Source organism: Elephas maximus, chromosome 19, assembly GCF_024166365.1.
Source record: "Elephas maximus indicus isolate mEleMax1 chromosome 19, mEleMax1 primary haplotype, whole genome shotgun sequence".
In the NCBI taxonomy this organism is placed as follows: Eukaryota; Metazoa; Chordata; class Mammalia; order Proboscidea; family Elephantidae; genus Elephas; species Elephas maximus.
The window spans coordinates 64,723,469-64,787,020 of record NC_064837.1 but is presented as its reverse complement, the minus strand read 5'-3'; the positions used below and the strand labels follow the sequence as shown (position 1 = coordinate 64,787,020).

Below are 63,552 nucleotides of genomic sequence, written 5' to 3'. Positions count from 1 at the left end.
CTGCTTGCAAGCTTTTAAGACCCTAGGCACTATTCAACAAACAAGGAGGTAGGACAGGAGCAATAAACACGTTATTAGGTCAATTAACTGGGACGTCCCATGAAACCATGACCCTAAACCTCCAAACCATGGAAACAAACCCCATGATGTGTTTGGCTGCCCTATGCATTTTTTACCGCAATAAAATTCAAAAATAAAAATGTATATAATCTACAGGAATAAATAGTATAGTGATTTTACAGATATTCAGATGTGAGGTACTATTTACTGTCTTTAAAAACCAAAACCTGTTGCCATCAAACTGGTTGCTACTCATGGTGACCCCACGTACTGCTACAGAGTGGAACTGCTCCATAGGAATTTCTTGGCTGTAATCTTTATGGAAGCAGTTTGCCAGGCCTTTCTTCTGCAGAGCTACTGAGTGGGTTAGAACCAATCACAAACCACTTTCACCACCCTTAGGCCAGCCTTTTTTCCCAAGGGGATACATCTCTACTCCTAATGAAAAACAAAGGCAATAGGAAAATAGGATTCAATACAGGGAATGCTTTACCAGTAATCTATGGGATACAATTCTCCTTAGGAACATAGAGAAACACCTGAACTCTCTCAGGGAAAAAAACGGTTCAGGTCTATTGGTCCCTGGCACATCTATCCTACTCACCCGAACTTGTCCACAAACCCTAAAGAATAAATGAAATGATGCAAAATTACCATATGGCCTGAGAAAATTAAGGAAGTGGCACTTTCCCTAGTAGTCCCTGACAACATCACTAGAAGTCCCACAGGGGAAAGCTGACCCCAAGATCCTCAGGGATGAACCCCCTTTCTCATGGGCATTCAGAGACCCACAGTCTTGCAGCCACAAAACCCTTGCTCTGGTTTGGATCATTCCCAGCACGGACGGACGTGTGTGAGGAGGCCAGTGGGCAGGGCATGGGTGGTGACGGTGAGGCTTTCTCGGCAAACTTGCAGCAGCATCATTGAGTCCTGCTAACCGCAGGGTCCCCAGAAAAGATGGGGGGTAGTTGTGGGGCCTCTCAGCAGAACATCCCTTTCTCAGGCTGTCGGTGGCAGTCTAGTGACCCCCCCATCCACTCTGCCTCTTCCTCCCCTGAGCTTGAAAGCTGAGGGGAGATGGTGCGGGGGAGTCTCACCACATGTGAGTGCTGCCCAAGTGCAGCCAGGAGGCTGGGTACCCAGGGCTGAGAAACAGGAAGTAGGTCTGCATGATCATGGGGGGCAATAGAGCTCGACAGTTGGGGGAGCACATGCATTGAGCACCTACTGTGTGCCAGGCGCTTTTGAATCCACACAACTGGGAGTTTAGTAAGTGCAAGGTCCATGAGGCAAAGGGACTGGATATGAATGAGAAGCAAGGGGTTGGGAGGGGGAGCAGCAGGGAAGGACTGATGGAGGGAGGAGAGAGTAGGCTTGGCTCCTCTTCCCAGGAGCTCAAGTGAGACCAGCATGCACAGCCCCACCCTGCTGCATCTGGCCTGGCCTACCTCTCTGCTTGATTCCTGGGGACTGTCTGTGCCCAACCTCCTGCCCATCTCTGGGGAAGCTAGCCCAGCCCAGCTGGGCCCACCAGGGGCCAAGACAGCAGCCTGGGTCCTAGTGTGACTCACAGTTCCTGAACCCCAGCCCACACCAGCTGGTTATGAAGGTCATAACATGCTCGCCTCCTTGGTGCTGGGTGTGGCTGTAGTTGAGAGGGAGAGGAAGGGGAAGCTGTGGGCAGGCCAGTGGATAGGTAGTGAAGTAGAGAAAATACATTTTCTTTGGTGTTTTAGTATTGGAATAAAGAAAATATATTTTCTAGTGTTTTAGTTAAGCTGTGATTAATTTCTAGTTTCTGAAACGTAATTGCTTGCTCTGAAACCTGTCTCATGATTGTTCCTTTAAAGAAAAATAAGGTAATCAATTTTTAATTGTTGATTAAACTATGTTCCTCTCCCAAGGAAAAAATACACAAAACGGAGGCAGCTGAACAAAATTTAGATCCATCTTGTGACAGAAACCAGGATGGCGTGAAGAGACTTGCAGGACTCCAGGATGGCATGAAGAGACTTGCAGGACTTCAATAATAGATCACCTTATCATCGCGTCTACCTCAAAGGAAAACCAACATTTCTGAAAACCTCTAAACCCTGACCTTCCGCCTTTAAAAACCCTCCTGTTATTCCTTTAGGGTTAGACAGAATTTGAGAGAAATTTAACCCTCTCTGAAAAAAAAAAAAAAAGAAATTTTTCTTTTTTTTTGTCATTTGAATACTGGCGTTTAGTAAAGCCCTCTTGCTGCTTATCTCCTCCTGTCTCAGTATCCGCTTTGCAGCAGGCGGCTGGAATCCACAATTTGCGGTAACAGTAGCAGGCCCAGCCAGAGGCCTGGGAGCCCCTGCTGTCCCCTCAGAGGGCATGCGGAACCTTCTGTCCACAAAATCGCTCCTCCTCTGAGAAAGCTCTGACCTCCCATCACAGGTGCCTGGGCCTCGAGGAAGGAGCTAGGAAGGGGTACTGGCCCTGATGGACAGGGGCCTGTGAGCTTAGCAGGGGAGCACCCACCTGGGGCCTGCTCCTGGCTACACCTAGAGAGAAGGTCACAGGGAGTGGGAACATCCACTGGACAAGCTCACTGAGTGTTTGTGGACGGGAGAGGAGTGGGTGACTACGTGGTCCCTCCATCTTCAACCTCCTCTGAGCCCCTGCTCACTCCTTCCAGGCTGCATCCAGCCCCCCCATTTCTCAGAAGACACCCCTGTCTTCTCCAGCCCCCCTGAGCTCCCCTCCCACATCCCCGTCCTCTTCATTCTTGTTTCTGTACTTGACCACCTATGTTGGGGTTGTCATTGGTCCATTTCACAGCCTCTTTTTCCCAGTGGGACTGTAGGCTTCAGGAAGACAGGGACCACATGGGTCGCCAGGGACCCAGCAGAGGGCTGGACCCCAGGCTCATGAGGCGAATTGGACAGAGGGGCCCAGACCCTACTATACTAGCCAGAATTGGGAGTAGACATAGAGAAGCAAAGGCGTCCAGGCCCCTCTTCTCCTCGTGCCAAACTCGGCTGTCCAGTGAGAAGAAGGATGTCATGGATTGAATTATGTCCCCCAAAAATATGTGTTGTAAATCCTAACCTCTATGCCTGTGGTTATAATCCCATCTGGGAATGGGTTGCCTTAGTTACATTAATGAGGTAAGATTAGTGTAGGATGTATCTTGAATTAATCCCTTTTGAAATATAAAAGACAATAAACAAATAAGCAGAGCAGAGATGGGGAAAGAACAATGCGCAGCCACATGAAGATCACTCAGGAGCAGAAGCTCAGAAGAAACAAGGACCTTCCTTCAGAGCTGACAGAGAGAGAAAGACTTCCCCTAAGGCCAGCATTCTGAATTTGAACTTCTAACCTCCTAAACTGTGAGAAAATGTTTGTTAAAACCACCCATTTGTGGTATTTCTGTTATAGCAGCACTAAATAACAAAGACAGAATTTTGTATCAGAAGACTGGGGTGTTGCTCTAACAGATACCTAAAATGTAGAAGCGGCTTTGGAATTGGGTAATGGGTAGAGGCTGGAAGAGTTTTAAGGTGCCTGATAGTAAAAGCTGAGATTGCCTTGAAGAGACCGTTGGTAGAGTTATGGATGTCAAAGGCAGTTCTGGCAAGGGCTCAGAAGGAAGTGAGAAAGCTATAAAGTCTCTGTCATCTTAGGGAATACATATGGTGCCAGCAACAGAATGCTGTTAGAAATGTGGACATTAAATGTGCTTCGGGTGAGGCTTTGAAAGAGAATGATGAACATGTAATTGGACAGTGGATGAAGGGCAATGCTTTTTATGCAGTGGCAAAGAACTTGTCTGAATTATGTTCCAATGTTTGGCGGAAGGTAGAACTTGTAAGTGATGAACTTGGATAGCTGGCTGATGAGATTTCTAACAAAGATTTTTAAGGGGCTACATGGTTTCTCCTTGCTGCTTATAGAAAAATGGGAGAGGAAAGAGACAGACTTAAAAAATGAACTGTGCAGAATGAAAACAGAACTTAAAGATTTGGAAAATTCTGTTGTACAAACTAAGGACACGTGTCCTAGAACGTTCACCAATCTTTTGTTAAAGAGATTAAGCCTGTGACTGATGGGTCTAACCAACTACAGCAGAAAACCCATCAGCTTAGACTGAAGGGGACAGACAAAGAATGAAAGGAAAGAACTCTGTCTGCCTCTTGGAATTCTACAAACAGGAAACAAGCCAAAGGGGTTACATCTGTTGTCCCCCAAGAAAAGAAAAGAACCATCCTTGGAGCAGCTCAGAGATCAGCAGAATTGTTGGAAGGAGCACAAGAAGCAGGACCTTCTCCGTTTCAAAGGGTTGGGCCATAGTCTCCTGGACCTCAGGGTGTGGGGCCACAACCTCCTAGGTTTCAAAGAGTTGGATTTTTGCCGGCTTGGCTCCAGAGTGTGGGGCTGCCATCAAATTGTACTAGGGAGATGGGGCTGCTGCTCAGAATTGAGAGGGTGAGGCTGCCATACCCAAGGGGCAGAAGAATGGAGCCTGCCAGAACCAAGGGGGTGGTGTTGCCACTCAGATGGACTAAGAGAATGGGTCCACCTATAGCCAAGGGAGCAGAGTTGCCATCTGTCATGGATCAAATTGTGTCCCCAAAAAATATGTGTATCAATTTGGCTAGGCCGCGATTCCTAATATTGTGTGATTGTCTACCATTTTGTCATCTGGTATGATTTTCCAATGTGCCCTAAATCCTACCTCTATGACGTTAATGAGGTGGGATAGGCAGCAGTTATGTTAATGAGGCAGGATTCAATCTACAAGATTGGATTGTATCTTGAGTCAATCTCTTTTGAGATATAGAAGAGAGAAGCAAGCAGACGGACTGGGGGACCTTATACCACCAAGAAAGCAGCACTGGGAGCAGAGCTTCTTCTTTGGACCTGGGGTCCCTGCATGGAGAAGCTCCTAGTCCAGGGGAAAATTGATGATAAGGACCTTCCTCCAGAGCCCACAGAGAGAGCCTTCCCCTGGAGCTGATGCCTTGAATTTGGATTTCTAGTCTACTAGACTGTGAGAGAATAAACTTCTGCTTGTTAAAGCCATCCACTTGTGGTATTTCTGTTATAGCAACACTAGATGACTAAGACACCATCCCAGAAAGCCTGGAAGAGAGAGCTGAAGCCCAGAGCCTAGGGGCCTCCACCCAAAATCCAGAAGGCATGGCCAATACCCAGAGTGTAGAGGGCAGGGCCATTGTCCAGATGGTCTCAGAGAGGTCTCAGAGAAGACAGGATTATTCTCACGTCTTGTGAGCTAATGTAATTTGTTCTGCTGCGTTTTGGAATTGCTTGTTGCCTGTTATCCCTTCTTTCCCTCCAATTTCTCCCATGTATAATGGAAATGTCTACCTTGTGCGTGTTTCACCATTGTATTTTGGAAACAGAAAACTTGTAGTCTAGATTTCACAGGTTCACAGATGAAGAGGAATTTTGTCCCAGGGTGAAATACACCTAAAGTCTCACCCATATTTGATCTAGATGGTTCAGAAGATGAGATTTTGGACTTGGAGTGTATTTAAAACTTTTGGAATGATGTAATGCGGTGAATGTGTTCTGCATGCGGCAAGGACATGAATTTCGGGGGGCCAAAGAGTGGAATGTTATGGATTGAATTATGCCCTCCCCCCCAAAATATGTTGTAAATCCTAGCCTCTATGCCTGTGGTTATAATGTCAGTTGGGAATGGGTTGTCTTTGTTATGTTAATGAGGCAGGATCAGTACAGGGTTATCTTGCATCAATCTCTTTTATATCTCACAAAATATAAAAGAGATTGACTCAAGATACTCCCTACACTAATCCTGCATTAATTAAAAAAAGATTAAACAAGTGGGCAGAGCAGAGATGGGGGAAGTTAGATGCCAAGCATGATGACCACCCAGTAGCAGAAGCTTAAAGAGATGCGAGCTGACAGAGAGAAAAACCCTTCCCCTAGAGACGGCATTCTGAATTTGTACTCCCAGCCTCCTAAACTGCAAAGCCTCAGAGGGGAAATTGAGCTAGCGTCAGGCTGGTGAGTGACCAACCACCCCTCATTCCCCAGGAACCCCCAAAGTTGTTAGGAATCTAAGATGGCAGCTTCCTGTCCAGTGTTGCCCTTAGTGTCTCTTCTGAATCATGAGTAATAACCAGGCATCCCTCCCCAGGGCAGTACCGGGGTGAGGGGGTGAAGGCAGCCTGCCTTAGGGAGGGGTCCCCTGACTGTAACAATGGAGGATCCGCCTTGGGTCCGAGAGCCCTGGGCACATTCTAGCTCTAGTGGTATGTCCTCAGACTGTTTCCTATTCTGTAAAATGGGACTGTCACCACTCACCTTGCCCTCGTCAAGGGTGGCCAGGGTTGCTGTGAGGCTTAAACCGAGACCTGAAGAGTGAAAGATCTGTATAGCACTTAGGGAGATTTTAAACTATGCTGATTGAGCCCCCTCCATGTATATGCATTAATATCTACTCCCTGCACCCCAGAGATGAGATAATTTACCCATAAGAACCCACATCTGTCTGTACTAAATTCCGAAGTCCTGCCCACCACACCATGGCTCTCTGGGGGGATGGCCACACAAGGCAAGGGAGGGTGGCATCAAGAAGGCCATTGGAAGACGCCTACACTCCTGACCCAGGAGCACAATGGAGAGCAGGGTGTTGGGCAGTTGGGAACATGAGAACTCAACTGGGGGGCTTGTCAGGGAGTTACCATTTCCCAGGACCTCCCCAATACCACTGTCTTCCCATTTGCCCTTCTTCCTCATCCAAGAGTAGGCCCCAGGCATCTTTCTTTTCAGAATGGCACAGGACATATTTAAAACAGTTCCTATAAGCGTTTGTCCTTGTGCTGACCAAAGGTAAGGATAGGATGAACCAGCAAATATATCTATAGTTGGCTTTGGGGGCCACATTTGACTTTGGACTTGAATACGTGAGTTTCTGACACTCTGGGGATGACCTCAAATCCTAAGACCTCATGAAGTCCAGGGAGGCTTCCTCCTACCATCTTGACCCAACTGCTCGTCTGTCTCAGCACCCCAGCAGTCTCCCCCCACAGACATTTCCAGAAGCTGGTAGAATTTGTGTTTCAATGGACTCCTTCAGGAAAACCAAGAGTTAATGGTAGTTCATAAAGAGCCAACTACAGAGGCAGTTGTGTCTTCATCTCTGTTCCAAGGCAGCACATGATTAGCTAAGAATTGTACATGCTGCCTATCACTAAGGTTGAAGCCAAAATGCTTTGCCTTGGCTGGAATCTGATGTGTTCTCTTCATTTTTCTCTGATTGCCAGGACATCTCCAAGGCCTGGAGAGGGCTGGGCCACCACTTCCATTTTCTGAGCTTCTTAGGATATTACCAAATGAAGAGATCCCAGAGAAGGTTAACAAAAACGTAAATAGTTACCAAGTTAAGGCTTCTGATATACACAACACAATACACACAGGGAAACATTCACGCACTTGCATGCGTGGAAACACAGACACATCTGTAAGGTAATAAAATGGACTGTTCTCCAGACAGTTGCAAAATTTATAAAAACATTGATTCATTGTGTGGGCTGATAAAAGGACCCAGGCTTAGAGGATAGGAGGGCATCTGCTCTCCTTCCCAACAGTGTCCCTCTGGGACTTGATTGACAAACTCACTTACAGATAATGTCAAGACTCAGTTTGAGAAAATGTTCTAAAATACTATTCTGGTAATGGTTGCGTAACTGCAAATTTACTAAAAATCATTGACTCTAATACTTAATATGAGTGTTTTTATGGTAAGTTATACCTAAATAAAACTTTTTAATTTAAAAAAGCAAATTCGAAGCCCTTTGTGCATATGAACCAAAAGGCCCCTCTCTCCATCCTCCCTACCCCACCCACCCGTCTTGACCCCTGCTCCCCTTTCTCCTTGAAAACAGGAAAAGCTGTTAGCAAAGCAAGTACCAAAGTAGCCGAGAGCTTCCAGCAAAGGGAATGGAGTGTCTCCCTCTCGCTAGGGCATGAGTAATTAAGTGCAGCTGTGTAAGTGCTCCTTGTGAATGGAGCTGGAGCAAGATCCAACACCTGGCTTGGACTGGACTCTCATCTGCTCAACTCATTCCTCTCCGTCGTACCCTGAACTCCAGCATCTTCCCGAGCTCCAACTCCTGACTGCACACCTGGCTCCAGGGCCCTGGCTCCACACACCCAGCTTCAACCCCTCTCTGGATCAGGCCCACACTGTTGCTCTCAATGTGAATAAAGGAATGAGTGCATAGAGTGACGAAGGGCATGTACTCTGGGTCTCACTGCCTGAGTGTGGATCCTGGCCCTGCTACTGACAAGCTGTGTGACTTTGACTATGTTATAAGCTTCTCTGAGCCTCAGCTTCTCTGCCTGTAAAATGGGGAAAATAACTGCACCATTTCACAGTGTTGTTGTGAGAACTCAATGATATAACTCACATAAAGCAAGTTCTCCACAGGGGCTTGGGGTTATTGTTACCATCGCTGCCTTTATCATGTGGTTACCACCTTGCCATGTTCACGGTGAACACGCAGTGGGCCACAGCTGCCTTATCTTACACATCCAAAGCCAGACAGAACAGCCCTCCTTGTCCCCACTCTTCTCCTGCCACCCCAGCCTCCTCCATTTTAAGTTTTTTCCCTCTTCTTCATTTGTTGAATGGCCCAGCCTCCTTTCCCCAGGTGCCCCGGCATTGCCCTCGGATAGCCATATCATTCCGCTCCACAGCAAACCTTGCCCAGTGGCCCCTGGCCCCCGCTCCCGCACTGCCCATGTGACTTCACACTTAAAGGGGCTGCCCAGAACCAGAGGGCCGGATCATAAGGCTTCACTGCTCCCCTCCAAGATCTAAAACACCGTTATGCTCTCTGACTCCACCAGGTGGCGCGCTAGGCCCAAAAACCATTAATTTGTTTAGTAATTGTTTAATGGCTGTCCCCGGGGTGCCAGGCACTGGGCCCAAAAATGGGAATATGAAGACACAAATACGGCAACTCTATCTTTCTGGGAGTTGAGAGTTTAGTGGCAAACACGTAAATAAAGACAGGTAACCAAAGGATTATCTTAAAATTGAGAACTGCTAGTAAAGTTAAGGCAAACATCCCAGTGGCCTGAGTGAGAAGAGTCCTTCTATCATACACAGGAAAATGGCGCACACAAGTGGCCCAGGGGTACTGCGGCCCAGCCCTACACTCTCCTTCTTGGTCACAATTGATCTCTGTCCACCTTAAGGAAGGAGGAACGATGAACAGAGCCGTTGAAAATCCCAGAAGGACGTCTGGCCTCTCCCCAGTCGTGGGGGGCATTGGGGGACTGCAGCCTTAGGTTGTTTGACCCATCTGTCCCAGACTGGGTGAGAAGGTGATCAGTTGAAATTTCCCGTCAGTCAATCACCCAGCTTCTTTTCCACCCATCCCCTCCCCTCACTTCCCCTCCCAGGCAGCCCTTATAGGACTGTGAGGTCAGAGGTGGGGTGGTCTCTCATCTACAGCAGTGTGTCCCAAGCTCAGCTCAGCTGATTGTAACAAACACCAGGGGTACTGGTTAAGAATACAGATTCCAAGGCCCGCCGAAGACGTACTGAATCAGAATTCTCTGGGGCTGGGAACTGAGAATCTGTCTGGTTAACAAGCTTCCCCCAGATGATTCCTACAATCTGACAAGTTTAAGAAACTTACAGGAGTTATGGGAATGCCTGGCACTAGACTGGTGCTCAGTGGTGGTAGATAGGGTAGGATAGGACAGGATAGGGTAGGGTAGGGTAGGGTGGGATGAGACAAGATGGGATAAGATAGGTTAGAACACATCCTGACATGTGGTGGGCAACTCAGTAGATATACTGGTGGGAGTGGGCTTAGAGAGCTCTCTGGAGCCCACTCAGGGGTATGAAGATCACAGCTCTACAGCTTCCCCCAGACAGTCTACAGATTCCTCTCGGGTCCAGGGCATTGGGTGAGTGTCCCACACTGAAGGAGAGGCCCTGGAGTCCACTCCTCACCCAGGCAGCCCTTGTAGGACTGTGAGCTGAGGATTCTGTGCTCCACCACTGTGCGCCTATATCCTTGAGGATCAGAAGTGTTTGTTAAAGCATTGTACGAGCAGCGGAAATATGACTAATGGTTGTGGCAACCTAGATTCTTCCAGAGCCATGTTAAGACTAGACTAGAAGGGGCAGTAAGGGAGGAAACAGGGGGAGGTGCTGCACTAATTGAGTGAGAGACGGTAGTGGCTCGGACCACCGTTGGTCATGAATGATGTTGTGGCCTGCAGCATCCCCTGATTATAGGCGGCACGGCCAGGTATGTGGCTTGCCCAGGGATACTCACAGGAGGCAGGCTGTGGATTGGGAGGTCAGGAAGGGGCTGAGAGATCTAGATCCCAATGAGGGGGAGGCAAGTGCAGTGAGAGGGAAGGAGGGGGGAGGGCGTGGAGGTTACACCCAGAGAAAAAGATTTTAGGATGTGAAACTTGGAAAAGGAGGGCACTTATCAACTCATGACTCTAACGAAGCTAAAACCCAGAACTTCCAAGGGTGGGAAGGACAGTTCTCCAAGAAATCCTGACTCTGGCCCCTGGATCTCCCCTTCCCTGCTGGCCCTCTGAAGAGCCCTGATTGTCCTTCAATAGTCTGGACCAAAGGTGGCCAGAAAGCCATTGGTCCATTGTTAAGCCAGCTGAGACAGGATGACCCTGCACAAGGCAATTGGAATTGTGCTCTTTCTCCTATCTATGCAAGGCAAAGCTGAACGGCCTTTATAATCCAATGAAATGGACATTGGTCAGAGGGGCTCACCTCCCTGTATCCTCCAGCTGGATTAGAGAAGTATATGAAGATGTTCCCTGCAAGTTCCTGCCCCTGCTGGAGATTCTTCAGTCACCCCAGTGGTCCCAGGCCTCAGAGCTGGCACTACTCACTTCTAGGGGGCTGTTGGAGCTGGGGTGATGTCCCCTGGCTTTTATGACTTTCCCAGGGGGGTGACTATGGGCCCCATTCTGACAGCCAATCACAGCTCTCTTGCCTCCTTCGGGATGCAAAAGGACAGTTTCTTCCTTCTTCTTTTGCTGAGACATGAAAAACAAGGAAGTGTACTCTCTAAACAGTGGGGATGGACGTTGTGTGTTTGCTCACAGCTGGCCCTCCCTCCACACAGACAGATCAGTAGCCCATCACTGGGAAGGACAGGAAGAGCTTCCTGTCCTTGGCTTATGGACAAGAGATAAGCATCTAAGTTTATTGATTCCATCTGCTTCCCTGGAGAAGGAAAGTCTCAACATGGCAGTGCTGGAAATCTCAGCCCCCACCTGGGGGTATCACCATCACCAGAGAGGAAACATTCACAGGGAATTCATCAAACATGATAACAGCCTGGATTCCACTTCCAAAGCTGCACTCTGTGGCACCTTACTAGGGCTGCCCATTCCCAAGCCAGCTCGGGTAATTGCCTTCACCCATGGGGTCTGCTCTCCTTCAACCTGGCCCCGGGCCCCATGTTTGGTGTCATGGATTGAATTATGTCCCCCTAAAACATTTTTTTTTTTAAAAACATTGTCAACTTGGCTAGACCATGATTCCCAATATTGTGTGGTTGTCCTCCATTTTGGGATCTGTTGGAATTAATCTCCAATTTGTGATATGCTGTAAACCCTAACTTTTATATGTCAATTAGGCAGGATCAGCGGGGGGTGTATCTTGAGTCACAGTCTTACAAGTACGTGTGACTTGAGTCAAGTCACACCCTTACTCAAGTCACATCCTTGCTTGAGTCACACCTTTTATCTTACAAGAGATAAAAGGAAAGAGAAGTGAGCAGGGAGGGGAGAGCCCTCACTACTACCAAAAAAGAAGAGCTGGGAGTGGAGCACGTCCTTTGGACCTGGGGTCCCTGCACTGAGAAGCTCCTAGACACGGGGAAAGGTCGATGCCAAGATCTCCATGGAGATCTCCAAGGAGACAGGAAGCTGAAGAGACAAGGACCTTCCTCTGGAGCCAACAGAGAGAGAAAGCCTTCCCCTAGAGCTGGCGCCCTGAATTCGGACTTTTAGCCACCTAAACCATGAAAAATAAATTTCTGTTTGTGAAAGCCCTCCACTTGCGATATTTCTATCATAGCAGTGCTAGGGAACTAAGACATCTGGGTTCCTTACTCTGGTCCCCATGGAGAACGTACCTTCCAATGACTTAGAACCTCTGCTCTTGACCTTCATGATTAAGACCAAAGGAGAGACTCCTCCATCCCAACCCAGGCTCTTCTCTCTTCTCCACTTTCCAGTTCAAGACAAGACCTCCTCTCCCAGCTGGCCAACTCAGTTCCCATCAGGTGAGCTCTGCCTTCCCACACAGGTACATTTACACATGCACACACACACACACACACCCATGGGGATGACTTTGCCCTGACAGACCTGAGAGTATGACATCTTATAGGTATAATATAGTGGCCGAAGGACTCACACATACAGTAAGAGGGGGACGGTTTGTCCCAGAGACATGGGACATGTGGCTGAAGTGGCTTGTGGACACAGTGTCACGGATTTGAGGAGGCAAAGAATCATGTGCCAGACAGACATGAGTGTGACAAATGATGCCAATTAGAATGATGGCAGGGAACAGCCTTTAATAAATATTGATGAAGAACTGATGAATGAATGAATTAATGAGCCAAATGTTATTTCCATGTCTGCTATTGTCTGCCCTGCGGGACACGGAGTGTTTTGTAATGATGTGCTACACACAGAGAAAGAACAAATGGCGACAACACACCCATCTGTCCCATGAACGTAGATCTAATTCAATCTTCTCTGAACTGCAATTATTTTGTAGGGTGGGGGTGGGGCAGGGGTCCTATGCCACACACACGCAGTGCACCCACACTCCCTTCCTGAAACTCTCCATCCTCAGCCTGCTCAAGATCCCTCCCAAGGGGAGAATGGACTTGAAAAACTAGGCAGAGTGGAGGCTGGAGGGGAGAGATGAGGACGCAGAAGTGCAGCCAGGGATTGCTGTGGGTCTGCCCTTCCTGAGGGGCTGGGGCAGTGACACCAGCAGCCACAGAGGAGCTGCCACTGGATGGGGAGCTCTCCTGGGCTCCTTTTCTAGGTCAATTAAAAAATAATAATAATAATAAGTAACATCTCTGTTGTGAAAGAGAGAAAGGGAAAGAGGAAGGGAGGGAGGGAAAAGGAAGGAAAGAATAGAAAAGGAGAAAAGGCAGGCAGTAAAAGGTCTCCCTGTCCCTCATCTGCCTGGCACAGTGTCTCCCTCCCTGTTCTAGCCTCTGTTGTGGTTAAGAGCTCAGCTGCTAACCAAAAGGTCAGCAGTTCAAATCCGCCAGTTGCAACTTGGAAACCCTATGGGGCAATATTCTACTCTGTCCTATGGGGTCTCTGTGAGTCAGAATAGACTCAACAGCAATGCATTTGGTTTCTTTGGATGGTATCTTTTGTCTCTTTTAAGAATTTCTTTATGCAAATACAGGCAAATGTGAGTATATACCTTCTTCCTTAGGGCTGGGATTGAGTTTTGCTCCTGAAAATGCTACTTTGCACGGTGAGAGAGAGGGGTGCCTCTCTGCTCTCCACCTGGCTGTGATGACCACCCCAGTGGGCCTGGTGAAAGCACTGAACTGGATCTTCCCCAGCTGAGATTGACTCATATTGTGCCTTCTTCCTAATCCCTTATACCCAACATGTGTATTTGTGTGTGTGTGTGTGTGTGTGTGTGTGAAAGGGTTGCCCTATTTTGTCTTCCGTATGGAAAGAGAGGAGTCCCTGGGTGGCCCAAATTATTAAGCACTTGGCTACTAACCAAAAGGTTGGTGGTTCGAATCCACCCAGAGAAGCCTCAGAAGAAAAGCCTGGTAATCTACTTCCAAAAGGCCACAGCCTTAAAAACTGTATGGAGCACAGTTCTGCTCTGGCACACAGGGGGTCGCCATGAGTCAAAGTCAACTCAAGGGCAACTGGTTTTTTGTCTGTTTGTGGAAAGAGACAACAGAGGCAAGGCCCCAACCGTCTCTGCCTGGCTCAATGATGGCGGTCCACACTTGAGCCCCTGACCCTCCTCCCCGACAGCCCCTGGGCACCAGTGGGCCTCAGCCCGAGGCTCCCCTCTCCAGCTCCTGTCCATGACCCTGAGGCTGCCTGTGAACTCTGGGAATGACTTCCTTTCTGCTGCCCCAGCTGGACGGACAGTAGTGCCAGGAAAGCAGGTCTGCGCTTGCCTCATCCTGTGTCGGGGGTCTCACTTAGGGAGGGAGCTGAGCGGGGGTCTGCGAGGTGAGAATACCTGGCAGGTCACATGCTGCCCACATGGTGTCAGGTCAAGGGTCACAGTGCTCAGGTTGGCCAGATGGCCGGAGGCAGCTGTGACCCAGTTCAGAGAGGCTGAAGGCCGGGTCCTGGCTGCTCCAGATGCCCCTATGGGGGCTTGAATCCTTACGATCACACCCCAGACCAGGGGCACTCCACCTAGGTGGTGCCGACCCGCTGGAGACATTCAGCCACGTCTGGGACATTTCCATTGTTACAGCGGGGGAGGAGGCCAAGGACTGGGCTAAACGCACAGAAGAGGCCCCACGACAAAGAAGTGCTGTTAGCTGCCGTGGAGCAGGCTGGACTCATGACGTCCGGAAAACGGCAGAATGACACTGTCCCTCCTGAAATGTCATCGTGCCGCGGTTGAGGAACTCTGCCTTAGAGCCAGACCAGGAATGGCAGGCGCCGTGCACACCCCAGCTCCCCCTTACACCCAGCCGCCAGCAGGCCTCCTGGAGGCGACCCTCCGCTTGGGAACAGGGACCCACTTCCTGGTCCTCACTTTGGTCTGGCCCAAGAGATAGAGGATGAATAAGCAGGTTTCTGCCGTGTCTGGCTCGCGGCCTGGGAGGGGACGTGGCGACGCTCACACAGCAATCCCTGGAGAGTGGGTGGAAGGACCGGTTCTTGGCCCGGCCCGGCACAGCGGGTGCGGAGGGGACACTGCGTCCCGCCGCCCTGAGGCGGGATGGGCGGGCCTCTCAGAAACACCTATTGGGCCCCGTCCGCTGCGCTGCCGGAGGGTATCAGGTTCCACGGGGCTGGGGCGGGGCCTGGGTGAGGGCGGGGGCGGGTGAGGGCGGGGGCGGGGCGGGATGAGGGTGGGGCGGCCTGGGGTGGGGCCTGGGATGGGTGGGAGCGGGGCGGGGCCCGGGTGAGGGTGGGGCGGGGCCTGGGGTGGGATGGGGCGGGCCTGGGGTGGGGAGGGGCCTGGGATGGGTGGGAGCGGGGCGGGGGCGGGGCCTGGGTGAGGGCGGGGCGGGGCAGGTGAGGGTGGGGCGGCCTGGGGTGGGGCGGGGCCCGGGTGAGGGCGGGGTGGGGCCTGGGATGGGTGAGAGCGGGGCGGGGACCGGGTGAGGGTGGGGCGGGGCCTGGGGTGGGAATGGGGCGGGGCAGGGGGGGTGAGGACGGAGGCAGCCTCGGGTTGGCTGGGGGGCTGGGATGGGCGGGCCCTCGCTGGAGAGTGACATAGGGGCGCCAGACGCGCCCACCCCCAGCTGCGGCCAGGGTGTGGGTCTGTACCCTCGCAGCCAAGGGCTTGCGGAGCCCGGCCCCTCAGGACATGGCCACAGTTGCAGGATAAAACCGTCCCTGGTCCCCAGACCGCCGCGGGCCCTTTTGTGCCGTCGCGTCGGTGGGTTAAGCAAGCAGCTGTTGCCTTTGTGTGAATTAGAAAAGGGTGACCTTCCTGGGCGGAAGAATCGCTACAGGCCGCTCCTTTGGGGACGCCCCGGCTCGGGGAAGCGCGGAGCTAGAGCCGCTGGGTCCAGCCCCCCACCCACCGAGGCCTGGCACCTTCCGTTCCAGGCGCAGTGGGGCGCGGCCCTGCGTCCTCCAGCTCTGCCGGAGAACTAGGCCCCCGGCGGAGTCCAGGCAGCAGGGGCGCATCTTCAGCATAACGCTGAGGTTTGGGGACCCCTCTCCACTGCCGGAGACCCCACTCCAGGGCGTAGGCAGAGCTGGAGGCACTGGGTCCAGGAAAGGTGCCACCTTAAGGAGGGCCTGCCTGTAGAGAGGTGTTGAAGGCATCTGCCTGCTGAAAGCCAAACTGGACTCGGGGACTGAGCCCACCAACCCCACTCCTACTTCAGCCCTTGAGTCCGACTTGGCAGGAAAGGAGCAAGTTTGAGCCCTGAGGCACGGACCTGGGAAGTAGGTGCAAGACCATCATTAAACTGAACAACAGTTTAGCCCAATTAATAAAGAATGTCTGCCTTGAGCACTGAGCTCTTGTAGATGATTATCTCCATAAGTTTCAACAGACAAGTTAAGCTACAGCACAGAGGAGAACTTGGTGGGGCAGAGAGCCTGTATTAATGGAGATGAAAATATGTGGAGAACCCTGACACAATGTGAAGTATGTCAGCGATGTCATTGAACTGTTCATGTAGAAATTGTGAATGGGTGTGTATATTGCCATTAAAAAAAAAAAAAGAGTAGGTGCTAGATAAACGTTAGCTGAATGACTGGAAGTTCAACCCCAGTTCTACCTGTGCTTCTTGGGCTTTGTGTGCCCCCCTCTCCCCTGGAAACCGTTCTAATGCCTTTGTCATTAACTCCTCCCCTCCTCCCCCACCAAGCAGGACACTTCTAACCAAGAGTCTGCCCCTCTCCCCAGCACACCCCTCCAATCCCAGCAGCTTAGGGTCGCCACCCACTTTGAAGACCCAGCGCATGAGTGACAGCTGAGGAAAAAGGAAGCTATGGCACGCCCAGAGACAGGAAATGTTGAAATCTGCCAGGGAGACCTGCTTGCCTGGGCAGCCAGTCCTGGATTATCTGCTTTGGCTTTGACAATCTTGGGGGCGACCTTGAGGGGCTAGAACACCAAATACGAACTCAGGGTGATCGTATGTCCATTTTACAGAAGAGGAAATTGAGGGTCAGAGGAGCTACTTAGTCAGAGCTAGTAAGAGGCAGGATGTGAACCTGTGGTCACCTCACTGCTGAGTTCTGTCCTTTGCATTCTGCAAAGCTGCTTCCTGCTCCGAGGGCAGTTGTGTCACTGGTCCCCACCTCCCCTGAGGGTACTTGGGCCTCCCTCTCACTGCCCCAGCCTCTCTTTGCCCATCAGCATCCTCTTTCCAAGGAGACCGAGGTTAGAGACATGCCCTAAGCTCAAGGAGGATGAGGTCAGAGCATTACCGGGCTGGTGCAGATGCTAAATAATTCATGTGGCTGCTGTGAGCAGGGGCTGTTGCTTCCTGGAGGGCCCACAGTGGAGACAGCAGACAGGAAACCAAGTCTGCACACCCAAACCTGGGCTTGACTTTTGCATGTCCTCCTGGGGCTGGAGAAAGTTCAAGCCTAGAGGAGAATGGGCTGGGGGGCCGACTCCGCCCCTTACTAGTTCTATCATATGATCTATTATATGAGCTGGGCTGAGGGGCTAATGAATAAGGGCAAAGAACCACGTGCTTCAACTGGAATGCTGGCCATGGCACTAGGCAGCTCTTCCTAGCTCTGTGACTCTAGGGGATTATTGACCATCCTCTGGTCTTAGCATCCGGGTCCTCCCTCTCCTTGCCCGTATCCCTGCAACATCTCCAGGCCTTGTCGTTGTGTGCAGTGCTGGTCTGTGGGCTTGGCTGGTTGAGAGTTAAACATTGTTTGAAAGTGTGTTTCTCCCCCTTGGAGTAAATCTCCAACCAAGAAAAAGGTTAGTTGGAGTCAAACAGCCTTTGTTGGTCTGGAAGGCAAGGGGCCTGGGTTAAAAAATATATATTATTAACAAATTCCAGAAAAATTCTTAATGAACACACAGGGATTGAGTGGTAGGAATTCGTCCCCTGCAGAGGATCCAAAAATCCATGACTGTCCAGTCGATTCCAACTCATAGCGGCCCTATAGGACAGAGTAGAACTGCCTCATAGGGTTTCCAAGGAGCAGCTGGTGGACTTGAACTGCCGACCTTTCGGTTCGCAGATGTAGCTCTTAACCACTGTGCCACAAGGGCTCCCCTGCAGGTGATAAGATCATTTAATTCTGAGCAGTTATGGTAAAGTCTAAACTATTCTGCTGCAACGCAAGCTACACGATTTGGTGGAAGTAGCTGTGAAATTGACCAAAAAAAAATGCAGTCATATTACCTGCAACAGGTAATAGCCTATTAAAGTTTTCTTCTATCTAAGGCTCCTTTTTGATGCAGCTGGACCACCTCAGAGAAGGCACCACTTTTCTCCTAAAAGCATGTTCACATTTTCCTGCTTGGGCAGGAACCCAAGGAAACACGGTCCCAAGGAAACAGGGCTCCTGGGCATTTCAGGGTCTGGGCCAGGCCTGCATCCCTCCCCAAACTCCATCCACAAACCTTCTTGGGCCGAGGCTATAAACAAACCCCATTCACCGCCAGCAGCACCCCTGGCTGCCCAGCACTGCCAAGGACTCATGTGAGATGACCACCTAGAAAAGCAAGACAGTGCCTTTATTCGGTGGTAAATGATCCTGGGGCCACTAACCTAGATCAAGAGAAGTCTGAGGTACACAGAGCTCTCCCCTTTCCTGCCACTGGAGGAAAATAATACTCTATTCATGGAAGGAGCAACCCCACAGACGGAGAGGCAAATGGGAGAAGAGGTTCACACTCAGGGGTACAGTCTTATTTGCAGGATCTGTTCACCCAACTTAGCTCTGGAAAAAACGTTCATGACAAAAGCACAGGGAGCTGGGGAGGGGAAGGTGGCGTTGTCGAGCTACAGGGGGATCCTGGGGACAGCCCCACCCCGACTCACCTCCCCAGAGAGTTGGAGTCACCCTTCCTCCCTCTCAGCACCCAGAGCTGATGCTGGGCTGAAGACAGAGCTCCAGGGGCTACACCTGAGGAGGGTCCCTCAGATAAGTCAGTTCTATTTTGTGTCCGAGGGCTGGACAAAGTCAGGGAAAGAGGATGCTACAGGCAACTCCTCCTCCCAGGAGTCTGGAGCTGCCCACGTCTCTATCTTTGGTGGCCAGCATCCTGCAGTTGCCCAGAATGCCACCCTCTTTGCTGGGGGGCTGAGCATGTCTTATAGCAAGGACACAGGGGCTTCTCCAGGGAGAATAGTGCCAGCTCGTTGAGGTACCCCTTGAGCATCTGCTGCCCAAGGTGAAGCAGAAACAGCCATCTGCCCACCAGGAAATGGGACAGTCTTGAATTCTAGGGCCCACCTATCTAAGCACCCCTCCCCAGGTCCCACAAACCTCAGTCCTGGGAGAGGCCAGACCCCAAGCCATCTGGTCCAGGACTCTCAACTGACCTGAAACCACAGCCCCAACTCTCACTAGGCTTATCAGCTAAGGTGCTCTCAGGCCACCCAGAGGCATCCAGGTAGCCACAGCAGGCCCCTGCTGCACCCACCGGAACCTGCCAGATCCAGGTGCTTCAAGAGCATTAATTTAAATCTGTCCTTGCCCCAGGAGCCACCTTCCAAGCTGGCAGAGAAACCAAAGGGGAGAAGGCACAGGAAGAATGTTTATGGGCCCCCAAATGGTACCCCGAGACCCAAATGCCACCGTGGCCTGCAAACTCCCCAAACTTCTTTGTCAGGTTCCCTGTGAGGTAGTGCCGGATGGAGAGAGCTGCTCTGGTTGGGACCAGTGTGGTAGTCCCTGTCCGCAGACAGGGAGGGGCCATGAGGAGCAAAGAAGAACTGGGGCTGGCCTGGCTAGTAGGCGGAGCCCAGGTTCATCAAAGGCACAGGGTCAAGGCGCAAAAGGACACGTGGCTAAAGCACCAAAAGGGCTCAGATCCCGGACCCACAGACCACAAAGGGAAGCGGTGTCTCTAACCCCAGCTCGGAGGCCTTCCACAGTCCAGGCTTTAGCAGGAGGCCCTGGTGAGAAAGGCCAGAGCCAACTCTCCACCACGGCTTGGCCCCAAAGAGTCATGGAGAAGATCCAGCTGGGCAGAAGCAGCCAATGCTGGACCCCAAAACACGGCCAGGCCAGCAAGGTCCATAGTCAAAGAAGGGGCATCTGAGGCCTCTTGTTCACCACAGGGAGGATAGCCATCTGGAGTGCCACGCATGGGGACACTCCTGTTGTCAAGGAACAGACATCAGGGGCTGTGATTTGAGGGCGCCACATGGGGGGAGAGAGTCAGGCTGGGAGCCTACAGGTGGCTCCTGCAGCCTCAGTCACTGGGCCCAGAGAAACGGGGCTGGGCAGGAAGGGGCTGGGCCCTTCTGGATCCCCAACCCTGTCCACTGCTTCAGACCGGTGGCCTCGGTCCCTCCCAGCTCCAGTGGCAAGGGCGGGAGAAGTGCTGCGCCCTGGCCAGCCTGGGCCCTGGGGATGAGGACATCAGGGCGGCGTGCAGTCCGGGGAAGAGGGCAGCTACCATCTTGTTTTATTTTGCGGGGACTGATCCTAAAGTAACCAGAAAGAACAAGAGTCAAAGGGGGACCCTCTGCTTGGGGCCCAACCACTGACTTTTACTAAAAACAGTCCTTCAGTCCCCGGGGGCTGAACACAGAAGAGGTTTGGGAGAAATTTTATTTTCCTTTCGGCAACCTTTTCTCTTTCAACAGAAACTTTTTTCCTACAAGCAGTGTCAAAAAATAGCTTCTGATGAGTTGGGGAAGAGCATTTCCAAGCCCACGAGGGACAGGCTTCCCAGGCAGGCTTAGCAAACCCCTCGCAAAGCCTCAAGCTGGTATCCAGGGGTCAAGGACACTGCTGGCCCATCCAGCGGCTCAACGGGTCAAAATGGCTCCAGCCCAGGGCACTGGTCACTCCAAATGGGCTGAGGAGGAAGGCTACTGGACTTGGGAGTCTTGAGAAAACCCGGCCAGTCTTGTCTGATCACTCCTAGAGGCAGTGTGGCCGCTCTAGGCCAGGTCCCTTACTTGTGGACAGAGAGGGAGAGAGCTACAGGGAGAACTGAGAGACCGCCAGGGCCCCATCTAACTCTAAAACGATATGATTCTGGGATTCTGACTCTGCAAAGGGGAGGGTATATTGGGCCTGCCTACCTCACGGAGCAGCCATAAAGACTGAAATAAGCTGCTGTGGAAATGCTTTGCTCACAGTAACCAACAAAAAACCAGTTGCCGACCAGTTGACTCCAACTCTTGGCAACCCCACGTGCATCAGAGTTGAACTGTGCTCCACAGGGTTTTTGACAGCTGATTTTCTGAAGTATATCACCAGGACTTTCTTCCAAGGTGCCTCTGGGCAGACTCCAACATCTTAGTGAGCAGCCAAGCATGTTAACAGTTTGCACCAGCCAGGGACTCCTGTTTATAGTAACACACCGTTGCCATCGAGGCGAATCTAACTCATAGCGACCCTGTAGGACAGAATAGAACTGCCCCATAGGGTTTCCAAGGCTGTAAATCTTTAAGGAATCAGACTGCTCCATCTTTCTCCCATGGCTGGTAGGTTCAAACAGCCGACCTTTTGTTCAGCAGCCAGGTGCTTAACCACTGCACCAGTTTATAGAAAAGTACTGAGCAAACGGACATGTTTTTATTACTGCCCAGGAATGAAAACAATCAGGGCCTGGCCTGTTCCTGTCCGTCTTTGTCAGCAAGTCGTGGTTTCTAAGCCATTCCTTTCCACAGGTTACACACCAGGATTGAATAGCACAGACCAGAAAGCTAGTAGGTATGAACCATCATCCCCTGAAGAGGAGCTGAAGTAAATTAGTCAATACTCCTTACACACTCCCTCCTCATGGGTCTGCCTTCTCGATGCCACCCCCATACACGGTCTGTGTAGGGAGGAGGCTCAAAGAAACCTGCATGGGTCCCAAGATAAGCCCAGCTGCTGGACGGGACCCTAGGCACTAGCTGAGCCCAGATGTTCAGTCTGATTGATTGAATAGAACATGGTGGTCAGCTAAAGACTTCTTCTCTGGTAGAGGGGCCAGCTACTTGATTGCACAGAGAAGGAGAAATGAGCAGCAGACATCAATGGAGGCTGGATTTGGAGGGCAGGGGAGAAAGAAGGAGTGGGGGGGAATCACTCATAAACCATGATGGGAGAAAGGGTCATCAGAAACCAAGAGCCCAGCCCAGAAATGATATTCCCAGAGAAGGGTTAATAAAGCAGAAACATGTTTATTAGGCATCCTTGATCCTCACAGAGGAGCAAGACCTAGGACAGAAGTGCCTGTGAAATCTCTCAAGGTCACAGGAATCTCTCCGAAGAGTCCAGAGAAGTGTAGGCACCAGCTGGTCGCCGCCCCAAGAAAAATACTATATGGCTGGAGCGTGGAAAGCCAGAGTGGCCCTGGCATGAAGCCGGGCTCCACGGCACCACAAACACTGAGGACTGCGTGGGGACACCCAGGGCACCCACCTACACATTGGCCACCTCTGAGGCAGAATGGTGCTGGGGGGAGCGGTAGAGGATAGGGTTCCTGGGCTGGATCCTGAGGGCCACCCCCGACCTGCCCACCTCCTCCTGGCAACCGACTCAGTCCCACACATAGGGGTTTCTAAACACCTGAGAGTTCTTGCCGTCTTTGGGCGGGGTGGCCACCTGGCTCTGGGTGGCGTACATGTCTTCGGCCCGCAGGGTGGAGTTGGCACTGCCCATCACCTGGCTGTTGGCGGTGGCCCTTGGGAGGATGACGTCGTAAGTGCCCTCCGACTGGAAGGAAGAACAGGCGGCCTCACAGTCAGGGGGGCTGAAAGCCAGGTTCTGCCGGGGCGGATGCACAAACACAGTGCTTCCTGGGGGACTGGGTCTGCCAGCTCCCCTCACCTACCCCCTCCCAGAGCAGCCCCAACTGGCAAGCTAGGATGGATGACTCGGTCTCTGGAAACAGGGGGCTGATCTCTAGCCCCCCCATCTCTCACTGCATCAGAGAGCTCTGCCTTTAGTCACAGGATGAGGCCCCTGGCACCTATGGTGGGTCCTGGGGATTCCCAGAGGGGGTTGCTCCTTTGCAGGTGGACCCTTTTCTCAAGCTCCTTCTGTTCCCAGTTCCTTAGGGAAACCAGCAAGGCCCAAAGGCAGGTAAACCACATTGAGTTGCTATCATTGTTGTTAGGTGCCATCGATCTGATTCTGATTCGTGGTGATCCCATGTGACAGAGTAGAAATGCCCCATACTGTAATCTTTATGGGAACAGATGGCCAGGTCTTTCTCCTGTGGAGCTGCTGGGTGGGTTCGAACCGACAACCTTTCTTTCCGCTTGCAGCCAACCGCTTAACTGTTGCACCAGGGTTCCCTGAGTTGGTGTAACTTGTCTGGGAATCTCCCAGGCTCCCTTCTTCCAAAATCCTTCCCCAAGCCCCCTGAATGTCACTACAATACCCAACAGAATCACAGTCACTGGCTTTCCCAGCCCAGGGTACCCTTCTGTTAGGCTCTAGGTGGGCCCAGTTCTTGTCTTGGAGTCTGGACTGGCCAGTCTGATTTTGAGACTTAAATCTGATTTCTCTGCCTGGAATCTCACCCGGCTCTTGCATGGGAGAGAAATGGGGGCTGTGGGGTGAAGAAGGTCCTGAAGTCTGTGTCCCAGCCCCCACCCCAGAGGGAGGATGAATTTCTGCCCCTCTCCCCTTGCCTTGTCCTTATGGAAAAGAGCTGCCACCAACCTTGGTAGCTCCAGGGCCTCAAATCAGCCTTTGGTCTAATCAGACCCAAGTGGTCCTCCCTGTAGCCCCAACCCCCTTGCAGCTCCCAGAAAATCTAGGTCGGTGGTTCTCAAACCTAGCTGTGCATCAGAATCACCTGGAAGGCTTGTTAAACTACCCATTCTGGGCCCCACCCCATGGTGGGCTGGTAAATGGAGGATGGGGAGAAGGAGCCCTGACTTAGAGTGCTTGCAAATTCCATGGGGTCATTACTCCCACCACGGCCGGGTTCCAGGCTACAAGGTGATGTCCCTGAAGGGATGGATGCTAGTAGTGGCCTCCAGTGTACCACCGGCCCCATTCCCATAGTTTCTGATTCAGCAGGTCTAGGGAGAGGCCAGAGAATTTGCATTTTTAGCAAGTTCCCAGGTGGGGCTGATGCTGGTGGTCTGGGAACCACATTTGGAGAACACCGGGCTCAGTAAAATAGCTCTGTTAATAATTCCCATCGTTTACCAAGGGAACTGGAATTAACATGCCAGGAGAGGGGCAGCCACCTAGGGGAGGGTTCTGTGGCTGCCCACACCCCTGGGTGGCTACACACTCTGCTCACTGCCCCTCGGAAACCCCTCCGCCCCAAACAGCTCCTGGCTATGGCTGGCTCCCCCTGGCTCTCCAGCTCTGGCAGTAGGCTCAGGCTCAAGGATCCAGGAAGAAGTCAAGGATACACGTGCTCACCCTGCCCCCGGGGCTCACGGAGGGGAGGGGGATGAGAAGGTTGCTCTGCTGACCTCCCTCCTTCCGGTTCCCAGCATCCTGCCAAGGCGGGTCAGTGACCTCTCCCCAGGGCGACTGCCAGCCGGGGGCAAGAGCATATATGGAGTGAATCTAGCCCACCGTCTTCCTGTTCCCACCCCCCTCCCTGGGCTAAGGAGCATCTGGTTTCCAGAACACAGGGGAGGGGAAAGGTCTAGCGGGGCTGTCTGCTGGTGGGGGAAGGGAGTTGAAGGCCCTCCTGGGACAGCTGTGCTTGAGGACTAAATACTTCTCCAGATCTGCTGCTTTTGGTCCCCTGCCCATGCTCGGGGCTTCGAGAATGACACCTAGTAGGTCCCCAAGCTCCTTAGGGTAAGGCTGGCAGCTCCCACCTCCTCCCATCCTCTGCAGCGACTGGTCCAGCCTGTGTGATACCCCAATGACACGGGGCAGGTCCCACCACAATGGAGCTAGAGGGGGTAGATACACCAACGCCAGGAAAAAGACGTTAAGATCTGGGCTCCTGGCCCCGAGGTTAAGGCACCAGATGGAGACACCCTGCTGTCTCCCCACCACCTCCACCCCAAGCCTGCACTGGTCATACTGCCCTCGACCCCCGTCAGCAGGGTCCTGGGCCCCAGGGACCACTCACCGGGCCTTTGTGCATCAGGGCCATCTCAGTGGGCTGGTACACACTGGTCAGCAGCTGCCCGTTGTACCCGCTGTATGGCGACACTGGCCTCTTGGCTGGAAGGAAGCACAGAAGTGGTTTGAGGACACCTGGGCCCTCTGCTGCCATCCCCATGTCCCACAGCCCAAGCGAGGTACCCAGGGCAAGGGACGAGTGGGCCAGGTTGGCCCTGGTAAAACAGGAAACCCGGGAAAGAAGCCATGCCAGGAGTGGCCAGGGACAGCCAGCTTGGGGTTGAGGTTATGGGCATGTCAGCCCCCTCCCCAGAGCCCAGCACCCCGTTGCAATGCAGGGAGAGCAGGGGGAGGGCACAGCCCTGCCTGGCTTCCCCTTGAGCTGCCTTGCAGTGCAGGACCCCCCCAACCCCACAGCCCAGAAATGCTCCCGTCAGCAACTTTCATATCCCCATCCGCCCTCCGGGGCCAGAGGCCAGGAGGGGCACACGGGCCTTCGGCTGCCTTCCAAGATGGCCAGCCTCCAGCTCTGGCCTTGATCACGGCCGGCTGCCTGTCAAACGCTGGAATAAATATAGCCGAGCCCCCTCAGGCCTGCTCATCTTCCTGGGGCAGAGCTGGCTGCAGGGTCCCCACCCTGAGCCTCTCCAAGGGCACTGGGTGCACTTCAGCACTGGGGTCCCTTGGCAACTTTCCAGAACTCTTTCCAGCTCCAGGAACACTTCCCTGTGCCTGTGGGTGTTGGTTTCCCAATCTGTTCCACCCTGCTGGGCACTCCAGGGTGTCTGAGGAAAGCTTGGGATCGGCCCCTGGGGCCCAGCAGCAAACTGGGGACAGTGGACGTGTGCCTCCCTCGGGGCTGCCAGCCCCGCAGCTCAGAAGACCACAGCCTATATCGGGCTTCCTAAGTGCTGGGTTCACTCTATTGATTTTTCCATTTAGAAAAAAAAAAAGGGAAAAAACAAACAAACCAACTCAGGGCCCTGGGAGTGTTTGCCTTGGGAGGACAAAGGCTAAGAACTACTTGCCTCTGATAAACAGGCGGTGGGGAAGAGCAGAGCTGGGGGTGGGGTGCGGCCAGAAGCCCCTCTCCTGCTCCAGAAGCCCCTCTCCTGCTGGCTTCAGCTGTCTCTCCCCGGCGTCCCCACACACTCAGTCTACCCCACTCTGTGTGCATGCCAGGGGCCCGCACCACAGGAGGAGGAAGAGGGGAGGGCTCAGCCCGGGTGGGCAAAGATCAAGAGCCTGGCAGGGATTCCAGGATCTCACAGTTTGTAGAGAAGAGGCAGGGAGTCCTGATTCTGCAACATCCACTACCTCTGCCTCTGACTTCCTGGCAGTTAAGAAAGTCTTAAGCCCCCAGACATCTTGATCAGCATAGTCTGGGGTCTGGGTCAGGGCTCCAAGCTTTGCGGCCGTGCCACCGGGCCTCGTGGGTTGTATCAGATGCAGGACTGCAGTAGCAAGCTGAGGGAGCCTGGGAGGAGCCTGTGACCAGACACATAGGAAAAGGCCTGGCACAGTGCTGGGCACACAGCAGGTGCTCAGTAAGTGCTGGCAGTCACTATGGTCAACAGATGGCCGATTTATGAGCCAGAGAATATGCCTTCCTTTGGGGGCTTGCCAGGAAAATGGCCACCCTCTCCTGCCTCAGAGGGGGCGCCGGTGCTGGTTGGGTAAGCTACACTGCCCTCCTGCCCCTTCAAACTCCAGGGCGTCCTCAGCTCAGACCACTGGGACCCTGCAGCCGGCTGGCCTTGCTAGTGCTGGGCTCCCCGGGACAGCCCTGTCCCATCGAGACCCAGGCAGGGAGCTTTGGGATGAGTCAGCTGGAGAGTGAGCGCTGCCGAAATCAACAGGCGGCACCATGAGTGCTTTATTTCAATTTAAAGAAAAAAAAAAAAAAAATTTTTTTTTTTTTTAATTTGTAAAGGCTTGTTTTAAAAGAAAACTAAGAGGACTGCGGATGTGTACATAATAGAAAAACAAGCTCCGGAAGGATAATAACAGCGAAATAATAGTAATAAGAGCAGCTAATAATAGCTAGCATGGTTGCCGTGAGTCGGAATCGGTCCAGCACCAACCGGTACTGACACTTCCAGAGTCCTCGCCGTGTGACAAACACATGGATTAATTAATTTAATTCTCACAAGAACCCTGTGAAATAGGAACCATTATTATCCCCAGGTTTCAAATAAGGAAACGGAGACGAAGAGGTAAAATCCCAAATGCTTAATGGTGGTTAGTTTTGGGGATGGAAGAGGATGAGATGAGGTAAGAAGGGGAGAAATATTGCTTTATCTGTAATGTCTGAATTTCTACAGTGAGAATATATTCATTACATATTGCATGAATACAGAAAAAAATTTTTTTAAAGAAAATGTAGAAACTTTAAGGCAGAAAACTGTGGATAATCTCAAGAACCTGCAATTTTGCTCCAAAGACCAGCTCCCTGGCCTGCAGGGAAAGACCCAAGGTAAAGGGAAGGGGAGCAGGCGGGGTATCCGCAGCCTACCTGAGGCTGGCTCATCCATGGAGAATGCCTTGTTCTCCACAAACATGCTCTGGCCCTTCTGCTCTTTCAGGATGGTCTCGTAGCCCACACCCCGGGTGGGGTACACGTCCCCCTGGTAGTTTTGCTCCGGGCTGGCCTTGGTCAGCTGGGAGATCTCAGGGATGATGTAGAAGAAGAGGAAGGCCCAGGCATTGGCGGCAAGGGCAATGGCCAGCGTGGGGTCATCCCAGGTGGGACTGTTGTGCTGCTTGTTGCCGTAGGTGTACATGACGATCCATACCACCCAGATGGCAATGGAGGTGGTCGTGGTGAGCAGCACAAAGACCCCATGCTTTCGCCAGCGCTTGAAGCGGCCACACAGGGTGGGCCAGGCCCCCAGGAAGGCACCTAGCAGCAGTAGCATGACATAGATGAGAGCCATGACAAAGTCTATGTTGGCAATGGCGCAAGACGAGGCCACCACCCCGTCAGCACTGCCATTGCCCAGAGGGCCACCCTCACCACCTCCCCGGACCAGAGTAATGATCAGCCACTCTGTGTTGATGATCACTTCCACGAGGGTCAACAGCAGAGCCACGGTGAAGATCACCCAGCCCCGGGGCCCATGGTTCTTCCGGGCCAGGAAGTTGAGGGCAAAGACATGGGCCACCAGGCAGGAAAAGCATATGGCAAACAGAACCCCAAAGAGGAACCGCCGAGAGGCACAGGTGGAAAAGTCGGGCTTCACCACGCAGGCAAACACGAGGCAGAAGAGGCCCAAGGTCCCCAGCAGGAAGAACACCTGGGTCCCCAGAAGGCTCCGCTTCTTGGTGTCCTGCACAAAGGGGAGGCTGGCCACAAGGATGATGGTCAGGACAAAAGTGGTGACGATGCCTGCCCCAGCCACTGCCTCTAAGATGATGCCCCAGACCCCAGAGCGGTCACACAGGTTGTAGTAGAGGGGGTTGAGGTCTGGGCCACAGCCAGGTGGGACATGGTCCTGGGCCTGAGCCCCTGAGAATAGGAAGAGAGGCAGTCCCAGGCCCATCAGCAAGGCTCTGTGGATGGCCATCCTGGCTCCCAGGCCAGGCTCCCGCTGGGTCCTTAGAGAAAGAGGAACAAGAGGTAAAATCAATCCTCCAAGGCCTGACTCTGACATACATGGTGCTGCTTCCCACATCCTGAATGAGGGCAGGCAGTACTAGTTGATCAGGGCACTTTTTCCCTCTGGGCTTCAGAACCCTTCTTAACACAGAAGTCCTGGGTGCCACATCAATTGACCAGAGAGGAAGCAAGATGAAACCCACTTGCCATCCCTATTTCTAGCCATGGGAAAGGAGGAAACTCATTGAATTTTCAGTGTCCTCCCTCCCTGCAATCCAGGTTCAAATATCCCCTGAGCTCTTGTGGTTGGGGTAGGGAACTTGAGCCCACCAAAACCAAGCATGCCACCTATTCAGCGCTTCCTTTCTGCCCTGGGACTTCCAGAGTTCAAACGGCCTAGATACTGTGCCTTTAAACTCTGACCCTGTGTTGCCTAAGTTCCAAGGCTAATCAGCCATTCAGTCATTCATCTAGTCATTCATTCAACAAGTATTTAACAAGCACCTGTGGTAGGGTTGACCTGTGGCCGGGAAAAACTGGTGACATAGTTGGAAAGTTAGTATTTATCAACCATTCCCACCTGTTCCCTTCCACCACCTACCCCTGCCTCTTTTTTTTTTTTTTTTTTGCTCTCCATTTTCCCGCTTTCAGTGCCCACTCTTCTCTTTAGAATCCAAAGTTCTTTGTCTAGCTCAGTTGCTGGAGTCAAGGATAAAATAAACTAATTCCCCTGCTAAGGGAGTTAATGACTTAATGCAAAAATTCTCCTATGAGGCATTAACATTTTAAAACCAAGAACCAGGCAAAGGCAACGAAAAACCCAAAGGAATTAATCATTAATGGAAGACTTTAAGGCACTGTAGCTAGAAGGCAAAAAAAGAGATCTTGTATTCACACCAGGAAGGTAACTCATTACTTTTATCTTCTCACTTGACCAGCCCCCAACAATGGCTCTACCAAATGTTATAATCAGCACCAAAGAAAGCCAAACCTCCTCCCTCAATACCAGTTGGCTTTTCCCTGCGCCAAGTGGAGGTAAAGGATATGGCAGTTTAAGGGAAATTGAAGACCCAGTCAATGAGTTGTCCAACCAAGGGCTTTAAATTTACTTGGAGGAAGCCTAACACATAGAAAATCATAAAGATGCCCTAAAAAAGCAACTTATAAACTCCAAAATTCTATGAAATGCAGGCACTCCACATTAACATCACCCTGTATGTTCAAATAACTAGTTGTAACCCTGCCTCTTCACCCAGAACAGTTCACAAAGATAGCAACCAAGCTTTCCCAGGCTGATAGCGACCACTAGTGGCTGGTGGGGGAATGGCATGATCTAATGTGTTGTCCTCCCCTCCGCCTTTCTTCCCTTTCAAGGGGATTCTGCACACAGTTTACCTTTCTTGTTTTTCATCATTCCTGGCTACTCAATTCCACTCTGGACAATACCTGGCTAACAGGCAAATAAACACCCCCAATCTCAGCCAAAAGAAATTCTCTCTCATTTCTAAGTGGAAGAACACTGCTAGAAAAGATGATTCCAACTGAGGAAAATAAAACTCATAAAACGAAGTGCAATTAACATCACAAAGATTGTGTTGTTGTTAGGTGCTATTGAGTTGATTTTGGACCCACAACGACCCCATGCGACAGAACAGAACTGCCCCCATAGGGTTTTCTTAGCTGTAATTTTTTTTTTTTTTTTTTCATTTTGTAGTTGTTGAGAATATACACAGCCAGCATATACCAATTCAACCGTTTCTACATGCACAGTTCAGGCACTGATTACATTCTTCAAGTTGTGCAACCATTCTCACCCTCCTTTTCTGAGTTGGTCCCTCCCGTTAATATAAACTCACTGCCCCCTAAGGTTCCTACCTAATCTTTCCAGTTGCCGTTGTCACTTTGATCTCATATAGATAATACTTTTAAGTTGGCTGTAATCTTTAGGGGAGCAGATCCCTAGGTCTTTCTCTCACAGAGCCGCTAGGTGGGTTCAAACCGCCCACCTTTCCAAGCTCTTAACAATTGCACCACCAGGGAAATGATCAATCTCCAAAGCTCTTGAAAATATTTCAGGTATTTTAGCCTTCTCAATGAGTCCCTGGGTGGTACACACGGTTAAGCATTCAATTACTAGCTGAAAGGTATCCAACCCACTGCCATCGAGTGGATTCCGACTCATAGCGACCCTAATAGGACAGACAACTGTGCCATAGAGTTTCCAAGGAGCTCCTGGTGGATTCGAACTGCCGCTCTCTTGGTTAGCAGCCAGAGCACTTAACCACTAGGCCACCAGGGTTTCCAGCTGAAAGGTAGCCTGTTCAAACCCACCCAAAGGTGCCTTGAGAGAATGGCCCAATGATCTGCTTCTGAAAGGTCAGTCTTGAAAACCCTATAGAGCAGTTCTACTCTGGCAACTAGTGAGGACAAAAGTCTTCTTGGCTACCACCTCATCTTCTAGTTAAGCTTGCTTTCCCTCAAACACCACCTGCCATTAATGCTTAATAAATTAACATTCTTGTGTGAATGTAGCATAGTGTTATGAAATAACTGGCATTGTAACAGAGTTAGTTCCCGGTCACCGCCAACACACAGGTGAGTTTCCTCCACATCATGATTTAAATAAATAAGCTTTTGTAAGGGACTTGATACTGCTACTGATAATTGAATATCAATAAAGCACAAACAGTATTTACAAGTGCCAGGAAAGCCTAATGGGTAAAGAGTCCTATTGAACGATTCTGCAGAGATAGTTTGTGGATAACAACATGCTGTGAGACCCACCCACACGTTGGATTGTCATACTGTGGTGGCTTGCATGTTGCCATGATGCTGGAAGCTATGCCACAGTATTTCAAATACCAACAGAGTCATCGATGGTGGACAGGTTTCAGTGGATATTCCAGGCTAAGAGAGGCCAGGAAGAAAGGCCTGGCGAAACTCTGAAACTATTGCCCTAAAACAATCTTTAAACTTTGCCAAAAATATACCCTGAAGCCTTCTTAAAACCAAACAATAAAAAAAAAAACCCACTGCCGTCGAGCCAATTCCAACTCATAGCGACCCTATAGGACAGAGTAGAACTGCCCCATGGAGTTTCCAAGGAGCACCTGGTGGATTCAAACTGCTGACCTTTTTTGGTTAGCAGCCGTGGCTCTTAACTACTCCACCACCAGAGTTTCCAAAACCAAACAATAGTTTAACTTAACTAGAAAAGAATGTCTGCCTTGGGCATTGTGCTTCCGTAAGGTCTAACTACATGGAATCGAACTGACAACAGCAACTCAAAAGACTAGATGGGAAACTTAGGGGACAGTGAGTTTATATTAATGGGGGAAGAACAACTTGGAAAAGAAGCACAAGGCTGGCTGCATAACTTGCAGAATGTAATCAATGTCATGGAACTATACATGTAGAAACTTGAATTGTATGTTTTTGCTGTGTACATTCTCAACAAAAATATATATAGTTATTTTTAAAAAAAAGAAGGAAGGCCTGGTGATATAAAAAAAAAAGGTGATATACTTCTGAAAATTTGCCAATGCAAACTCTATAGATCACAACAGAATATTGCCCAACACAGTGCTGGAAGACGAGCTCCTAGGCTGGAAGGCACTGAAAATACACAGTGACTGCAAGAGTGGACTGGAGCATACCAATGATGGTGACAATGATGCAGGACTGGGGTAACATTTCGTTCTATTGTAGACGGAGTCGCCATGAGTTGGAGGCAACTCAATGGCAAGTAACAACAACATGGGACCCTAAGCACCTGACTCCATCTAGAGTGTGTCTGGCCCATAGGGAACTTGGGGCACCGTTGGAGACATGGAACACAACACCTAGAATGGTCCCTCAGACCTAGCCTCCAGGCTACTGTGCACATCCAGAGCCACTCATCCCACCTTCCTTGGCCACGTCCCAGTTAAGAAGAGGCAATTTTCCCAATCAGCAAAAATTTACTGAGTATCTAGTGGGGACAAGGGCCTGTTGTTCTCAGAGTTGTGGAAAATACAGAGGAACAAGTACAGTGTGACTTGATGGTATTTAAAATCTAATAGGAGAGAGAAGGTAGGTATACAAAATATCAACAAGAAAGATGAGCTAAAGGCCATAGAACAGAATTGACCTCTGGGAGAAAGAAAGGGGCTATAGAACAGAGGAGAAAGAGGCCTTCCTTCTCGAGAAAAACAAAACAAAACAAACCCAGTTGCCATAGAGTCACTGACTCATGGTGACCCCATGTGTTTCAGAGCAGAACTGCGCTCCATAGGATTTTCGGTGGCTGTGACCTTTGAGAAGTTGATTGCCAGGCCTTTCTTCCAAGGCACCTCGAGGTGGATTCATTCCTATGGCCAACCTTTTGGTTAGTAGCTAAGCACTTAACCATATGCACCACACAGGGAGGAAACCTTTCAAAAGCGTTTTATTCAGTATTTAATTAAAAACTTACCATGTCCCAGACACTGCCACAAGACAGAAACACAAAGAAGCTAAGCCATGAAGAATATGAGGTAGGCACTGAATAGGCAAAGAGGTGGGGGAGAGGGGCAAGGAGAAGAGGGAAGGGAAAAGGACAGGCAGAAAAGATGGCATAAATAAAAGTCCTGTGGGGAGCCCAAGTTCAGAGCAAGCATGGACCCAGTTTGTAAAGGGAGGTTGCAGCTGGCTGGTGGCAGATGAGACCTGCTACTCAGAAGGAGTTTGGGGTGTTATTCTAAGGCAGTGGGGAGCCACTGAAGGCTGTTTTTAGCACAGTGAGGGCACAACCAGGGTGATGCTTTAAGAGGTAAATCTGGCAAAAGGCATAGGCAATCGATTTGTTGGGGGCACTTTCACCCTGGTTTAAAGATCGAGGCCAAAGGTTAAGTCACGATGGCCAGATCTGAGAGATCCTTTACAAAATAAAATCTAAGGACTCGTTGCATGTGGGGGGAAAGGATCTTAAAGCTGCAAGTTCGAATCGAATAACAACTACATTATTACAAAAAATCAAGCCAGGTCTGGTTTAATGCTGAGACTTCTGTCACTTGTTCTTCTCAATCCATCTTGACCTAGAAACACTTGCCAATCCCTGGATGGCACAAAGAGTTAAGTGCTTAGTTACCACCCAAGAGTTTAGCTGCTCAAATATACCCAGAAATGCCTTGGAAGAAAGGTCTGGTTATTTACTTCCAAAAGATCATAGCCAATGAAAACCCTATGGAGGGAGCATAGTTCTACTTTGAAATACATGGCGTTACCTTGAGTCAGAACCCACTCAACAACTGTTTTTTTTTATATATCATGCCAGTTCTTCTCAACACCCACAGGCACTTGAATGAGGCAGGGAAGCTTCACAGCTGTCACCCCTACTTCCTCCTGACTTTGCTGTTGGTCCACAAACCACTTCTCCTGGACCTTTCCCTTCAAGTCTAGACTCTGCCCACCCCACCCCTGTCAATGTGGGAACTTCCAGTGAAGGACCATGTCCCACTGCTGTCCAGCTGCCCTGAAGCTTACTAGCCTCGGATGAAACAACACATTCCCATCCTGAAGTGCCTCATTTCTCTGCTTCCCCCAAAAGTGAAGGGGTGGGTGGGGAGACAGGAATATGCAGGTGGGGAGAATTAGGCAGTTTGGCCTGGCTCTTGTCCACTGCCTAGGACAGAGGCTCTCATAGGCCAGCAGGAGGGTTCAAGAGGAGGAAGCTCAGGTATTTGGTGCAGGAGAGCTCTGCATATTTGGCCAGCCAGCTGAAGAGCCCTGGTAGCACCATGGTTAAGCTCTTGGCTGCTAACCAAAAGGTTGGTGGTCTAACCCACCCAGTAGCTCCACAGGAGAAAGACCCGGCAATCTGCTTCCGTAAAGAGTACAGCCAAGGAAACCCTATGGGGCCGTTCTACTCTGTCACATGGGGTCACTATGAGTCGGAATCAACTGGACGGCATCCAGCAACAACAAGGGGGAAAGGATTGGGACAAGATGGGCCAGCTCTGCCTAGAAGCGCTTCCTCAGGCCGTGGAAGCATCCTCTCCCACCTCCGGTCCCCAGAGCCTGCATTTCTCTCAGGCGGAGCCTCGAATGTTAGTCAGGCCACCGGGCTATGGGAAACCCTGGTGGCATAGTGGTTAAGTGCTACAGCTCCTAACCAAAAGGTCGGCAGTTCAAATCCACCAGGCACTCCTTGGAAACTCTATGAGGCAGTTCTACTGCCCTACGGGGTCGCTGTGAGTTAGAATCAACCTGATGGCAATAGGTTAACAGGTTAACCAGGCTATGAGGTCTTGGGAAGGGACCTTAGCATCCCCGAGACATCTGGCATGGTGCCTTGAACACAGCTGGCATGTGGAGATTACTCCCTGAACTCAGTGCCCATCTCACCCTGATCCAGTCCCGCCTCCTTCATTCTGAACATGAAGTCACATCCTCTGCCTCTTAGTGGAACCAAGGAGGGAGTGGGAGGGCAGCCTCCCCGTGCCCCACAAATCTCGCCCACCCCATGACCAGCCCCAGCCTCAGATTATTTTCTGGACAAAAGGGCCCTTTTGCTTCACCTCCCAGCAATCGGGTTGTACACGTATTTTTAATCACCTCTGAAATCAGTCTTTCTCCAGGCTCAGCTGCCCATCCCCGAGCTCTGGTCTGAGGCAGCCCAATCCAGTTCCCAAATCCCCCTCCTCCCTCACGCCCTCTCCAGGGGAGAAGAGGCCTCACCAACGTTGGTGGGCTCAGAGGCCCAGACAGACCGGGTGGGGTGCGGTGCCCTGTGCGGCAGCCAGGCCTTCTCACCTGTCCTGAGCAGCACCCCTTCCTGAGCCCCCCCATCATCCACACAACGCCCCAAGGACCATTCCTATTATCCTCCCCACCCTGCCATAGGACTCCATCCCGTAGAGCCCCCTCTCAGAGGCACCTACCCTCAGCCAGGGACACTGTGGAGCACCCTCCCTCCTCCTCCCTGCCCCCTGCCACCCCTCAGCAGCCTAGCAGAGACAGATGGATGGCCTTGTGACCATCCATCCATCCGTGTCCTTTCTCTCCCAGCTCGGAGGGTGTCCCAGGGTGTCCTGGGCACTCTGATGTTAACCCGGCAATAAGGATATCCATGCCTGCCAGGAGCTACCTCAGTGCCCAGGTTGGGGGTGGGAGGTCCTGGAACTTCAGCCAGAGGGAGTGGGCATTCAGGGCAAAAGGTCCTGAGCATTCCCAGACTTGGGAGTCCTCAACCACAGGGTCTGCTCTGGAATGTAACCCCTCCCCGCAACGGCACTCCCGCCTCCCCCCCCCCCCCACATTTGAAGCACAAGGGGAAGAAACTTCCGGGGGCGCAAAACTATTTCAAAATATTCTGGTCCTTGCGCTTTAGGATCAAGATCCTGATGTTTGTAAGTGACCGAGTTTTCCCGGGTGTCATACTGCAGGCCCAGCGATGGAGTGGCGCTGCTCGGGCCCCAGCAGCCGGGAAGGAAGCTGAAAAAGGGGGAGGGGGTTGATCTAGAGGCCAGGCTGCCACGGTGGAGGCGCTTTGATAATCTGAGATTCCAAACTTCCACGCACGAAGAATCTCACCTCCCACCTCACTCCTCTCCCCCACTACTATGGTCTACACCAGCGCTCGCCCCCTGGACGCCGAACAGAAAGAGTTGGGAGCCGGCCACTCTCTTTCCACCACTTCTCTGACCACAGAAGCCTGCCTTCTCCTTCCACGGTAGCGGGCAGCTGAGAGGACGCCGGCCACAAGTCACTCCTGACCGTGGGATGCGCGCGGAGAAGCAGAGAGGGTGGAGGGGGGTCTCTTGGAGACCCTATTGTGGAATTCTTCGCCTGCCCCCAACTCGGAGCCTCAGCGCCCAGCTCCTCCTACCCCTACTCCCCAGCCGGCTTGGTTTGGAAACTTTCTGAGACCCAGGAGTTGGCACGGCGTCCCCAGCACCTGGGACCGGATCTCCACCCCCCAGGCCTCTGCCCTCGACCACTCTCCGCCGGCCAGAACCGACTCTTCTTGGCGGCGAGGGGAGGGAGAAGCCGGAAAGCAGCCCTTACCTGGGACGCGCCACCGGCCCGGGTCCGGAGCGGCGCTGGGGCCAACTCCAGCCCCTGGCTGGGCGCGCGCGGAGGTGGGAGGGGCTCGGAGCAGGGCGCGGGGCCAGGGCCCAGCCCTGGCTTGGGGTGGAGGGGCCCGGGCGGGGGCTCGGGGCGCAGGGCCTGCCGCTCCCCGGGACCCAGCTCAGCTGCCTCGCTGCTTCTTCGCTCTCTGGCCCTTGCTCCGGGCCCCTCCCCCTTGCTCGGCCCCTTTCTCTTCGCCGAGGGTGGGCCGGCGCTGGCATCACCGTGACATCACCTCCATTAAGGGCGCTTATCTGCCCTCGCGGCGCCCCAGGTATGTGCAATCCGTTTACACGGTAACAAAGCACGCCCGCCCTGCCCCCAGAGACTCACCACCAGGCCGGGCCGAGGCGCACTTTCCGGCAGAGGAGGGAGCTCGGAGTTGCTTGCTGAGCTTGTTGGTGGGTTGTTGTGTTTACTGCCACGCCCCCGCACGTAGGCGAGCGCGTACTCACTCGCACTCACTTTCTGGACTCTGCTTTCTCCCGAAAGCGGTTTGGGGTGCAGCCTAGCACGCCCTGCGGACAAACTCTCCCTTCCCGAAAGTCCCCAGCGCGTGCGCGCGCGCAGACCCACGCGGGTGCTATCTTGGCGCGTCCTGCGTGGCAGACACCCAGCCTTTGTCACCTTCTCCCTGGCTCTACGTGAAAGACACGCCGGGCACCGCTCGCTGCTCCGGACTGGAGCGAGGCGCACACTCAGACACAAAGTCCTTCTTTGTCACGCCCTCTGCGCCCCCCTTTCCTCTCCGAGCCTGCCCACGTGAACGCACCACACACACTGAGTGTCCGCCTCTTGCACGCGCAGCCCTTCCCCAGACCCCAGTCACCAAGTGTGCGTGGGAATGCCACCACGCTCGCCCCTAACGCCGTCGGCCGAGCCAGAACCACTTGGGACCGTGGGCAAACGTCGCCCTGGGTCCGACTACCCCGCGCCAGGTTTCCTGCGACGGCTCCGAACACCGCCCAGCTCAGAGTGTGCTCCCCTCCCGGCGTCCGGGTGCCCGGTTCCGACTTGTCCTAATTAGCCTTGCGGGTCTTGTTCCCTGAGGTACCGGGTTGAACGCGGCCCCCGCGATCTGCACTCCCGGGCGTATTTGCCGGGGCTCGGAGTCCTCCCCCTCCCGCGGCGGGCGGACTTTTCCACGAGTTCGGATTCCCTCCCTCGGCTCTGTGCACTCCACCCCCGCTCCCGGCCTCGGGGTGGAACAGCGGGTGGCCGCCACCCTTTCCCCTCCGGCTCCACGAATCCGCAGAAAAAGAACCGCAGAAATAGGGAAGGGAAGCCAGGCTGGGACCTCGCCCGCACAGTAAACGAGATGATAGTCCGGCCGCCTTCCCCCGGGGCAGCGGGCTCCACGGGGGTTGGGCAGCGCGGCCCAGGGGCCCGCAGCAGGGCCTAACTAGCGAGCGCAGAAGCCCCAGAGGGGCAGAGGCGCACCAGCAGGGAGCGGTTGTTGGGCCTACCCGGGCCCTGGGGACGCCTAGAGAGGGCAGGGCGCGGGTCTCCTGGGTGCCCGGCCTCGTGACGCCGAGTTGCCTGGGGGACCGCCAGCAGTGCGCGATCGGAGCCAGCCGGTGGCCTGGCGCAGGCTACCGGGCATGTTTGTTCAGCCAGCAGCGCCCGAGGAGGGGGAGGGGAGGCAGCTGGTAACCGGCGAGAGGGGCAGTAAGGTGGGGAGGAGGGGGATACAGGGAAAGGGAAGGATACCTCCCGGGCTGTTTGTATCATGCGTCCACCTATGACAACCTGGAGTCTAAACTCAATGAATCACCGGAGTTGCCCAAGCGATAAACCTCAGGCGGGTTCTGACTCGGAGAGGGAGGGAATATTTATTTAGCGGCCTGGGCGGGGGTGGCGCCTAGCTTTCTAGGACCTGTAACCCTTCCTAAGCAACCCTGGTGACGCAACGGTTAAGCGCTCCGCTGCTAGCCGAAAGGTCACCGGTTCGAACCCACCAGCCGCTCTGCGGGAGAAAGATTTGGCAGTCGACTTCCTTATTTAAAAAAAAAAAAAAAAAGCCAAACCCATTGACGTTGAGTCGTTGCCCACTCATAGCAACCCTATAGGACGGGATAGAACTGCCCCACAGGGATTACCAAAACTGTAAATCTTTATGGATGCAGACTGCCACATCATTCTCCCACTCAGCGGCTGGTGGGTTCAAACTTCCAACTTTTCGGTTATCAGCCTTGCTTAACCACTGCACCACAGCCTTGGAAACCGTATGGGGCAGTTCTACTCTGTCCTATAGGGTCTCTATGAGTCGAAACCCACTGAATGGCAATGGGGTTATGGGTATCCCTTCCTGGATCCTGCCTGCAGGCTGGTCTAGGGGTTGTGACAAAATTGAATTGTTCTCACTCTTTGAAATTTTGAGCAGAATAGCAAAATCCTGCTTCAACCCAAGCCTCACTCTTCTTCTCCCTCCCCTAACTCCATCTCCCACCCAAGACTGGGGGACCCCCATGTGAAGGTGGGCAAACCTTTGTAAGGTCCAGGCAATTGGATGGCCACCTTGGAAAACAGCTGGGTCAGATAAGTCTCTCTGGCCTCTGATTCCAGTTTTCACTAACCCTGGACAACGCTGAAATCCGCTTGCTGGGAGAAGTCCTTCACTGGTATAAGAGCAAGTGAAAGGCTTAGCGAAAGTGGCCTGGAGACTGGAGAACATATGCCTCAAGGAGATCAGATGAATCCCGGTCCTGCAAACCTGTTTGCTTTCAAGCTTCAAGAACCAGTTTCCCCAGCACAGACCTTCCCAAAGAGGCAACTCCTCTCCTCTCTCTCCCAGCCCAAGCAGCGGAAAGCCTGGGGCATCTGGTGCCTGGCCATTCGTTGGGAGTCCTTTGAAACCAGGCACCCCAGTAGCTGAGCCCTGCCCTGGGCCAGCCCAGCCTTGCATGTAGATGGCAGTGGAAATGTAGGGCAGTTTTATGAGAACTGCTTGCTCCTTCTCTTTTTGCCCCACCTCACTTTTGGAACAGGATCTGCTCTTAAACAAAGCAAGTCCCTCAGGGCAGGTGACCCGGACTCTGGGTCTCCAGGGTCCCTGTGGCCCTCAGTTTTAGCCACAGGGTTGAGCACAACTCCAGAGATTGGAGAGCATGAGGGACCCCTACCATGAAAGAGACCGCACTGAATGAGTCAGACCCCCGGTCGGTGCTGCCAGACACAGCCAGCCTGCGATGGTTAGAGAGAAGGGACCTTCCACGGGGGCGCTGCCTTTGTTTTCCAAGACTCCAACCACAGGTTCCATCCAGGCAAAGACCCCTCACCCTGATTCAGTAGCCCAGCAGGCATATAACCCTTTATGAATTCCCATTTTCCCAGCAAAATTACACTTTGAGAAGTGATCCTGTATAGGGGCTGCCCGTGGACTGTTCAGAGGGACCCCGAATTTACGGTCAGGGCAGCAGCGGCTTGAGTTCCTGCTGGCAGATTGAAACTGCCTTTATTCATCAAGAAACTTTTTATTTTGAGCTGCAAGAGTGCCCCTCATCCCAGAGTCCCAGGCTTCTGTGGAGAAGTCTGAGGCACTGACACGGCACCAGGATCAGGAGAGCAGCAACCCACCTGCTACCTGTGTGACTTGAGGCAAATCCCTCACCTCTCTGAGCCCCACTTTACTGTAAAATGGGGCGATAACACCACACCCTCATCTTGTCATAAGGTGCAAATGAAGCTATGTCTAGAAAGTTCCTTCCACAAGCCTGCCACTTATAGATTCTCAATGGTCAGCATCTCCTTTCTGCTGTGACCGTCCACCGCTCTGAACCTTGTCCTTTCAGTTAAAGAGTCCTGACGATTTTTACGCTAAACTCTTGTAGAAGCTGCTTCTCTGGCATCCTTGTGATTCTGTTTTGCCATTATCAGAATAGCCTTGGCATGCCACACTTGGGATCCTGTGCTTTTCCTTCTACCTCAAATATCCTCTTGCTCCCAATACCCCTTCTCTGTCTGAACAAAAAAAGTTTTTAAAATCCGTCCTGCCTCAAAGCCCAGGCCCAGCAACGCTTCCTCTGTGAAGCCATCCTCACTTCCCCTAGAAAGTGCTGTGGGCTGCCCTGTTCACCCATAGACTATTAGGAATTCATTCATTTATCATTTGCCCTATTGTATGATAATTAACCAAAAACTATTGTCTCTCCGATTAGACTGTTCCTTTCTCAAGAGCTGGGACATGTCTCACTCATCTTGTTATCCCCATGTATGGCACAGAGCCTGGCAGAAGGCAGATGTTTTCCGTAAATGTTTGCAGAATATCCATTATTCTATGGCCGAAACAGTAGCAGCAAGTGGTTGAGATACTGCCCCTGGAAGGCAGACCACTGCTGACTTTCCCCCTACCCCAGACCGAAACCAAACCCATTGCCATCAATTCGATTCTGACCCATAGCAATCCTATAGGACAGAGTAGCACTGCTCTGTAGGGTTTCCAACGCTGTAATTTTACAGAAGCAGATTGCCACATCTTTCTCCCACGGAGCCACTGGTGGTTTTGAACCACTGACCTTTTTCACTTAGCAGCCAAGGGCTTAGCCCTCACACCAGGGGCCTTCAAACAGTGCCGCACCTGCCCCGCCCTCTAGCACCACACCTTCCTGGGAAGCAGACAGGCCCAGTGCCTGCTGCAGAAGCCCAGGTCAGCTGGCCAGCACTTAGAGCCCAGGGTGGGAGGACCTGGCAACCAGGCTCTGGCCATTGGAGACGCCTACCCTGACTCCCAGCGGTTGGTTATGCTCCCTAGAGGGACCTCTTTTTGGCCTGGGTAGCAAAGTCTGGGTTGCAGTTATGGCTTGCAAAAGCTCTTTCAGGAACTTTTCCTCCTCCGTGGAGTGGGAGGCCTGCTCCCCCTGCCTGGGGGGGCCTGGCCTTGAAGCCTGGCCCCAGAGCTGGTATCTCCAAGCCCAGTGGGTGGAGTCTAGCCCCTGGCTGAGCTCGCTGACAGGTAGGTGCCTGGAATCCTGTGCTAGGTGGCTCTGTGCCCCACCACGGGCTGGTAAACAGAGTTTGCATTTGACCTCTCCTTGCTCCCAGCTCTTGTTAACTGGTGACTGCCCAGGCTGCAGTCTGTCCTGATCTCCTTTTCTCTTAGGCTTTTTGGACTTCCTGCTTGGACTCAGGTACCAAGGTAGCCCTTTGCCTGTTCCCCACCACTGGCCACCTATGGATGATCCTTTTGGAAATATACCTGGAAGTGGCCCTTGGGCAGAGCCAGCTGGAATGTCACCTGATGCTGAACCCTGCCACTGTGGCTGCCAAATCTGCTGCTCCTTATCCCTCCTCCCATCGACTGCTTGCTGGCTGCCACCCAACTACTGTGGATGGAGAGAACTGGATTTTCTGAGCTGCCCAGGTCTGTCTGGACAGCCTCCGCCAACAGACAGAGCGGATCCCAGGAATCAGGCCTTAAAGTCAAGAGTCCAGGGGTTCAGGCCACTCAAGCCACCCACCCCTTCCAAAAAGAAAAATGGAATGTGTGGACAACGCCCTGCACAGGTTCCCCTTACTTTCAGGACATCTCACTGGCTCTGAGACATTTCAGAGATGGGCGTACCTTACCCCAGTGATCACACGAGCCCCCAAACGGAGTTACCCTCCACTTGCAGTCTTCCCTTACTCCCGGACATCTCCAAATGCCCTGCAAACCTTCACCCACTGTAGGGCATTCACTGACTCATTCTTGCACTGAGGGTCCCTAGCACCGTCACTGGCTCCCATTACCTTGAAGTCAAAGTCCAAACTCCCTCACTAGGCGTTTAAGGCCTTGCAACCTGTACCCACCTGTGTTACAGTCCCTTCTCCCACGTCGTCCCCACAGGAAATGGCCAGTCCAGCCTGAGAGGTCTGCTCAGGTCTGGCCATCAATACTTGTTCTTCCTGTGGCTTCACTCACATTGTCCCCACTCTCAATACAGGATGCTCTGCTCCTCACAACCTCTCTGAATCCATTCTCCTTTAAGGCTCTTACCTCCTCCCAGAAACCTGTGCTGACGACCCCACCCCAAAGCCCTCTTTCTCCTTCTGCTTCCCTAGAACTCTCCTTCCAGCGGATATTTGCCAATCGGATGCTGCTTCGCACTGTTAACAATATCATACACATAGACACCTTGCCTCCCTAATTACATGATAGGCTCTGTGGGAATGGACTCTAGACTTCTTGCCTCCTTCCCAGCATCCCCTAGCAGAGTGCTTTATACATCCAACAAAAATGGGCAATAAACATGGGTGGATTGATTGGCTGGGAACTGACAGAGGCTACCAGCCTTCTCTGAGGGGGAAGGGAAGCTTTCCAGTTGCTGTTAAGGGTCTAGACTCTGTCTTCCTGCTGACATGAGCCCAGCCCTCAGCTTCCTGGCCCCCTCTGGCTCCCAGAATCCCAGGTGGAGAAGTTCAGAGAGAAGCTGACTAGTTTGTTAGTATAATACCCATAACAGCTCACCCGTGTATTGCATTGTACAATTTCCAAAGTGTCTTTTATATACACATTTGATCTTTAAACACCATGAGTTCAATAGCCAACCAGGCAAACACCAGTTACTGTTGAGCTGACTCCAACTCATGGTGACCCTATGTGTGTCAGAGTAGAACTGGGCTCCATAGGGTTTCAGTGACTGACTTCTTGGAAGTAGGTCACTAGGCCTTTCGTTCCAGCTGCCTCGGGGTAGACTGGAACCACCAACCTTTCAGTTAGCAGCCAAGTGCGTTAACTGTTCGCACCACCCAGGGACTCATGAGCTCCGTAAGACAAATATTATTATCTACATTCTACAGATTTGAAAACCAAGGTTCATAGAGGCTAAGTGACTAGCCATGGAGTAGACCCCATTTGTTTCAACTCTTTTGGACTTCCCTTCGCTGTCCTCCTCCCGAAAGCACTTTTCTCCCCTTTCTTATAAGACCCACTGCCCTAGAGTCAATTCTGACACATAGCTACCCTAGAGGACAGAGTTGAACTGTCCCGTAGAGTTTCCAAGGCTGTAAATCTTTATGGAAGCAGACAGCCACATCTTTCTCCCTCGGAGTGGTTGGTGGGTTCGAACTGCCAAACTTTAGCAGCTGAGTCCATTAACCACTGCTCCACCAGGGCTTCCTCACCTCTTGCATAGCCCATACTATTTTCTGCCTTACTGATGGTTATTTATGAACGTGTGCATGTCCCCAAGGATGGCATAAGCTCTTTAAGGGAAAGGTGTATGCCTGATACATCTTGGTGCTTCCCTGTGTTGCCTTGCCTGTAGTAAACCCATAAACCCCTAGGTGCTGAGTCAATTACGACTCATGGGGACCCCTTGTGTTACAAGGTAGAACTACTCCATAGGGTTTCTTGGCTTAATCTTTATGGAAGCAGTTTGCCAGGCCCTTCTTCTGCAGCACTGCTGGCTGGGTTTGAACTGCCAACTTTTAGGTTACTAGTCCAGTGCAAACTGTTTGCCCACTCAGGGACCATTTCACCCATAGTCCCACCCCAGTGCCGTCGAGTCGATTGCCCATAGTAGGGAGTCAGTAAATGCTCGTGAGTGAAATAAGTAGATGAAGGATGCATGGGTCTGTGCAGGTCTGCAGAGAAGGACATGGAAACAGAACACTCCTTTTGTCAGGCCAGCAACAGACTTGACTACCCTCCCTCCCCGAACAACCCATTAACCTTCAGAAGCCAACCTCCAGATAGTGCTGGGCTGGGGAATTGCCTGGGGGGCTGTGTGTCTCCCTCCCTGCCCCTTCTTCATCCTCCAGCCCTGTTCTGCCGGTGGCTGCTGGCCCCTCAAGTCACATCCACTCTGACACACTCCTGCTTGTCTGCCTTCAAGACGATCCAGCCCTTCACTGCCCTCTTGTTGGACCCCACCACCAGCATAGTTCACCTAGTAACACATTCAGAAGACCTCGTCCCTGCCACCACCCCCTTTCCTGGGATTTGAGGCCACACCTGGCTTTGAACCCAGCCAGGACCTTGAGGTGAAAGAGGGAGAAACGTGGTGCCACAGGGGAGCGAGATCTGCCCTCGCTCACCAGAGATGGTGCCTCCAGCAGGGTGGGGCCAGGCAGCTGACTTCTGGGCGGGGTCCAGTCCCAGCTGTTCCAGGCGGACCTGGGGTTTGCATGGCTTAGGGCTTGTGATTGGGGCTGCCGGCTCATCTCCACTGCCGGAAGCCTAGCTGCGGTGTAGCCAGAGGCTGCCGGGAAGCTGGCTGAGCTATTCTGGGAGCATGATGGGGCTCCAGGAGGCCTGGCAGCAGCTGAAATTTCAGCCCCTTTGGTTTCCTCGCTGTTCTCCTCCCCTCTGATGATAAGGCAGGATTCAGTCATTATGCAAAGCTCTGAAGCCCTGATGGCATGTTTGAGGGTCTTAATAGCAGCTGTGGTTATGCTAAAGTGGGACCTGGCCATAGCCATCTGTACGTAGGCCCTTGTTGCATCAGCCTTTGTTCCTGCTGTCACACAGCTCATTCATTTCCCTTTAGCTCTATGACTTGTCCTCATCCCCACCTGCCACATTAACCCTTTCACAGGCATTCTGGCACAATCCCTCCCAGTTCAACCCGATGACAGAATTTCCTCTGGGGGATGGTCCTGCAAGGTAAGCAGTAAAGCATGAAGACCGCTTGGGTGACTAAAGCTCAGAGCTGTAGTCAACACAACACACAAAATGAAGCCCCCACGGTTAACCTGTGTCTGGAGAGCCCTTTGTATTCCTTCTCTTGACCCTCATGGAAGCCCCCTGGTTTGGATGGCAGCCTTGATTATCCTTGTGGTCATTGGAGGCCAGGATGGGAAGGGGGCCTACCCAAGATCACAGGATGGTGGAGACAAAATGTACACGTGGCCATTGGACTTCCTGTCATGGAATCATAGACTTTTAGGCTCATCCCTCTCCCACGGAACATTTCTAAGGGGACAGTAGCTTGGAACAATGGTAATGACGCTAGTCCGTCAATGTTCTCAAATGTCGGTGCATGGAATTGGTTGTGCTGTTTAAAAAGCAGATTTCTGGGCCCTATTCCAGCCTGCCATTTTATGCTTGCACCCCCAAATGTGATCAATAGTGCACTCTGAGAACCAGGGATATGAAGTCTAACCAAGAATTGTTGAAATCAATTATGAGGAGAGGAAGGAGAAATAGAAACAGAAATGGCTCCCATGTTCTGTCATGACCATGAGGGCCTTTGCAGGGTGAGCTTAAAGGTAAAGCCAGGCAGGGAAGCTCAGAAGGTGTCCACAACAGAAACAGTCCAGGAAATAAGCACCTGACATTTTTCTTTTCTCCTTTCCTCCCCAGCCCCCACCTTTTGGAAGGGTGAATTAAGGAACGGGAAGTTACTATTAGGCTTCTCCTCCTCTCCCTTAAACCCTAGTGGCGTAGCGGTTAAAAGCTACTGCTGCTAACCAAAAGGTCAGCAGTTTGAATCTACCAGGTGCTCCTTGGAAACTCTATGGGACAGTTCTACTCAGTCCTATAGGGTCGCTGAGAATTGGAATCTGCTCGACAGCAGTAGGCTTGGCATTTTTGGTTCTCTCCCTTGCTCTTCCGCTCTCTTCCCAACACGTTTTCCAGCCTTGTCTCAAATCATCCCCATTAGGACATGGTTCCTCAGTGTTCGAGGCTCACCTCCATCACAACCATCTGGCAGCTTAAGAAGATTTCTGGACGCACCCAGACCTATTACATCAGAAGCTATGTTTTAAAAATGCAATAAAGTTTGAGAACCAGGGAAATACAAATCCATTCTGAATACAAGTAAATGCTTCCCAGAAGGGTTACCATGATAAGCAGGGGAGTGGGGCTCAGGAGCTGCCAGTGGTGACTGGATGGTGGGTGGTAGGACAACCATCTGACTGAATGAATCCACTCCTGGGAATGGGAGTTTTGTTGGAGAAAGAGGAGTAAGAGTAAAATCATGGAGTCCTTGGGGGAGGAGGCATAGCGGTGAAAACCTTTGGTTGGCCTCACACAATTTGAAGGTCCTGGACTTTCACCTGTTGGAAAATCAGGATCCCAGGAAGTGAGAAAAGGCCAGAGCTCAAGAAGAAAATCAAAGACAAACCCTCATAAATGCTTTTCCGTAAGAGCTGACCCTCATAGCTTTCTTCTTCCTGGGGGTCAAGGGCAGTTATCATTTAATTCTTTTCTATTTGTGTCTGGTCTTGCCTCTTCACACCCAACCTCCTCTTTCCAGAAATGGTAAGGATTCAGAGAAAAAACAGGCCAGCTGGAGTGATCCGAGGGGTTCAGACTGGCCACACATAGCCATGAGATACTGATGTGGGTGGGCACTTTACGTCATGGTAACCATTTAGGAAAAACCCTGCCCAGTGCCCTTCCTTGATGCTTTCCAAAGAACTACACCTGGCCTTGAGGAGTGATTGGGAAGCTACCAACACACCTGGAGTTTCTTTGCATCCAATTTCCATAGGTGATGTTGTTCATTCAAAGATCGTTTTCAAATGCCACTGCCTTTTCTTCTGTCTCCTTTTTTTCCCCTTTTGATTCATTCGCCCTGATCATCCCTCTTTCTTGCTATCAGATATGTGGGGCGGGGGCACAGACTTGGAGGATTAGGAGAATGGGCAATTCTTCTTAGGGAGCCCGTGGATCCCAGGCCTCTGCTTGACAGAGGTCATTTTGGTCTACCTAAATGAAAGCAGCCATGCAGTAGAGAACTTTACTCCTGACAATCCTTTCACCCTAATCCCAGATTGCATTTCAAAACAGTTGTCCTGCTCTCCCAGCCATTCCAAATCAGGGCTGAGGACAGCAGCTTTTTCTCTGTCCTTGTACCCACTCTGGCAATGAAATGTGACCCAGGAAATCCCCTCCTCACACCCAGGGTGTCCAGCCTGCTGTCTGCGTGCTTTTACAAGGCCTGTCTTAGTCACCTAGTGCCACAGTCACAGAAATACCACAAGTGGGTGGCTTTAAAGAACAGAAATTTATTTTCTCATAGATCTGGAGGCGGCAAGTCCAAATCAGGGTCTCAGCTGTGTCAGTACCTTTTGTGAACCTCCTGGTTTCTGATGTCTTCTGATGTCTGCCAGTGATCTCTGGCATTCCTTTGCTTGTAGATGGGTCCTTACACAGTGACTGTCATCCTCCTGCAGAAGTCTCTGTGTCAGTTTACCTCTTTTTACAACCCAGAAGTGATTAGATTTAGGACCCACCCTGCTCTGGGATGACTTCAGTAACATAACAGGAGAAAAATCCTTATTTCCAAACAGGATCATTTTTATAGGTACCCATTGCCATCAAGTGGATTCCAACTCATAGCGACACTATAGGACAGAGTAGAACTGCCCCATAGGATTTCCCAGGAGAGGCTGGTGGATTCGAACAGAGGAACTTTTGGTTAGCAGCTGTAACTCTTAACCACTACGTCATCAGGGCTCCCAGATACAGGGGTTAGGATTTCAGCACATATTTTTGGAGGGACACAATTCAAACCATATCACCTTCTAACACCCTTCCTGCAGGGGGTGAGGGGCTCTCCAACAGTGCCAGCCCCAGAGTTGCAGTCCGACCCTCCCCCAGCCCAGCACAGTGCATACAGTGTGGGCTGTTCCAGTGCTCCTTTCTCTAAAACGGCCTGATGCAGGGGAGGGAACGTCAGGGTAGAGATGACAGAAGTTACAGGCTCATAGAGCTTCTGCCTTTTCCAGCCATCCTGGTTCCAGGTTTCCATTAGACCCGGAGCACTGTATAGGAGCCCGGAGACCCGGGTCTAAGACTCAGCCTGACTCCTTAGTAACCAGCTGTAGAGCCTGGAGGGTACCTTTTCTCACCAGTATAATAACAATAACTAACGTTTACTATGTGCCAGGGATTGCTACAAGTTATACATTAACTCGTTTGATCCTCCCTAATATTAATAGTCTTATAAAATAGTTACAGTTATTGTCTCCACTTGTAGATGAGGCAGCTCAGAGGAAGCTGAAGTAACTTCTTTAAGGTCAATAAAAACCGGTCGCCATCAAGTCAATTCCAACTCAAAGCAACCTGACGTGTGTCAGAGTAGAACTGCTCCACAGAGTTTTCTGCTCTGTGAACTAGATCACCAAGCCTTTCTCTGAGGTGCCTCTGGGGTACTTGAGCCTCCATTCTTTCAGTTAGTAGCCAATCGTATTGACCATTTGTATCCAACAGCTAGTAACTAATAGCTGATTCCAGAACCCGTAGGTTAATCTCTATGCATGTTAACCTCTACTGGGATAGGAGAAATGTATCAGTTATCTAGTGCTGTGTGAAAAATTACCAGGAAATTTAGTGACTTAAAGCAATAAACATTTATTATGACACTTAGTTTCTGTGAGTTGAGCCTCTGGGAGCGACTGAACTGTGGGGTCTGGTTTGCGGGTCTCTCAAGAGGTTGCAGTCAAGATGTTGGCTGAGGATACAGTCATCTGAAAACCACCCAGGATGGGAGGATCTGCTTCTCATGTGGCTCGCTGACATGAAGCTGGTTGTTGGCTGGAGATCTCAGGTTGTGGTGGTGGCTTCCCCTAGAACAAGTGATCAAGACAGGGCAAGGCAGAAACCTAAACAGAGTGGCCTAGCCGTGGAAGTCACACACTGCTATTTCCACAATTCCTTGTTGGTTACCCAGCCAGCCCCATTCAGTGTTGGGGCGGGGGGGGGATGACTACACAAAGCAAGAAATGTCAGGAGGAAATACCAGGATCCCTGGGGCCATCTTAGAGGCTGGCTACCACAGTTGTCACTGTTAGCTGCCGTTGAGTTGGCCCCCAACGATGGTGACCCCATAAGCAATGGAACAAAATGCTGCCCAGTCCAGTACCATCCCCATGATCAGCTGCAGATCAGACCATTGTGATCCGTGGGGTTTTCATTACGTGATTTTTAGAAGAAGATCATCAGGCCTTTCTTCCTAGACCATCTTAATCTGGAAGCTCTGCTAAATCTATACAGCGTCACAGCAACACACAAGCCTCTGCTGACAGACGGGTGGTGACTGCACGTGAGGTCAAGGGCTGGGAATCCAGGTCTCCAGCATGGAAGGCAAAAACTCTACCAACGAGCCACCAACGCCCCTACCACAGGTAGTAACATACAGTAACTAACAAGGCAGTCAGAAGGTCAAACGAAAGGATAGATGTAAACACTGTGTAAAACAACGTGTTAAACTCTGTGTGCATGTGAGTTAGCATCATCATTCATTGCAGCAGTAATGGGAGTTGAGGGAAGAGTGACAGTGAGTGGCCATTTTAGTTGATGCCATTGTTATTGCGACGGTAGTACAGGTGGGCAGTTCTTTAGGTCACATTGAAAGTCCTTGATGTCTAAGTGTGGTGCAGTGAATTATCATTATATAGCTCTTCTAGCCATGGTCTTGTGACTCCCACAAAATGATTGGGTTGGGTGGAACTATGCAAATAAGGTGCTTGTGGCCCACCAAGGAGATTGGACAGCCTACTTATTACACAAATAAAGTGCATGGAACCTTTACGGGGGGGTGGTGGTGGGACCATGCAAATAAGGTATATTGAACCCTTGTAAGGGATTGGTCAGTTTTGCCATCCTATTAGGTTTAAAAAAAGCCAATATCAGAGAGTGGAAGGAGGACCTCACTACCATTAAGAAAAAGAGTCCGGAGTGGAGCACATCCTTTGCACCCAGGGGTCCCTGCCCTGAGAACCTCCTAGACCCAGGAGACAGAGAGAGCGGTTACACTGGAGATGGCATGAGACGGTGATCACACACAGCAGAGAAACAGCGGCAGCAAAACCAGGAGACAATTTCAAGGCTGCATGGTGGGTTTCCCAGCCCATGGAACAAGAGAGCTGAGCGCCTTCAGGCAGGAGGCTTCCTAGCAGAGTGGAGTGCTTTCAGGCACTTATCAGCAGAGCTAAAGGGCTTTGTAACACTTGGCGGAGCAGGGCAGAAACCAGGCCCAAGTAGAGGCTCAGGCTGAGAGCACAGGGCCCAGGCTGAGCGAGGGCCTGGTGGCAGCATCCAGATAAAAGCAGTTCTGATCGAAGAACTGTATCCTGAGTTGTTCCTGCTACTTCCTAGTTGATCCTGATCCTGAATTGTAACCTGTGACTTTCTTAATAAACCCTGTAACTGTGAGTATGGTCTGTGAGTTCTGTGTGGTCATTACAATGAATTATCGAACCCAGCAAAGAAATAGAGAGTGCTATGGGAGGGATGGCTGGTGTCAGAATTGGTAAAAAGGTTGGAGAGAGGTGATATGTTTGACCTCCACCCCATAGGGATCATCTTTTTATGGGAGGGATGGCTGGTGTCAGAATTGGTAAAAAGGTTGGAGAGAGGTGATATGTTTGACCTCCACCCCATAGGGATCATCAGCCTTAGGCTGTTGCTGCTGTTGGTCTTGATGATTCTCTCTTCTCCCACTGAAGTTAGATGAGGTCAGACACCACACCATTTTTACAGTAGGCTGTTTTTCCAAGCTCCCACTGCGCTCTTTTCCTGAAACATCCTCATGGTTTTCAGTGAATTCTGGGTCCAGTCCACAGAATCTGTCTCCATCAATTTCTTCCTTCCTTGGACACTCTGCTCCCCTAGGGCTGGTTCTATTCTCAAACTTTCTCACTTGACTGCCCATACATCTCCATGGTCCATCCTCCTTCCTTGTTTCTGTAGCCACCATTTCTACAAAAGTTCTGCCTCTGGGCAGAGTCCTGACGCCTCTCAAGAAATACTGCTCAGTCTCTCGCTCCTGGTACTCACTGACTCCTCAGCAAATCCCAGGCACTCAGCAAGGGGCCACGGTGTGTACCGGAAAATTACCAGCTGCGTATTGCTCTCTAGTCCCAGCTCTACCTCCAGTTAGCTGGGTGACTCAGGTAAGCTCCGTCACTTCTTCATAACTTAACTTTCTGATTTCTCAGGTTCATTTCAACAGATAGTCAATGAATGAATACCCACAATGTACCAGAAACAGGGTACAGTGGAAACTGAGTTATGGTCCCTGTCCTCAAGACACTCATATTCTAATCAGTGAGACAGAAATGCCACCTGGTCACTGAGATATAGGGTGATAACAGTTCCAGTTGCTGTCAAGTCAATTCTGACTCACAGCGGCCCCCTGTGTGTCAGAGTAGAACTGTACTCCATAGGGTTTTCAATGGCTGATTTTTCAGAAGTAGATCACCAACCCCTTCTTCCAAAGTACCTCTCGGTGGACTTGAACCTCTAACCTTTCAGTTATCTGCCAGGCACATTAGCTATTTGCACCATCCTGGGACACCTGGGAGGAATAGAGAATCACGTATGGACTTGCAGGCCTTGTGAATAGGTACTCAGATAACCTGGCTTCCAGCCCTGGCTCAGTCATTCCTATCTGTGTGACCTTAATGCAGTTTCCTGTTCTATAACAAAAGGGATCATGCCCACCCTGCTACCTTTCAAGGTTGTCATTGGTGAAATAAGGTTAGATATGTTAGAGTGCTTGGTCAGCTTTTTTTTTTTTTTTTTAATATACATTGTTTAATAAAGCAAAAGCAAGGAGGCAGAATTAATTTTTTTTTTTCCTAGAATATCTCTACATTTACATTGAAGACCGACCCTTGGGGAGTGGGAAGGAAGTATTTAAATAAGAGACATTTCCATCTGCCTGTAGTTACTAGTTATCTCAGGAAGTTAGTGCTCTGATATAAAGAGGTTACAGTTTCTGGCTAGATTTCCCTGTGGCCTAGTGAGAGTCATGCTATGTGTTGCCACAGATTGCTTTTCAGCCAGCCATCTTACCAATGTGTCGCATTAGTGAGCTAGAGGGTGAAAAGAGATCATTGTAATTTATTATCAAAAATGGGGGAAAAAAAACAATTAAAAAATTCTCCCTATTGATAGGGGGCCAGGGTCGGTGGAATACTATCAGCCTCTCATATCTGCCTGTTTCTGCACACATACATGCAGTTGTTCCATAGTGGCACAGTTTGCGCTCAGCTGCGAACCAAAAGGCTGGTGGCTCAAACCGACCCAGCGATGCTGTGGAAGAAAAGCTGTGAACTTACAGCTGTTGAAAATGCTATGGAGTGCAGTTTACTGTGACACATGTGGGATCACCATGAATCTAAATAGATTTCATGGCAATGGGTTTGGGTTATTATGTTCCATGTTGTTGTTCTTAGGTGCTGTTGAGTCAGTTCTGACTCACAGCAAGTCATTTCCGACTCACAGCATTGGTTAGCTATTTTAATGCTCTTCAAATAAAAGGTATTGTATGTCTGTTTGAGTTCCTCAGAGTGCCATGAACATCCTACTGCTGTACAAGTATTTGTTGATTTTAATTTAAAGGTTCTTACCACACCCAGCCCTGGTGGTGTAGTGGTTAAGAACTTGCCTAATAACCAAAAGTTCGGCAGTTCAAATCCACCAGCTGCTCCTTGGAAACCCTATGGGGCAGTTCTACTCTGTCCTATAGGGTCCCTATGAGTCGGAATCAACTTGATGGCAATGGGTTTGGTTTGGTTTCACCAACTGCAGGAGGAGCTGTGCAACCCAGCAACTCCGTCTCATAACCAGGGCTGGTCACCAGAGAAGACCATTGGCATTCTATTTAAATCATCAGGGAGAGACTGAGGACTTTGGGGCTTGGGACAGTTGTTGCCCCTAAGTAGCCCATGAATAACGATGGGGAAGGAGATGAAAGGATGAATCTTTCAACGTGTTCCTGTCATCTATAACTGTGTACACAAACTACGCCAAAACTTAATGGCTTAAAACAATACTTAATTTTTATCTGTCATGGTTGTGTGGGCTGGCTGGGCTTAGCTGGCTGATTCTTCCTTTGGGCTGTCTCATGTAGTTGCAATCAGATATCAGCTGGGTCAGGAGTCATCTGAAGGCTCTACTGGCCTGGGCATTCAAGATGGTCCTAAGGGCTTCTCCATGTAACCTCTCTTTCCAGTAGTATAATCAAGCCTTCTTAAATGGGAGCTCAGGACTCCAAAAGCGGGTAGTAATCGCCACTTCTCTTAGTGAATCGGCACTGCATCATATTCCAAACCCATTGCCATCAAGTTGATTCTGACTCATAGGGACCCTATAGGACAGAGTAGAACGGCCCCATAGGGGCAGCTGGTAGATTTGAACTGCCAAACTTTTAGTTATTAAGCAAGCTCTTAACCACTATACCACCAGGGCTGGGTATGGTAAGAACCTTTAAATTAAAATCAACAAATACTTGTACAGCAGTAGGATGTTCATGGCACTCTGAGGAACTCAAACAGACATACAATACCTTTTATTTGAAGAGCATTAAAATAGCTAACCAAGCACTCTAACATATCTAACCTTATCTCACCCTTGACAACCATGAAAGTGAGTCGGCACTTCTATCATATTCTATTGGTCAAAGCAGTCAGAAGTTAGCCCAGGGTCGAGGAGATAGAAGAATAGCCTCCACCTCTTGATGGAGCAGTGGGATGTGTGTACAAGGAGGGAAGGAATTAATGACTGTCATCTTTGGAGACAAGCTGCCACCCAGAGCAAGGAACAATCCCCAGGCCTAAGGCTCCTGAGCTGCTCAGCAGAAGAGTAATTACTGTGATAATGTGGGGGCTGGCTTTGCCTGGAACGTGTGGAGAGAGACGGAAACCCCTCACTGGAAAAGCCACTGGGCACACCTAGCCACTCCATCCACTTGGATCCTCCAGGTGCTATTGGGTTGCCCAAAGAAAGGGGAATTAGGGCTGGGCACCAGTGGCATCACTAGGGTTGGTGTCACCCAGCATGGTAACTCATGGTGTCACCCCACCCATGGACCTCCTCCCATACCAGACCATACAGGATGCTTGGTAATGTTTTTTTATACTAATCGTAATTCCCATATATTATTCCTTCTTTTCCTTTAATTGCTACTTCGTTCTCAAAAAAGTTATTGATATGGGTTCACAAATACTAATTACCACAAAATGGTACCTAAAAGACCAGAAAATTTGACCAAATCCATGATTATAAAAACACTGGCAGCAATAAAAGCAACATCCAGACAAAACCATGTGATTCAAAGTGTCATTATAATTGGGTAACAATGACAGCTCTGAGCAGAGCACATTAAACTAACAAACAAAAAAGCCAAATCCATCTCCGTGGAGTTGGTTCGACTCATAGCGACCCTAAAGGGCAGAGGAGAACTGCCCCATGCGGTTTCCAAGGAGCCCCTGGTGGATTTGAACTGCCAACCTTTTGGTTAGCAACTGGAGCTCTTAACCACTACGCCACCAGGGGTTTCCCAGAGCACATTAGCAGGTTCAAAAAGTAAATCAGCATAGAGTTTTAGCCTTGTAGGTACATGTAAGCCACGCTTAGGAAAATTGTTTCCATTGTTATAACTACAGGGAAATTTTTATAACCAGTCATTTTGGTGTCACCCCCTCCTGACAGTGTCACTCAGTGTGGTTCACACCAGTCACACCCCCGAGTGACGCCACCACCAGGCACAGGCCCTAGGACACCAAGGTCAGGGCCAAGAGACAGAGGCCTACACCTGGCCACCATCCAGCCTGGCCCTACTCCTACACCTGACCACAGCCCTGACCAAACCCTTGGATAGCTATGTGGGGGTGTTTTCTGATTGTCTGCTGGATAGTTGTGCAGGGACAAGCACCAATGCGGGGGTGGGGAAGACAGCTTGCACTGGGAGAGGGAAGCTGCCCAGACAATTCTTTCATTGAACTGGCTATCTCGTTAATGCAGAACTTGTCACCAGCCCATTTATTTGCCCTTCTCAGGCATACAGCAGATGGAGCAGAGCTCGGCCAGCTCCTTTTTCCTGACTTCACCCTATTTCTGGATTCCCTTAAACATGCATTACACTTCCTGCCTTCCAAACCCCCAGGCCACCACCCCCTGGGACACCAGCTTGATTTCTCCCTCCCTCTGTCCCCTTCTCTGTCCATTCCCTCATACTACAGACATTGCTGAGTACCTCAGAGTGTGCCGGGCACCTTGGGAACCACTCTCAAAAGTTGACAAATGGTACATTAGATTCCTAGGACTGCCAAAACACATGATCAAACAGTTGGTGGCTTAAAATAACAGATTTATTCTTTTACATTTCAGGAGGCCAGGGTCTACAATCAAGATGTCAGAAGGGTTGGTTGCTTCTGGAGGCTCTGTTCCTTGCCTCTTCCAGCTTCTGGTGGCCGCTGTCAATCCTTGGCTTATAAATGTATCACTTCGATCTCTGCTTCTGTCTTCACACAGCCTTCTCCCCTGTGTGTCTGTGTGTCCTTTTCTGTCTCTTCCAGGACACTCTCATTAGATTTGGGGCCCACCCTAATCCAGAGTGATCTTATCTCAATCCTTACTTACATCTGCAAAGACCCTATCTCCAAATGAGTTTATGTTCTGAGGTTCTGAGTCGACTTGATTTTGGGGGACACTATTCAACACGCTACATGTGGCCACTGGGATGGTCATCCCACCGATCCCAGGAGTCTTTCCATCCAAGGTAGTCAGCTTTCCTGGGAAGGTGTCCAAAAAACAGGCCCCCTACTGAGCTCCGCCAAAACAGAAAACCATTCCCATTGCTGTCAAGTCGATTTGAACTCATGGTGACCCTATAGGGCAGAATAGAATTGCTCCATAGGGTTTCAAAAGAGGGGCTGGTGAATTTGAACTGCCAGCTTTTGGTTAGTAGCTGAGCTCTTAACCACTGTGCCACCAGGGCTCCTCTGAGCTCTCAGTGCCTCCAAAAAGTAAAAGCATACAAGTTATCTCAAAACATCCTGGCTGCTTCTCTGTTCCATGTCTGCAGAAGTCCCTAAGGTCACCTACTGTTCCCGTCCTTTTCTTCTTGTATATGCTCCTTCACATTTCCCTATTTACCTAGCTAAATCTACCTGACCTTGGGCAAGCTGTTGCTTCTCGGAGTCTCAGTTTCCTTATCTATGAAATGGGGATAATAAGATCTACCTTGTAGGGTCGTTATAAAGACGAAATAAGATTTGACCTAGCAGTTCCTAGCACAGGTGTGACCCAGGGAAGGTGCCCAATGAGTAACCTTACAGTCATAGCCTATGCGTCAAGTATTGAGTTAAATACTTTATATGGATTATCTGATTTGAAACTCAGCTGTAGGAGCAAGTACTATCTTTATCTCCATTCCATAAAACAAGTGAATTGAAGTTTAGAGAGATTAAGTCATTTGTCCAAGGTCATTTGGTGAGTAAGTGGCAACAGATCTAAACCTTGAATCCAGTTCTTCCAACCCCAGCCTGGTCTTAAGCCCAAGGCTATGTGAATAAAATAAAATGGTCTTCGCTACTAGGCCTTGATTTGAGGCCCCCCAAAGACATCCCTCAGGCTTCTAGCCTGATTACTCCTCGGGCCCATGCTCTGCTCATCTCAGTAAACCCTGCATGGCCACCATGGCACCTTATGGGGGTGTCTTAGTTACTGTTACCTGATTAGGGTCCGTGCCCTGGAGCAGTCGAGCCAATGAAACATACTCCAAGTCAAAAAGAGTAAGAAAGTTTATTAAGGGATCCATACATCACCGTGGACCTGGCAGCAACACAGGCTGTCCCTATGGAGTCCCAAATAGCAGTTTTACATTAGAGCTTATATAGAATCTTACAAGGGTTACAAGTGTCTTTGTAGTCCCCTGCCAGACATTTCTTTATTAGGCTAAAGACATATCTGATACCTGGGCTCCAACTTTCCTCTGTGGGTTGTATGCCACAGGCAGTCCCGCCAGAACAAAAGATTATTTGCATCAGCTTAAAACAAAGAACAAAGTCATTAACATTTGGTTAAAACAAATCACTAACAGAGGTATGTGAGGAGGCCGGCAGAGGAAGAACAACTTATAGGTTTATCAAGGCCTTAGTCGTGTTAAGCTCTCAGTTGCCCATTTTGAAAAAGGAGAAAACATGCTGGGTGGTATTGGGGTCACAGTTACCACAAGTGAGTGACTTTAAAGAACAGAAGTTTATTTTCCCACTGTTCAGTAGGCAAGAAGTCTGAACTCAGGGTGTGTCTCTCCGGAGAAGTCCTTCCTTATCTATCTTGGAGCTCCTGGGTTTCTGGATGCATCTGTCTCCCTGTCTGTCTTCTCTTCCCCCTGTGTGTGTTTCTCTGTGTCCATTCTGTTGTTTTTATAACTCAGAAGTGATTAGGTTTAGGACCCACCCTACTCAGGTATGACCTCATTAATCTAACAAAAGAAATGCCCTGTGGTTATATTCATATATATAGGAACCAGGACTTCAATACATATTTTTGGAGGGACACAATTCAATCCACAACAGGGGGCTACAAAACATGTACACTCTCTGGAGGTGTCTGTTGGAACTGAATTAAATTGGGCACACCTAAAGTGATGTACTAGGCGAACTCTGTTCAGCAAACATTTCCTTCCTCAGAAACCCAGGTGGCGTAGTGGTTAAGTGCTATAGCTGCTAACCAAAGGATCAGCAGTTCAAATCCATCAGGCGCTCCTTGGAAACTCTATGGGGCAGTTCTACCCTGTCCTGTAGGGTCGCTATGAGTCGGAATCGACTCGACAGCGATGGGTTTTTGGGGTTTTCACCATCATATAAAACCAAGATCCACTGCAGTCAAGTCTGACTCAGCGACCCTACAGAACAGAGTAGAATTGCCCTGTAGGGTTTCCAAGGCTATAAATCTTAATGGAAACAGACTGCCACATCTTTCTCCTGCAGAGCAGCTGTTGGGTTTGAACTTTTGACCTTTCAGTTAGCCTCCGAGGGCTTATTTTAACCACTGCACCACAATGGCTCCTCCCTACTATATACCAACCCTAGAAGACAGAGTAGAACTGCCCCTACCATATACACGTTCTAAACTCTCCTGCTGTCTCCATGGGGGGCAGTCAGGCTCTTTGGCAACCCATGATAGCTACTGAAAGTCAAAAGAAGTTTGGGGAGGACAGCTGATTTTTAAGGGTGTCCAGGAGGTTCTAAACTAGAGCAGGGGACAGCTAACTGCACTCCACAGGCCAAATCCAGCCCACTGCCTGTTTTTATAAAGTTTTATTGGAGTCTGAAGTGCTACTGTCTGAGGGCCTGGGTCATTCTTCCCCCCTGCCCTGAGTCTGGAAACCCTGGTGGTGTAGTGGCTAAGTGCTACGGCTGCTAACCTAAAGGGTCGGCAGTTTGAATCCACCAGGCGCTCCTTGGAAACTCTATGGGGCAGTTCTACTCTGTCCTATAGGGTCACTATGAGTTGGAATTGACTCGACGGCAGTGGGTTTGGTTTGGTTTTTGGCCCTGAGTCTACTGCTGCCTACTGGACAGCTGCTCCCTCAGGCTCAGGGCAGCCACCAACTCTTAGGGAGCTGTCTTTGCCCTCCCCCACCCAGGTCCCAGGCAGCCCTGGGAAAGAGGCCGGCCGGGCAGGACAGGACAGAACTTGTTCCCAGCCTTTGGTTGGGCGGGGGGGGGTGGGGGGGGGTGGTGAATTCCTGCCTGAGTAGGGGGCTGGGAGCCATTGCAACTTGAGCTCAGCTGTTAATGTGACTTGGTTTGGGCAGCTGGTGGGAGGGCCTTGGGACTTCAGAATTCATCAGGGCTCTCTGCTTTTTTTTTTTTTTTTTTCTCTGCTATCCCTGTCTGGTCCCCCTCCAGGGTGAGGTCCTGGGGGACAGAGTGAGAGTCAGGGGGACTGCCCCTATGAAGGACAACACGATTTCCCGTGTGGTCCCTGTTTTGCTTCTGGGGTGTCATGGGCTCCATGGACTGCACCCCCAGCCACTTTCCCGAATCTGGGAGGGGCTGCCCTGGGTGGACTGCAGCCACCTGGGGTATCAAAGCCCGTGCAGAGGGCCTCAAAACAGCACGTAAACAAGCACGGCCCCGATGTGCCCTTGAGTACTGGCTCTGCTGGGCCGTCTACACACCCAGACCCTCATGGCCAGCCAACTCCTAGGGAGGCCTCATGCCCAGCCCCCTTCCTTGTGGGCCGTGCCCCACCATTGATTTTTTAATGTGCTCCATGCTGACTGTTCTGCTCTGCAGTGGCCTGATAGCTGGCACCTTGGCTCCTGCCTGCCGGCTGCTCCGGCCAAAAAGCAATGGGAGAAACGTATGTCCAACCTGGGAGCCAACCAGAGCCTTCTCTTCCCACCTTCTCTCCTGGAATCCAGTCCCCATCATAGCTAATTTCATTGGCATCCTCAGATTTCAAACACGGACAGACTCAGCCTGTCGGCCCCCGAAACCTAGGTGACAAATACTGAGCTAAGAGCCCTACAAGACAGGTTTAGAAGAGTAACTACCAGGTAAAAGAGCTTGAATTTTTTGGGAGAGCACTGGATATATGATGACATCAGCATACTTACTCACCATGAGCATTTGCTAAGTGTTTTTTTATTTTTCTTTTTTTCCTCATTCTTTTCAGTTGCTGATTTATAAAATTAAAACACAGATATGCATGCATACATACGTATAAAACCAGTTGCCGGCAAGTGGATTCCGATGCTATACGACAGAGTAGAACTGCCCCATAACGTTTCCAAGGAGCAGCTGGTGGATTTGAACTGCTGACTTTTTGGTTAACAGGTAAGCTCTTTTTTTTTTCTTTAATTGTGTTTTAAGTGGAAGTTTACAATTCAAGTCAATCTCTCATGTAAAAACTTATACACACCTTCCTATGTACTCCTAGCCGCTCTCCCCCTAATGATACAGCACACTCCTCCTCTCCAGCCTGTATTCCCTGTGTCCATTCAGTCAGCTCCTGTGCCCCTCTGCTTTCTCATCTCCCCCCCAGGCAGCAGCTGCCCACATAGTCTCACGTGTCTAGTTGAGCCAAGAAGCTCTCTCCTCACCAGTACCATTTTCTGTTTTGTAGTCCAGTCTAATCCCTGTCTGAAGAGTTGGCTTTGGGAATGGTTCCAGTCTTGGGCTAACAGAGGGTCTAGGGGCCATGACCTCTAGGGTCCCTCCAGTCTCAGTCAGAGTAACAGCCAAGCTCTTAACCACTGTGCCAACAGGGTTCTGACCTACATATATATGCATATGTACGTGAGGTTGCTATGAGTAGGAATCAACTCGATGGCAATGGGTATATATATATGTGTGTGTGTGTGTACGTATATATATATATATATATATATATATATATATATATATATATATATATATATATACGTATACACATACATAGGAGCCCTGGTGGTGCAGTGGTTAAATACTCAGCTGCTAACTGAAAGGTCGATGGTTCAAACCCACCAGCCACTCTGTGGAAGAAAGACCTGGTGTCTGCTTCTGTAAAAATTATAGCCTAGGAAACCCTATGGGGCAGTTATGCTCTGTCCTATACAGTCACTATGAGTTGGAATCGACTGGACAGCAGTGGGTTGGTTGGTTGTATAAATGTATAACCATAAACCATTGCCGTCCAGTTGATTCCAACTCATAGCAACCCTATAGGAAAGAGTAGAACTGCCCCCTAGGGTTTCCAAGGCTGCAATCTTTACGGAAGCAGACTGCCACATCTTTCTCCCATGGAATGTCTGGTGGGTTCCAGCCACCAACCTTTTATCTATATGGTTGATCAATAACATTTAGAATAGCAGATGATTTGGTATTTGCCTTGTTATGTAAATAAATCAAGGAGTTTCTTTCCAGTAAATTTGTTTCCAGGCAGTAAAAACAGCAAGGTTATAATAAATTATTGTTGAAGAGCTAAATGGTACTTGGCTACAACAACCAACCATTCTGACAGGGATCACAATAGAGGGTCCCAGACAGAGCATGAGAAAAATGTAGAACTAAATTCAAATTCACAAAAAAAGACCAGACTTACTGGTCTGACAGAGACTGGAGGGACCTCCAAGACTATGGCCTCTGGATACCCTGCTAACTCAGACTGAAGCCACTCTCGAAGTTTACTCTTCAGCCAAAGATTTGACAGGCCTATAAAAGGAACAATAACAATAATAAATATACAAGACCAAATGGGTGACTCCTGCCCAAAGGCAAGACAAGAAGGCAGGAAGGGACAGGAAATTGGAGGAATGGACACGGGGCACCCCAGGGTGGAAAGGGGGTGAGTGCTGACACATTGCAGGGATAGCAACCAATATCACAAAATAATTTGTGTATAAATTTTTGAATGAGAAACTAATTTGCACTGTAAAGTTTCATCTAAAGCACAGTAAAAGTAAAAGATAAAACAGTATAATAAATTATTGTTGTTTTATATATATATATATATGTCTAAATCCTCACACCTGGGCCAATAAGCAACACCAAGGTAGGCGGAGAAAAGATTAAAGTTGTCAAGGATTTCATTTTACTTGGATCCACAATCAATGCCCGTAGAAACAGCAGTCGAGAAATCACACGAACATATTGCACTGGGCAAATCTACTGCAAAAGACCTCTTCAAAGTGTAAAAAGCAAAGATGCCACTTTGCGGACTAAGGTGTGCACTTGACCCAAGCCATGGTATTTTCAAAGATGTTCAGTGACATCGTTTATATTCTTCAAGCTGTATAACCGTTCTCGCTATCACTTTCCAAATTATTCTACCACCATCAACGTATAGTCACTGCCCCCAAGCTTCTCATCTAACCCTTCCAGATGCTATTGTCAGTTTGGATCCTACATGGATAAATCTTTGAAACAGCACAATACTCAAGGCAGACACACAGAAATGCGTAATTGTTAAAAAAAAAAAAGTAGAAACAAGATCAGCATTGTTTGGATAAGAAAGGAAAAGTCCGTATACCCCAACACTCTCGCCTCACTACCCTATTCAATTCCCTGGAGAAGCAAAGCCTAACAGTTTTGGCGGTATCTTTCCAGACATTTTCTGGGGTTGATCATTTGAGTCTCAAAACCACGCCAAGAGATGGATGGTCAGATATTGTAATCACCAGTTTCCAGGAGAGCAAAATGGGCCCCAAAGAAGTCAAATTTTTTGCTGCAGGTCTAGTGGCAAGCCAGAGGCAGAGCCAGAAGGCACTTTCGTCATGCTATGACGCACTTGATGCCATTCCCTGGGGCTGGCTGTCCTGGTAAGTGGCCCGTGATTTATCTTCCCCTAAGCAGACAACCTTGTTGCACAAGCAGCAAACTCAAGGTCCCATTTCAGGTAGTAAACAAGACTGAGTGACCAGCTAGTGACTGGCTTGGGGAGGACCGGGCTCTCCTGTCCTCCCCAGAAGGCAGGGAGGGCCAAGAGCTGGGAAGGCTCCTCAGGTGCAGAATAGTGAGGTCTGAGAGCTTGACGCCCTGGTGGCTCAGTGGTTAAGAGCTACAGCTGCTAACCAAAAGGCTGGCAGTTTGAATCCACCAGCAGCCTTTCGGAAACCCTATGGGGCGGTTCTACTTCGACCTATAGGGTCGATATGAGTCGGAATGGACTCGAAAGCAATGGGTTTTTTGGTTTTTGAGAGTTTGGCAGAGCTGGGAACAAGGACAGCTGGGTCTCCAGCCCAGGGAAGAAGGCCATGGGGAGAGGGTGCTCCTGACTCCCACCAGAAGCCACTCCCACTTTAACCCTGCTTTTCTCTACGGTGTTGAGCGACAGTCTCACCTCTTCTAGAAACCAGAGAATTGGGGGGCAATGTATTCAGACCTGACAGTCACGGTACAAGAAAAGATGAATTTCCACTCCAACTTCAGTAGAAATTATACATGCAGTTTCTGGAAGGTCATTCAACCTGATGAAAAATGTTTCAAATAGATAAGTAAAATCTGCAGAACAAGTCACAAGTGTTGTTGCCACTCATTGTGCTGTTAAACCGTGACGACAACTTGGATGTGCAAACTAGTGGGTAGCATTTATTACAATAAATACTGCTGTCATTGTGTGCCATCGAGTCCATTCTGACTCATGGTGATCTCATAGGACAAAGTAGCACTGCTCCACAGGGTTTTCAAAGCCTCTAATCTTTACACTAGCAGATTGC

At 50.6% G+C, this 63,552-nt stretch overlaps 1 protein-coding gene across 6 annotated transcripts; it reads right to left on the bottom strand.

The window, feature by feature from the left end:
• Positions 1 to 17,545: 17,545 nt before the first annotated feature.
• GPRC5C (G protein-coupled receptor class C group 5 member C) lies at positions 17,546 to 39,189 on the bottom strand. Of its 6 annotated transcripts, none has more exons than XM_049861436.1 (5): positions 39,169 to 39,189; positions 27,512 to 28,593; positions 25,004 to 25,098; positions 22,516 to 22,713; positions 17,546 to 20,433 (listed from the first exon to the last, which is right to left on the bottom strand). In XM_049861436.1, the coding sequence occupies exons 2-5, from the start codon at positions 28,560 to 28,562 to the stop codon at positions 20,401 to 20,403; spliced, it is 1,377 nt and encodes a 458-aa protein (XP_049717393.1). In that variant the 5' UTR covers positions 28,563 to 28,593; positions 39,169 to 39,189; the 3' UTR covers positions 17,546 to 20,400. The 6 variants fall into 6 exon arrangements, with proteins under 6 accessions (XP_049717393.1, XP_049717391.1, XP_049717392.1 ...); XM_049861434.1 differs by lacking the exon at positions 39,169 to 39,189 and adding an exon at positions 38,393 to 38,476; XM_049861435.1 differs by lacking the exon at positions 39,169 to 39,189 and adding an exon at positions 38,149 to 38,275.
• Positions 39,190 to 63,552: the final 24,363 nt, after the last annotated feature.

Bases quoted from the DNA above. Each gene is read 5' to 3' on its own strand.
- GPRC5C (XM_049861431.1), bottom strand. From the start codon at position 36,903: ATGCCAGCGCCGGCCCACCCTCGGCGAAGAGAAAGGGGCCGAGCAAGG. The intron at 22,714-25,003 runs GTGAGTGGTCCC...CCGCCCCGGCAG, and splicing joins CCCTGATGCACAAAGGCCCG to AACCTGGCTTTCAGCCCCCC. The intron at 20,434-22,515 runs GTGTTTAGAAAC...TGGTTACTTTAG, and splicing joins AAGACGGCAAGAACTCTCAG to GATCAGTCCCCGCAAAATAA.